The sequence below is a fragment of the Pipistrellus hanaki genome (genome assembly GCF_964339955.1).
Source record: "Pipistrellus hanaki genome assembly, chromosome: 12".
NCBI classification, from domain to species: domain Eukaryota; kingdom Metazoa; phylum Chordata; class Mammalia; order Chiroptera; family Vespertilionidae; genus Pipistrellus; species Pipistrellus hanaki.
Window position 1 is genome coordinate 33,720,426 of NC_140514.1, and position 71,783 is coordinate 33,792,208.

General features: G+C 47.7%; 1 protein-coding gene across 1 annotated transcript; it reads left to right on the top strand.

Moving 5' to 3' along the window:
- The first annotated feature begins 27,778 nt into the window (after positions 1-27,778).
- Positions 27,779-54,966, top strand: SLC1A4 (solute carrier family 1 member 4). The gene is made up of 8 exons (XM_084901109.1): positions 27,779-28,535; positions 40,754-40,796; positions 42,931-42,993; positions 45,900-46,066; positions 48,918-49,151; positions 50,481-50,675; positions 51,226-51,360; positions 53,689-54,966. Exons 1-8 carry the CDS (start codon positions 28,021-28,023, stop codon positions 53,930-53,932), a joined length of 1,596 nt encoding a protein of 531 aa, XP_084757235.1. The 5' UTR covers positions 27,779-28,020; the 3' UTR covers positions 53,933-54,966.
- The last annotated feature ends 16,817 nt before the right edge of the window (positions 54,967-71,783 follow it).

Sequence of the window (71,783 nt, forward strand, 5' to 3'; positions counted from 1 at the left end):
GAGAACTGTGACTCGGGCAGCTTCTCATCCCAGCCTCACTTCCTGGTCCTGGGTTCAACCCTGATGTGACAGGAGCCCTCCCTCCGGGACAAGGACTTTCCGTCTGAAAGCATCACATTAACGAAGGAACGCCAGGCAAGTCGATGGATGGCTATTCCGGGGGCAGAGCGGAACCAGAGCAGTCCACGGCCTGGGCGTGTGGCCCGACCTCTTGATGGTGATGGAAACATGGGTGGGTAATAGTCTTGTAGTCCGGCTGGTCAGTGGGTTGGTTAAGGTCTAGATTTTTCTTTCTTTTTAAAAAAATTAATCTACCTATTTATTTTTCTGTTATTTTCACCTGAGGATATGCTTTTTAAAAATATATATATTTTATTGATTTTACACAGAGAGGAATTGAGAGGGATAGAGAGTTAGAAACGTTGATGAGAGAGAAACATGGACCAGCTGCCTCCTGCACCCCTCCCCCCCACACACTGGGGATGTACCCGCAACCAATGTACATGCCCTTGACCAGAATCGAACCCGGGACCTTTCAGTCCCCAGGCCGACGCTCTTCCACTGAGCCAAACCGGCTTCGGCTGCTTTTTTTTTTTTTTTTTTAATTGATTTTTGTAGCCATAAATAGGGGTGTGGGGAGAGAAACACCGAGTTATACATGTTTCTAGCTCTCTATCCCTCTCCCTTTCTCTCTGTGAAAAATCAATAAAATATGTTTTTTAAAAAAAGTTGTAGGTTCAGTTCCTGGTCAGATGTGCCCTGACCAGGAACTGAACCTACAACTTTTGAAAAACAAACAAACATATTTTATTGATTTTTCACAGAGAGAAAGGGAGAGGGATAGAGAGCTAGAAACATCGATGAGAGAGAATCATCGACCAGCTGCCTCCTGCACACCCCCCACTGGGGATGTGCTCACAACCAATGTACATGCCCTTGACCGGAATCGAACCTGGGACCCTTCAGTCCCCAGGCTGATGCTCTATCCACTGAACCAAACCGGTTTCGGCTAAACCTACAACTTTTTTTTGGTGCACAGAATGACACTCCAATCAACTGAATCACCCAACCAGGGCTGCAGATCTACATTTTTCTGTGTGTACAGATGGAGACTTTGTTCTGGCCTTGGCTCGAACTGGTGCTTGCTATTGGTAAATCCTACCTGATTCTGCCTGTGAGTTCGGTGGGAGTCATTAGTATCCTCCAAACACCTCATTTGGAACTAAGCTTCACACCTGACACTTCAGCATCATTCCCAGTAGTCGAGTGTAACGGGTAAGTGCGCTGGCTTCAGAGTCAAGCCCAACTGGGTCCAACTCCCAAACCCTTTCAGTATCACCTTATGTATATGATACAATCGGAGTGAGCCCTGGTTTCCTTGTCTCTAAAATGGTAATAAGGAGGTCTACCTCATCGAATTGCTGTAAGATCGGCTACTATTGTGTCTCTGGAACTTAGCAAGGAGCCTGGCATGTGGTAAGAGCTTAATGATTTAACCAGGACAGTGCCCAACACACCGGAGGAGCTGAAATGCTGCTGACTGGCCTCCTTGTGAGCAAGCTCTTCCACCGTGGGCTCAGGGTCCATAGCAACGTATATGCCTTCCCTTTCAGATGGCAAGTCCTCAGGTATTTGGAGACAGTTCTCATGAATACCCTTAGTCATGTTCGTTGAACATAGCATCAACCAAGGCCACAGTGAGCTACCACGTCACAGTACTAAGGTGGCCATCATAAAAAAAAAAAGTCGGAAGTAACAGGTGTTGGCGAGGATGTGCAGAAATGGGCACCCTCTCGTACACTGCTCTGGGCATGTAAAACAGTGCAGCAGTTTTGGCAGACAATAAGGAATTATATGACCCAACAACTCGACTCCTAGGTGTACTCATGGCAGAATTATTTATAACAGCCAAGAAACAGAAACAATTCAAACAGCATCATCATCATCAAAGCACAGGTGCGCATGGAAGGCTCTTCCAGCTGTGGACTATGTAGATACTCTTGTAGCACAGACGGGGAGACACAGCGAAAGGCAGCAATGAATTCTGCGGACGTGGGCGATGGGGCGAGCAGCGCTCCCCGGGAGGGCCTGGTGGCCTGAAAGGGCCGCTGTGAGCCTCTCGGGAAAGCTCTGCAGAGAGCAGGCAGGGCCTGACCGCTCCAGGCACCGGGAGGTGAATCCAGGGGCCCCCCAGTTGGAACTCTGTGTGGGCACATTCAGAAGGTTCTGGAGCCAGGCTCCTGTGTGGGCTAACGAGGAAGGCAGGTGTTCGAAGTGGGAGGATGGAGGAAGGGCAAAGCCAGACTAGACACCACCCTGAGGCCGTTTCTGAACGTCAATGGCGGCCACTCTATGAATAAGCCAGCCAGTGTTCAGCGAACTCATGCCCTCTGTGGACGGCACGGCAGTATAGTTCTCAGAGTATGCTCCTTCGTCACCAGCATCAACTGGGAAAATGGGATGGGGCCCATCTGAGCTCTAACAAGCCCCCCAGGTGATTCTGAGGCACACTGACGCTGGCTTCTACACCATCTGTTCTCTTCTTTCTCACTGAGCACCCTGGTTTTGTTTACGGTGACAGGTGCACGGATTGCCTTGCAGCTGGAGCCACCATGTCACATAGTTCTGCCAACGGAGATGCAAATTCAAGTCGCTGAGTGAGGTTTCTGAGAGAGCCCTCTGGCCTCCTGTGGCTTTCCTGCATTGCCCCTCTTCCTCTTCCTCTTCCTTCCCGGTCCGTGGACCAGAGGCCGGAGGGTGTGCAGGCATCTCGGGAGCATGAGCAGGAGGGCCACAGCTCAGGTGGGAGCAGAAAGGTGGAAGGAGCCAGGGCTGCCTTGACATGAGGGGCCGCTTGCCTCACCTGCCGGTCTCCGGTATAGACTTGCGATGCTGGAAAGTTGTAACCCCCCATGTTTGTGAGCCACTGTTTTCCAGGTTCCTATAATTTGCAACTGAACCGAATCTCAAATTGGTGTACCTGGGGGCAGGGAGTTCAGAAAACACCCTTGTTTAGGGAAGACGAGCGAAACCACTCCTGCTGAAACCAAGTGTGAGGTGCCAAGGTGAAGAGCTAGGTTTCTGGTTTTATTTCCCCAACACCTGCAGTTGGCGAGCTGAAGGCCCAGGAAGGCCGACGGTCAAACGGGCCCTCATTTTGACCTTTCTGTCAGCAATGAAAATACATTTTCCAAAGTGTACAGCCCCGGCCAGGTGGCTCAGTTAGTTACAGCTTTATCCCAGACACCAGAACGTTACAGGTTGGTGGCCTGGCCGGGCTTATACAGGAAGCAACCGATTAGTGTTTCACCCTCTCCTTTCTCTAAAATCAATTTAAAAAGCATCCTTAAGTGAGGATTTTATTTTATTTTATTTTTTAAAATATATTTTATTGTTTTTTTACAGAGAGGAAGGAAGAGAGATAGTTAGAAACATCAATGAGAGAGAATAATCGATCAGCTGCCTCTTGCACACCCCCTACTGGGGATGTGCCCGCAACCAAGGTACATGCCCTTGACCAAAATCAAACCCCGGGACCTTTCGGTCCGCAGGCCGATGCTCTATCCACTGAGCCAAACTGGTTTTGGCTAGGGCGGGATTTTAAAAAAACTTGACCAGGAGGATTGCAAAAGCCATTCGAGCAGAGGCCCGGCACCGCCCGACGGAGAACACGTTGCTGTGAAGACGGTGATGAAAAGAAAGGATTCGGTTCCCAGAGCCCTGCCTTGGTGATGTCAGCAGCCTGGCCACCCTGGGAGCCGGGCAGCGCTCGCTTGCTTTTTGCCTTAAGCCCTGCCATCCTGCTTGCCGCCATGCCAACTGGCTTCTGTGTGCCCACCACTCCCTGCCCCCTGGGCAGTTTCTCTGATGCTCCTGGCCGTGCCAGACACTGGTGTGCGGCACCAAAGACCCAGAGTGGAGGCAGCGGGAGAAGCTGCATCCAGCAACACTGTTTTTCAGGAGTGGAAACAGAGTCTCAGAGAGATGCTGTGACCTGCCCAAGATCTCAAGGCTATTGGGTGGCAGAGCCTAAGCAAGGCCCGCATCTGTGGTTTCTTCCTCCTTGTCTGACTACTGCCTTCTATCCAGCTCCCTTTTCTCCCTAGACCTGGAGACACCCCCCACTGCCAGAGCCCAAGGCCCCACACTCCGTCCTGCCCACCATCCCTCCTGCTCAGGGCAGCAGTGTTCTCCCCAATGCCTCTCAGCCTCCTCTCTGCCCCCTCCACGCCATTCTCCACCCTGAAGTCAGGTGAGCCACTGCCCCGTTAAAAACTCCCGGTCACTCCCACTCACCCTGCGGACGGATGCTAAGCCTGGCATCTGGTCCTCTCCAGTCCAGTCCCCACCTCTGCAGCAGGTTCATGCTCAATGCATCCCCTGTGCACACCGGACATCCCAGCCACACAGCTCACCTGCCGAAAACCGAACATTGTCACTGGTAATAAAATGGAAAGGGAGCTGGCCAACCTGGATGGCTCTGAATGGTCAGAGCTATTAACTCATCGTCTAGTTGAGATAGTGGTAGTTGAAGCAACTTTAATTTGTTAATCATATGTAAATTCTTGTGGATTTTCTGTTGTTGGAATTTTCCGCCTAAGAGATGTCTTTGTCTCAGAATCTCAATAAAGGAATGGTAAAAGGCCAGGACATGGAGTAGTCCTCCCCGAGAGGTGGACTCCCGCATGGCCCCATTTTCCCAAATTAACTCTTTTCCAGTCCCTGTCTCTCTCTTCATTTCAGTGTGCGGCCTTCTCCAGAAACCGGACTCTGCGTGGGCCCTGAGCCACGCGGGTCGTGTTAAGGGATCCCACACTCACCTAACTTAAAGCTGCCATGAAAATTAAATGCCATCCTTCTGTGCACAGCATCCGAGGCCTAGCAAGAGCCCAGCAAACATAAGCTGCCCTGGTAGCCAGCTGGGCATGACCCCACCAGTCTGGCTTCTAGAGCCCACTGTGCTGGCTGAGGGGCACGCTCTGCTCTGCTCTCCAAGCCAGGAGTCGTGCCCTTCACCGACCCTGGCCAGGCCCTCAGCTCCCAGATCCAGGCCACACCCTCCAAGACGGAGGTGAATGAAGAACACCTGCCTCGCGCAGTGCTTCTCAGGGATTGTTTCGGGGAAGGGGAGGGCGGTGGCAGAAAAAAGTTAAGGTAACGCATACGGATGGTCACACAGCCCATTGTGCCCGCGCCCTGAGAGTGGGAGAGAGAGACACGGTCTCCGCGGTCCCTCCGGCCGCAGCTGCGTGTCTCAACTCAGGCCGGGGGAAGGGTGCCAGGAACGCTCCCCCCGCGGCACAGGGGGTAGTCGGCAGTAGGTGCTCTTTGTGTTCTAACTACTTTGGCACATGTAGGCACTTGTAGCTTCGCAGGAGAAAGCACAGGCGCCGAGCTTCACGAGTGCCTTGTACTGTGTTACACCCAGAGGCGAGCAGTGAGCAGCCCCCGAGGCACGGGGGTGGCCTCTGTGCGCCTTCATGATGCGGGCAGATTCCAACCGGCACCAAGAAGCCCACAGCCAGGGCTCATTAGTTTGTCCGTCCGTCCATCCATCCATCCATCCATCCATCAGACATTGGTTTTGGCTCCATCCCTGTTTTGTTGCCAAATAAATTATAAATGGAATGTTTGTGTGTCCCCCTGGCCTATAGCCATCTGTTGAAATCCTAATCCCCAGTGTGACGGTATTTGGAGGTGGGGCCTTTGCAAAGTGATCAGGTTAAGATGGGCCCTGAGTCCAGAGCCCCCATGGTGGGACTCGTGCCCGATGAGAAGAGGGTGCGGTAGGATGGTGACCATCTGCAACCCCGGAGGAGGGGCCCTCACCAAACAGGGACCCTCTGGCACCTTGATATTGGACTTCAACACATGTTGTTTGAGCCACCCAGAATAAGGAACATCAGAGACGCAGACTAGCTCTCCCAAACTCCTATCGATCCTTCCTTCCTTCCTTCCTTCCTTCCTTCCTTCCTTCCTTCCTTCCCTCCTTCCTTCCTTCCTTCTTTTCTTCCTTCCTTCCTTCCTTCCTTCCCTCCTTCCTTCCTTCCTTCTTTTCTTCCTTCCTTCCTTCCTTCCTTCCCTCCTTCCTTCCTTCCTTCCTTCCTTCCTTCTTTCCTTCCTTCTTTTCTTCCTTCCTTCCTTCCTTCCTTCCTTCTTTTCTTCCTTCCTTCCTTCCTTCCTTCCTTCCTTCCTTCCTTCTTTTCTTCCTTCCTTCCTTCCTTCCTTCCTTCCTTCCTTCCTTCTTTCCTTCCTTCCTTCCTTCCTTCCTTCCTTCTTTTCTTCCTTCCTTCCTTCCTTCCTTCCTTCCTTCCTTCCTTCCTTCCTTCCTCTTCTCTTCTCTCCTTTTTTTTTTTTTTACCTCTCCCCCCCTCCCCACCCTTCTCTCCTTTTTTTATACCTGGAGGATGTATAGGGAGTTGCCATAAGATGATAAATTAGAAATAAGGCAAACACTTACCTTTAAGGCTGTTAATGGGTTTTTGAAGCGCTTTAAACATGTGGAAAACGATGAAGACTAACGTAACAGTCACCCACATCACATCGCTCTCTCCAATGGACATTAACCTTCTGCCATATTTACTTTGAGGTTTTTAGTTTGTTTGATTTTTTTTTTCTCTGAAACGAGATGTTACACACCCGGCTGATGTTCCCCCCACCTCTGTCTCTGCCACCTCCCTTCTCTGACAGCTCCCCGCCCCCCGACCCCCACCACCGTGTGCGGTGTCCGGGCAGGTTTGGGACTTTTACTACCGAGCTATCGCCCCATCAACAACACATAGTATTATTTTTTAATAGTTTTGAATTGTCTCTGCATGATATCATACCACATACACCCTTCTGCAATTTACTTTTTCATTTTATTAGAGTTTTTAAAAATCGTGTATACAGTAGATACCGGTTGTAACAAGTCAAGCAACACAGACGGGGGTAACGAGAATGTGAATCATCCAACAGACGCGGCCTCGCGGGGCCGTGGGGAGAGAAGAAGGGCGTCCGAGGCTGCGGAGGGGCCTGTGCAACTTCCCCGGCTGTTAGGCCACAGCTGCAGGTTTCGCCACCCCCCCTCCCACCACCACCACCACAGACCCTGTGGCCTGAAAGGCTCCGGGTCCGTTGATAAGCAGCATCCCTTCCGCTAAGTGTCCTTGGGCACCTGGGCCGTGGGAGGGGTCTGCCCGTTATCTCTGTGATGAAGGGACCACAGCCCCTCTGGACGAGCGTCCCCCAGGTTGCTCTGACCGAGAGCTGAGCTGATGGGGTCTGAGCACCAGGCCGAGCTGCTGGAGCTGGGGCCCAGGAGGGCGGAGGGGGTTCACAGAGGATTTGCTTGCTGACTGACCGCTCCGTGAACCTGGGATGAGGACACGGAATGCCAAGCACGTTTCCAAGTTGGTTTTGTATTAAACGTTTAAAAAGTGAATAGGACCAGACATGTTATGCTGAGTTGGACTGGAATTTTTTTTTTTCTTGCCAAAAGAAAGAGTCGATAATTAGAGCTTAAGTTTCTTTTTGAAAAGAGGTTCCAGGCCACTGCAAAGCAGTGAGAGGACGGGAAGCCTGATGGTGCTCCATCATGGAGCTCAGCTTTTCCACCCTCGGAGAGAAGGATAAATGCTGCTGGGGCTTGGAAATCAAGACTTGAGATGGAACCTAAGGACTCCTCCAGATGTTAAACTCTGCGCTTCCCCCGCCCTCCCCATTTACTCATTCAACATTTTTTTGTGTGTAAGTACTTATGATACTTAACTACAATAAAGGTAAAAGTGTATCTTATTTGTAATATATCATCTTTTAAAAAATATATATATTTTATTGATTTTTTCACAGAGAGGAAAGGAGAGGGATAGAGAGTCAGAAACATGGATGAGAGAGAAACATCTGATAAGCTGCCTCCTGCACACCCCCTCCTGGGGTTGTGCCCGCAACCAAGATACATGCCCTTGACCGGAATCGAACCTGGGACCTTTCAGTCTGCAGGCCGACGCTCCATCCACTGAGCCAAACCCGTTACAGCTGTAATTTATCATCTTATAGCAACTCCCAATTCATCCTCCAGGTATAAAAAAGGAAGGAAGCAAAGAGCTGGGACTGTCCATACAAAATCAGGCAAACCTGTGCCCTCAGGGAGCTCAGATTCCTTATAAACAATCACAAAACACAGACTCCCACTCTGTGCCAACATCCCTCCCACACACCTCCAACCCCCTCATGCCTATGGACAAGACAGGCATTCCACATGGGCAGACCCCATAAATATGCGAGAGGAACATCAGCATGACCTTATGGCCTTTACGGAAACACGAGCCTGGTGGGAAGGCCCGGCTCTCACTCCCTGGAACCTCTCCCCAGCTCCTCACCGTCCAGGGAACCTTGGATGTGCACAGAGTCCGGGTTCATGCCAAGAAGAAACCTTGTTTCCAGACCTGACTCGAGAATCAGGAGGTACATTCTGAAAAGCGATCCCGGGGAAAGAGGTGCGGATTCCCGGCTCCCTGCCCCGCTCCATTTCCCCGGCATGTTCGAATCCTCATTTGGCATCCTGAACGCTGGAAACGAGTCTCTCTTCACCCTTTTCTGCCTCTCCGTTCCCCTGGCCTGGTGTTGGCCCCAACGAGGCCGATCTACAGCCCCCACAGAGGCTGAGAACGGACACCTACCTCCTCAGGCCCCACGGAGGCCCGGGGCCATTCAGCCCCTCCCTGGATGCCATCCAACAGCAGGGCTTTCGCAGGGCGCTCAATAACAGCCAGGGTTCTGGTTCCCAGCGCCAGGCTCCTGGCCAAGTCCCACAGCTCGTTTTCATGGGCCGTGAAAGGGCTTTCAGTCTTGCAGCAGGAAGCAGGGGCTTTTCTCTCTGTTCCTTGCACGGCCTTCCAGGCTGCTGCTCCGGTTCGTCCTGAACGTGGGCCTGCAGGGTCAGGAGGTGGCTCCTCACAGACTCCCCAGGCGGCCTCAGGTTGGCAGGACCGCCAGAACGGGTCACCCGAATCTAACCTGTTCCTAAACATGTGCTGGAGATTTAGGAGAGCAGGTGTCCAGTTCCTTAGTTAAAATGGGGAAATGATCACGCATCTCCAACTTAACCAAAAACCCCAACCGATATCCTCCCAATAACTAAAACGCCCCAACCCATAAATAGTCCACCAGGCAGCCCTATTAGTGGTTCCCAACGTGTGGTCCTGGACCAGCAAACATCAGCATCTCGTGGGAACTGAAAATGCCAATTGTCAGACCCTGTCCTACACCTGCTGAATCCGAAACTCCGGAGTGGGCTCCAGCAATGTGAATTTTAGCAAAACCTCCAGGGAATTCTGATGCATGCTGAGGTCTAGGTGCCACGAACATAAAGCAATTACCTAATTACTTAACACTTAATGAACCCTTTGGTGAGTAGGTACCTTTGGTGTGTTAGACATACCACTGGACTGAATTTTTGGATATGAATTGCATTTTTCTTCTCTATTACAACAATATAATCTAAAGATATAACCAGGCTATGCGTAAAGATAGAAAATGAGTGCAGAGAATGCACAGAAATGAGCTGCACATGCGGTAGACGGGAGGTGCCTTCAGGTCTCTGATGCTTTCACCTCTCACAATAGATTGTATCGCTCCTCAACTTCTCTTCTAAGTGCCAGGCTTCTTGGGATCACCTTCTTAATTCACAAGCTTTTCAACTCCCTTACACGACATCTTCACAATTACGTGTGAACTGTAAGCATGAGAGGTGCTTCTACAGGGGAAGAGCTGAGATATGTCTGTAGCTCACCCTCCATCCGGGATTCCAGAAACCTTTTTTTTTTTTTTTTTAATGTTTGTATTGATTTCAGAGAGAGGAAGGAAGAGGAAGAGAGGGATAGACACGTCAACGATGAGAGAGAATCATGCTTCCTACTGGGGATCAAGCCGGCAACCCACGCATGCGACCTCCTGGTTCATGGGTCGACACACTCAACCACTGAGCCACACCAGCTGGGCCAGACATCTCCTTCTTGTTGAGCAGCAACAATTCCGTAATGGAATGGTTTTTGATTCACATGGTGAGTTTTGAGTAAAACTGTTGCCAACTCTTTATAGCAAACACCTAGAGAGCGAGAGTTCAGATGGCGAGGGACATCGAGCCATGGAGAAACACAATGGGTCTCTCTTTGGGGAAACCCTCTCGAACCATTGAAGAGAGAGATGCTGGCTTCCATCTTGGGCCTGGCCGTGTCCAACGGGCTCATGTCAGGAGCTAATGCCCACTCCCTGGAAGGATGGAAAAATGTATTTGTTCACAAAATTCCTCAGGCAGCTGTGCCTCCCTGGTCTCGTTTCAGATGCAAACCTCACAAGGCTTCCTCCACAGGCCCACCACGAACTGTTGGGCAAAGGCTTTATCTTCACGTGGGTGCTTAAATGAAGAACCAGGAGTAGAAAGACGTTAATTTGCTGAATCATGATGGAGGCCCACAGTGTATGGGGGAAGCAGGGAGACACAGATGGTTAAGACTGGGGATGCTGGCTTCGCAATATAATTTAGAGGAATTGTAACAGAAGTTCTGAAGACGCAACTCTTTATTCCCTGGGGAAGGGCGTACTCGCCACAGAATGCCTCTCATTTATTATGTGTTAAAACCAATAACTATGGTTTAACATGTAGTCATTGAGAATAATCATTATAAAGAATGCATTGCATTCTTTAAAAAAAATATATATATATATATATTTTTTAAAGAATGCAATATATATATATATTGATTATATATATATATATATATATATATATATATATATATATATATATATATTTTTTTTTTTTTTTTTTTTTTTTTTTTACAGAGAGGAAGGGAGAGGGATAGAGAGCCAGAAACATCGATGAGAAACACCGATCAGCTGCCTCCTGCACATCTGCCACTGGGGATGTGTCCGCAACCCAGGTACGTGCCCTTGACCAGAATCGAACCCGGGATCCTTCAGTCTACAGGCCGATGTATATCCACTGAGCCAAACCGGTTTCAGCCGCGTTGCATTCTTTAATAAAAAAAATTAAAAAAAACTCCTGTGCTGACCACTTCCTCTAGGAAGCTGCATAGAGGTCCTCACTGCTGCTCTCTGGGACCTCTGGGCTGAGGTACTATGGAAGCTGGGAGTAGGGCAGGGGGAGGGGTCCATTCCAAGTCTGTGGTCTGTGATCTGGGTGAATGCCTCCTGTCCTTTCTGGGGTAGAAACACTGTGAGGGGCTGTGCACAGTGGTGGCTTTGGCGGCTTCTCCCGATGACAAAAGCAATGGTGTCTAGTTTTCAAGGTTCATCGAGGAACAATGGTACCCACCTTTCCACCTATCCCTGCGCCCAGGCCTGTGTCCTGGAAGTAGGAGCTTCTCTTGCCTCAGTTCATAGGCTTTTGTTTTTCCAAAGCTCAGGCTCAGGTTGCAGAGGGGTGAGGAGAGGCTCAAGACTGAAGGACAGATTTGACCTTCCCAGTGGGAGACAGGAAGGCTGGAGATGGAGGGCCCTGGGGAAGAGGGGGCGCCACCGTAGTGAGGCCCGTGTGTACCCCTGCAGAGCTCTGAGGCCTGAAGCCCTGTGAGAGGTTCCTTGTGAGCCCCAGAAGTCACGCAGTGTTTCTCTGAACCCACTCAGGACAGCAAGTGGTGGGGCCAGAGTGGCAGCTGCATCCTGCAGCAAAATGATTTACAAAAATCATATTCTCAGAGGTTTAAAAAGTATAATATCACCGAAATCGGTTTGGCTCAGTGGATAAAGCATCAGCCTGCGGACTGAAAGGTCCCAGGTTCAATTCCGGTCAAGGGCACATACTTTGGTTGCAGGCACATCCCTAGTAGGGGGTATGCAAGAGGCAGCTGATCGATGATTCTTTCTCATCGATGTTTCTAACTCTCTCTATCCCTCTCTCTTCCTCTCTGTAAAAATATATAAATAAATAAATAAATAAATAAAAATTGTTGGGAGCCATCAGAGTTGAGACAAGCAACTCCGTCTTAAGGAAATAGAATTAAGTTCCTTCTAGCAGAAGTTATGCGGTGCCCTGAGGGTTTGGCCAGAAGATAAGATTAACCTGCCGCTTAACATCTTTGCAACTTCCCCTTCCTGATCCTCCCCCCCATAGATAGCCCAGCCTTGGAATGTTACACCTTGGAATGTTACCCCGCCCTGGCAGTTAGCCAATCCTGTGTTGCCAGATACCTTACCACCTTGCCACTCAGTGCCTAAACCAATTATACACTGCCAAAGACCCCTCTGCATAGGCAACCCTGCCCCCCTTTGTTTCTGCTGTATATATACAGCCATTTCAAAAATAAAGTTCGAGGCTTGATCAGAACCTTGTCTTGCCTCCGTTCTTCCGCGTTCCTTGTTTGTTTCATTCTCTTAGGTGGTTCCTGCATACCCCTGTTGTTGCCCCGCAGGTCAGGACAAAAAATATATATATATATTTAAAAAGTATAATATCCCTTTCCTTTTGAACATAATTTTAAAGATATATTTCTACGGCACGTGATGGTTAATTTTGTGTTGATTTGGCTGAACCAAAGTAGCTGTGTGGCCAAACATTATTCTGGATGTTTCTGTGAGGATGTGGTTGGGTGAGTTGAACACTGAAATCTGTGGACTTTAAGGAAAGCAGATTGCCTCCATAATGCGGATGAGCCTCACCTAATCAGTCTACTGAATAGAACAAATGACTGATCTTCCCCGAGCAAGAGAGCATTCTGCCAGCAGATGGCCTTCAGACTTGAACTGCAACGTTGGCTTTTCCCTGGTCGCCAGCCTCGCTGCCTTCAGATCTGAACTGCAGACTTTGGAGTGGCCTATCTCCATAGTCATATGAGCTAATCCCTTAAAATAAATATAAATACACACACATCCTATTAGTTCTGTTACTCTGGAGATCCCTGACTAATATGCCATGTCATACTTTTTTGGGTTCATTTTGTTCTTTTCCTTCACAGCTCAACCCAAAAGTCAACCACCATAATTAAAAACATTTCCCAATTGAGGTGAACTATTCCCAGCATTCAGCATGGCTAACCGTTTCCATCTTTGCCTTAACTGAATCAAGCTTGAGCTCTTTCTTTTTTATCACCAGGATGAGCATTTTCTTTTTATATTTTTTAAATATATATTTTTATTGATTTCAGAGAGGAAGGGAGAGGGAGAGAGAGATATAAACATCAATGAAGATAAATAAAACAATAAAATATCACTCGTATTACCTATACAGCTGTTGAGATAACATAGCTAAGGTCTGTGACCGGGTGGTTTTATGAATGGAGGTTTAACTCTGAATTAGTCACCCCCTCCTCCTCCTGCCCCAGTCCCAAGCCCAGTTGGGTGAACGCATTGTACTGAGATGTGGAAGAACACAGGGCCATCCCGCAACAGGAAGGGGCCAGCATGCCCAGATCTTCCTTTCAGAGCCACCAACCAGCTATCAACTCTGAAAGGAAAATTGAAGGAGAGGAGAAAGTCCAGGCCTGTGGCCCTGGGTAGAGGCTTCCACAGGAAGTATGAGGAGTGGGGAACAAGGGTCTCCTTCATGGTACCCAGCTATTAGTTCTCTCTGCACGTTGGGTTTCTCTATCGAATCAGCCAACCATCAGGGATGTGGCGATCTTCCTCAGGAAAGAAGAAACAGCAAACCAAGTAGATGCTCTTGCTCCTGCCTTCTGACACTGAATGATCCTCTGACCGTTATATAGCAAGAAGGGATGCTGGGACCGGTTTGTCTCAGTGGTAGAGCATCGGTCTGTGGACTGAAAGGTCCTGGGTTCGATTCCGGTAAAGGGCATGTACCTTGGTTGCGGGCATATCCCCGGTAGGGGGTGTGCAAGAGGCAGCTGATTGATGACTCTCTCTCATCGATGTTTCTAACTCTGTATCTCTCTCCCTTTCTCTCTGTACAAAATCAATAAAATTTATTTAAAAAAACAAAAAAGAAGGGAAACTCCTGCCTCCACGCTCCCAGTTCGCCTGGCGGGGGTGGGGCATCCAGGTGGGAGCAGCTTTGTGCCCATCGGCCATTCCAACGCAGACATTTAGGGAGGAAGAGCTGCGGGCTCGAGGGGCAAGGACCTGGCAGTGGGGAAGGGCGTGGAGCTGCTGCACTGTCAGTGCCACTCTGCTCAGGGACGCCAGATTCCGAGCTCCTAGAACACCTGGCCTTGTCACCTGGAATGCCTCTTTGGAAGCAAGGCGACGAGCCACGTCATCAGCTCCCAGACTGAGATTCTGTGGTGTGTTGCCCAGCAGTCATCACAGCACAGTCCCTAGTATGTTATGTAGGTGGTGACCAGTGGACCCTGGGCAGCAGCAAGGTGTGGCCACCGGCCAGGGAGGCAGACTGGGAGCAAAAACAGGGGCAGAGGGGATGAATGCTACCGGCTCCAGCAGTCCCACAGGTGTAGAGCTGGCTGTGGCTCACAGTCGGAATCTGTTGGTATCCGTAATCTGCCAGGTAAATTCTGCAGCTAGCAGCGGTGGTGGGGAGTTTAGACCTGGAATCAGATGGACAAGATTTAAATCCTGGCTTCCTTATCTATTCGCTGTGTGATTTGGACAAGTTAATTTATCTCTCCAAGGCTCCCTTTCCTCATCCATCATATGATGATCTGAAAGGTGTCCATCCCATAGGATTGCTGAGGAATCGAAGTCATATAAACCTCTATGCCTTGTACATGCTAAGGCCCTAGTGAAAGGTAGTTATGACTATTAATAGCGCTGACATGTGGGTCATGTTGTAAAAATGACTAAAGGTTTTCTGGCTTAGGGGATTCCATGTCAACATGAAATAATTGATGTGGTGAGATAAGTAAATAAAAAAGAAAAATAGGTTAAAATGGACTTTATCCAAATCTTATTATAATGGATAATAATTAGATAATAGTTGAAAAAATGAATGGTTTGGTAGAGATTCACCAGAGGGGCTAAGAACCAAAATATCAGCAATAGAAATAAAAAACGTATTGGCTAAAAACCTCCCTATTTAAGGTGAGCTGATTAGCAACCTATTTGCATCACCCTCTATTGTGGAAGGTACCGTAGCCACAGGTTCTGGGGATTTGAACTCAGACATATTTGGGAGCCAAATGTGATAAGCATCTTAAAGTGAATTTTTTTATATTTCAAAACAACTAGAGAACACAGTGAGGACAAAGTGGAGGGGGACAACAATGCAACCCTTACTGGACCCCAGATGTTCTCATCTGTGGAGGCAGCTGTGAAATACTTTGGATTTCCATCAGGCACATTTTAGAATGAACTTGCAATAACAAGGTGCCTGTAAACCATTATACACTTTCTTATTTACTGTTTTTATCTGATTTGGTACAGCTTAGGAAACCAGATAGTTTATTCTGGAAGTGTGTCAAAAATGAGAAGAACAAATATTTACACAATGCTCACTTGGTGCCAGGAGCTGGGCTGAGGGCTTTCATGTATCAGCTCCAGGCCGCCCAAAGGTCAGCAAAATGACCCCCGCAGCGGAATCCCAAAAAGGCCCCAAATTAATCATGGAAGTCCTTATATATCAATATGGAAAGCCATGTAGGAATATTACGTGGGAAAAAAAGTTGCAGAAGTATCTATAATGTAGGCTGAACGGTGCTTCGGGTTTTTCAGAGACTACCACATTTTTTAAAAAAAATATATATTTTATTGGTTTTTTACAGGGAGGAAGGGAAATGGATAGAGAGTTAGAAACATCAATGAGAGAGAAACATTGATCAGCTGCCTCCTGCATACTCCCCACTGGGTATGTGCCCGCAACCAAGGCACATGCCCTTGACCGGAATCGAACCTGGAACCCTTGAGTCGGCAGGTCAATGCTCTATCCACTGAGCCAAACTGGTTAGGGCTATCACATCTTTTATATGTACATTTTTGCATATTAAATATACATGTGCATTTTAAAACTCAGTAAGAATGTAAATGATGCTAATAGTTATCTATGAGAGGGAACTTGAGCTGGTTAAGATATAAATGTTATCTTTATTTTTTGCAAAGAGCTTGTATTATTTTTATAACTGGCATTTCTTTTGTATAAAAAATGAAGTCATTCATCACTGAATGCAGGGAAGGATTAACTTCACACGGGACCCGGACCAGTGTGGGTGGAGAGTAAAAGAGGAATGACTGGGGCAGGGAAAATGCTGAAATAACAAAGCAGATACGAAAAGGATTCAGATTAACCAGTGCATGTTCCCACTTTTAGGCGAGTTTCCCAGGAATTGTACAATGTGCTACTATTTATCCATATCTGTCATTCAAAACAGGGTATTGCTATGAGTTAGGCTAGAATTTCCTAAATTGTTCTCTGTAGAAATTTAATATGTTTTTCATGAAAATAATTGATGGTGATGCTATTTTTTTCTAGCAAAATTTATTGTAGAAAAACATATATGTAAAAAAATCAACTAAACAAATACTGATATTTTAAATATATAAAATTATATAACCTACCTAAGTTTATTATGTAATTAATATACTTATATTGTATTAACTTTATTATATAATCTATAATAATAAAAGTGTGATATGCTAATTAGACTGGACAGCCAAACGACCTTTTGGACATCATTCCAGACGAAGATACCACAGCAGGGGCCAAGGCAGAGGTGGTTAGGGGCAATAAGGCAGGCAGGTGAACAGTTAGGGGCAATCAGGCAGGCAGGCAGAATGGTTAGGAGCAATCAGGCAGGCAAGCAGAATGGTTAGGGGCAATCAGGCAGACAATCAGAGTGGTTAAGAGGTGATCAAGCAGGCAGGGGAGTGGTTAGGGACAATCAGGCGGGCAGGCAGAATGGTTTGGGGCGATCAGGCAGGCATGCAAAGTGGTTAGGAGTGATCAGGCAGGCAGCCAGGTGAGTGGTTAGGAGCCAGCGGTCCCAGATTGTGAGAGTGTGCAGGCCAGCCTGAGGAACACCCCCCCACCATGCACGAATTTCATGCACTGGGCGTCTAGTATGAGTATAACATATAATAATAATATGTGATTAAAATATGACAATTATAATGAAATTATACAATTAAAATATAATATTTCAATTATATAATGTGGCAAGGCAGCACAGCCTTGTCATACTCAGTCCCAGGGCGCCTTATGTGCCATGCCAGTTCAGCCAGGTTCAGCGACCCTGAGAGGGGGCAGTGAAGGACTGAGAAAAGACAGACAAGAGAATGAACGCTGGGTCTGGGTGGGACACTGCTTCTCTGATGGAAAGACAGCATCACGACTACAAGCCGTGTCTTTATGTTATAGCTAGATGCCACGAGGCAAAGTAAGGGCGTGGCCAAGATGTTTACAACATTCTCGTAGGTTTTGATCCTACTCAAATACATGCACCTGACCAAGCTTTGTTTACATGCAGCCTATAGCTATCACTTAGGCCCATGGGGACACGTGTTCGGACCATAGGTTAAAGCTTACAACTGTAGCTGTTGGCTATAATTGTGCGGGGAGGGCTCTGCCCTCCAAGCTGGGACTTGCACGTGGCTATGAGAGGACTGTGCCCTCTCATTGGTCTGAGGCTTGAACCTGCCCAAACACTGTAGCCGCTCTCCACACCTTTGCACCTTTGCTTTAATGTTTCTGGGCCAGGTGTGACTTTTCAAAATATATATATATATATCTTTATTGATTTCAGAGAGAATGGGAGAGGGAGAGAGAGATAAAACATCAGTGATGAGAGAGAATCATTGGTCAGCTGCATCCTACACGTCCCACACTGGGGATCAAGCCCAAAACCCTGGCATGTGCCCCAACCAGGAACTGAACCATTTCCTCCTGGTTCACAGGTCAGCGCTAAACCACTGAGTCAGGCCGGCCGGGCTGACTTTTCACAGCACACGGAACCGACAGCATAGACGGGGGGCCGTGTCTGATATTCCTTTCAGCTACAACGAGGCTGTTTCCAATAGAGAACTAGGTGATTTTAAAAAGGCACCAAATATTTAAAACACAAATTATATAAAAGACACAAAATAGCCAAAACCTGTTTGGCTCAGTGGTAGAGCGTTGGTCTGCGGACTAAAAGGTCCCAGGTTCGATTCCGGTCAAGGGCATGTACATTGGTTGTGGGCACATCCCTGGTATGGGGTGTGCAGGAGGCAGCTGGTCGATGTTTCTCTCTCATCGATGTTTTTAGCTCTCTATCTCTCTTCTCTCCTTCCTCTCTGTAAAAAAATCCATCAATAAAAAATATATCTATATTTTTTAAAAGACACAAAATATATTAAGGGTGTGTATTATCCCTGTGATTTATCGCTGTTGATGTTGACCTTGGCTCCTATGCAGATTTAAGCATTCCTCGTTTACTGCCCAATGTAATCCCACGGCCTTTCATGTCAGTTCCTGACAGACATGCCCCAGTTAACTTGGATTTGGACAGCCCAAACACGGCGAAGGTTCAAAAGGGAGACATATGACCTTCACACTGGCCCCAGGCGTGGGAGGAGGGCCCAGGGCAGGGAGGAGGCAGAATGACCTGCCCACACCCACAACATGCCAACTCGCGGAGGAGGCTCGCCACGAGCCAAGGTCAGCTGCCAAGCAGGGCCCGCTGCCCAGCTTTCTTCCTGTTCACTGGGGCTGCTCTTTCACGGGGCAGCTTGGATTTCCAACTCCCTCTCTTCTGAAAGTGCCCTCCAGTGGGTGGTGGCCCGCCCCCAGCACGGTCAGGGGCAGTGAGAGGCCAGGGAAGCCAGGCCAGAGTACAAGGCGGAGGGAAAAGAAAACAGGGCTTACATCTGGCAAGTTCACCAGAACACGTTCCCCCTGCCTCTCTGTTACACTGCAACGTTTTGCTGGATCCTTGTTTGCAATATTCAGATAAGAATTTAAATTCTTGTCCTGACCGGTTTGGCTCGGTGGATAGAGCATTGGTCTGCGGACTTCGGGGTCCCAGGTTCGATTCCGGTCAAGGGCATGTACATTGGTTGTGGGCACATTCCTGGTGGGGGATATGCAGGAGGCAGCTGGTCGATGTTTCTCTCTCATCGATGTTTCTGGCTCTCTGTCCCTCTCCCTTCCTCTCTGTAAAAAATCAATAAAATGTATTTTTTAAAAAAAGAATTTAAATTATTTTTCCTTGGATGGAATTAGGATTTGGAGTGCTGTTTTCCTTTTCACCCACTTTTATTCTGACACATGAACCCGTTCAAGTAACTAGATTACATAAAACAATAATGAAAGTATGTTATGTAATTATTATTTAAATTCTCACCTGGGGATATTTTTTTTAAATTTAATTAATTTTGAGAGAGAGAGAGAGAGAGAGATCGGTCAGTTACCTTTGGTACATGTCCCGACTAGGGATATAATCCACAACCTGGGTATGTGCCCTGACTGGGAGTCAAACCCACCACCTTTCAGTGTATGGGACGACACTCCAAACAACTGAGCCACACCAGCCAGAGCTATAATTGTTATTTTTGTCACTATTTATTAAACATTCTAAATGTATCGGGAGCCATGCTAATTATTCAGTTCTCAACAATATCATGAAGTTGTTAGCTCCATTTTTTAGAAGATAAAACGAGGCACAGAAAGGTTAGGTAACTTGCCCAAGATCACATAGCTAATAAGTGTGTGGGAAGGGTACAAATATAGTCTGACTCCTCACTCCATACGCTGTACCATCCCATAAACCACAGCTCCATCCTGCTACAGTTCAACAACCACCCCATGCTGCTGCACCATCAACAAGCCACCACCAGCTCTGTATTGTACACTAGTGTCTGTAAAGCTCCCAGCAACTTGCAATGTGCTGGGAATGGGCAGATGAACAAAGCAGAGTCCTGGCCAGGAGTATGCAATTTCTGGTCAGGGCACATAGCCTGGTTGCAAGCTCGATCCCTGGTAGGGGCGTGCAGGAGGCAGCCCATCTATATTTCTATCCTCTCTCTCTCTATCCTCTCTCTCTTTCTCTCTCTCTCTCTCTCTCTCTCTCTCTCTCAAATCAATAAAAACATATTTTTTTTTAAAAAGGAATACTTAGGTAAACCAGAGATTGATAACTGAGAGATGAATAACCCAGCAGCTCTCACTGGATTGGGGAGCAGAAGGGAGGAGATGATAGTTCTAGAAACCAGGACTTCAGAGGAGATCTCAGCAGAGCTGACTCCGGACCTCTCTCCACAGGTCCAGCTCCGGCCTGCTGAAGAAGGGAGGGAGGCCCTCCTGACGCGGGCACCCCCAAGGGGTTGCAGAAAGAAGCTAGAAGCTAGAGCTACAGCTCTCTGCTTCTGCTAGCTATCTCCCAACAGGAAATAGAAGCAGGAAAGAAGCTCTGGCCCTGACCGGTTTGGCTCAGTGGATAGAGCGTCAGCGGCTGACCTAAGGGTCCTGGGTTTGATTCCGGTCATGGGTATGTACATTGGTTGCAGGCACATCCCCAGTAGAAAGTGTGCAGGAGGCAGCTGATCGATGTTTCTAACTCTCTATTCCTCTCCCTTCCTCTCAGTGAAATATCAATAATATATATATATATTTTTTTAAAGAAGCTCTGTTTTTCTTTCTTCCACCCTCACGTTTCCCACCTGTGCCTCCCAGGACCCAGGAAGTCTCTGGCAAGGGAGTGAGGGAAATACTGCTCAGCTCCAGCACCTCAGAGCAGGGTGGGCCTAGTGGGGCCACAGTAGGTGGATAACCTGTGCAAAGGTCATGCAGGCGCCCAGACTTTCCAATGAAACTCCAGCTTCTTTAAGCCTTTTTTTAAAAAAAAAATTATAAGTATACCTTGCTCTGTTATAAAATATTGCCTGAGTTACCAGCTTCTTCCTGTGTCACATCATTTCTTATCAATTTTAATTTGATATCAAATATATATGACTACACACTCCTATAAACCTATGTATTTAAATGTCAACATAACATTAATGGGCACTGTTACACACTAATATCCATTCATATTTAACTCAGAGTCTGACCTGGATTGAAATGACATTGTCTTGTTCTTTCTTTTATTGTGGTAAAATATGCATAACATAACATTTGCCATCTTAACCATTTCTAAGCATACAGTGCTGTGCAACCTATCATCAGAACTCTTTTCGTCTTGCAAAATTGAAAATCTATAGCCATGAAACAATAACTCACTATCCCTCCTCCCCCAGCTCTCAGCAACCACCACTGTATATTCCGTCTTTACGAATTTGCTTACTGTAGGTAAATTTGTGGAATCATACAATACCTGTGATTGTGAGTGGCTTATTTCACTTGCATAATGTTTTCAAGGTTCATCCATGTTGTAGCATGTGTCAGCATTTCCTTCCTCCTTAAGGCTTTTTAATGCTCTGTTACACCACAATTAGCTTATCCTTTCATCTGTGGGTAGACTCCTGTGGTACCTCCACTTTTTTGGCTATTGTAAATGATGGCGCTATGAACAGGGGTATACATTTCTTTTCTCTTTTATAACCCTTCTATAGCTTTTGATCTTCATTCTACAGGAGTGTTGTTTTTTCTTTTTCTTTTTTCAAATTGATTTTTTTTTAGAGAGAGAGAGAGAGAAACATTGATGTGAGAGAAAAACATTGATCAGTTGCCTTCCGCACCAAACCTGCATCCTGGATATGTGCCCTGACTGGGAATCGAACCCACCACCTTTTGGTGTACGGAAAGACACACCAATCAACTGAGCCACACTGGCCGGGGCAGGAGTGTTCTTAACTGTGTCAGACCTAGCACCTCCTTTCATCCTTAAATGAAGTTCATAAATAATATAGGCTACCTAACACGTACTTTCAGGAAAATCAACATAATAACATAAGATACGCTTTATTGTGAGCAAGTACCTGTGAATGATCACATAGGGAGTGTAATGAAATAACCAAGTATGTGCACATTGCCCGTGGTGGCCTCAGCCACAGATGTAGCCTGCCTCAGGAGCTCGGCATTGGTGATTCACATACCACAAGTAGTGCTGCTTGGTGGCATAATTTCCCAGTATGGGTGGGTAACCAACAGTTAGCAAAGTTTGAAACAAAGCAACCTTTCTTCAAGGTCCACAATGATTATAATCGCAGACATGCAGTGCATATTTATTTTAGGCAAAAATTTTTTTTTTGATGTTTCTGTGTAAACAGAATTAGGTCTTGACTCAGATAATTTTCCTTCACAGCCTTGTTCATCTAATTGGCCAATTAGTGTGCTCCGAAACCCACTGCCAAGTTTGTGCCACGGCCATGCTTCCCACAGGCGGCTCCCGGCCAGGGGCTGGAGCGTAGTGGGGATCCTTCAGCAGCCGTATTTGTGGAAGGCTCCAGGCTTTTCTGAAAGCTGACTTTGGCTTGAGGTTCCCAGTAGCTTTAACAAACCTTCCTTAGGCTGCACAACGATCTAGATTCTAGGATATTTCTCCCCAATCTCCCCCCCCCCCCCTTCACTGGGGGTAACATTTGCATTGCCTTCCAGCAGCTTTGGGAGCTTGCATAGTGTTAAGCCCAGACTTCGTGATCCCCAAAGACCACCAGGGAGCCGAATCCGATGCAATTGCAGAAAGCCTGAATTCCATGGAGTTAGCCTCGCCCCGCCCTGCCCTCTCACATAGGTATTGCCCAAATAAAATCCTTGTATGTATCATCCCATCTTGGCATCTGCTGCTTCAAGGACTTGGACTAACGCCGTAACAAAGAACCATAAAACCTCCATCGCACACAACAATAACGTTTTATTGCTCACATTTCTGAGCGGGGATTTGGGGTCGTGACTAGACAGCTCTGTTTATCTTCGCTGGGCTTGCTCCCATGTCTGAGGCTGACCGGCTGAGAGCCGATCTAGGATGACCCCTGCTATGATGACTGAGGACTCAGCAGTCCTGCCTGTCTCTCCTCCGCCAGCAGGTTAGCCCGGGCATGTTCTGAGGGCAATGGCACGGGCACAGGATAAAACCCACTCAGTGGATAAGCCTATGTAACACCTCGGCTTGCCTAAGGTCAGCTCTATCCACTGGCTAAAGATCATGTGACTGAGCCCAGAATGAGTTGGAGGGCTCTGAAATGTAACGTGACGAAAGTCAGGATGCAAGAGCAAATGAAGCAGTGGGACTGTTTTCACAATCAGTCACAGTGTCTGTGTGTTTTCTTAGTGAAGCCCCACACTTTCTCTAATCATAACATTGTAAAGTCACTCACTAATAGAGAGAAATAACTTTATCCTTTAAGGAACTTGAAAAAGAACAGCGAACAGCCCAAAGTCAGTAGAAGGAAAAGAATAAAGATTAGAGCAGAAATAAATGAAATGGAGTTTAATATATAAAAGGTCAATGAAACCAAGAGCTGGTTCTTTAAAAAGTTAAATGAGATTGACAAACCTTTAACCAAGACTCATCAAGAAACAAAGAGAGCCCTAATCAGTTTGGCTCAGTGGATAGAACATTGGCCTGGGGACTGAAGGGTTTGATTCCGGTCAAGGGCACATGCCCAGATTGAGGGCTCAATTCCCAGTAGGGAGAGTGCAGGAGGCAGCCGATCAATGATTCTCTCTCATCATTGATGTTTCTATCTCTCTCTCCTTCTCTCTTCCTCTTTGAAATATATATATATATATATGGAACTAAGAGAGAGGACTCAAAATCAGAAATGAAAGAAAAGTAACAACTGATACCATAGAAATACAATGATTACAAGGAAGTATTATGAATAAATATATGCCAAAAAATTGAACAATCTGGAAGAAACGGATAAATTCCTCTTAACATACAATCTTCCAAAACTGGATTAAGAAGAATCAGAGAATCTGGACAGAAGGATTATAACTAATGAAATTGAAGCATTAATAAAATAAAATTTAAAAACTTCCAACAAACAAAAGTCCTGGACCGGATGGCTTCACAGGTGAATTTTACCAAACATTCAAAGAAGAATGAACACCTATCTTTCTCAAACTGTGGCAAAGTCGCAAACAAGTCCCAGCTTGGAGGGCACAGTCTCAATAATTTTTCGTACTAAATACCAGGAAGCATGTGTAATTATGAAAAGACAAAAGAAATGTAATAGAAGACCGAAAGAATCGGAATTTTATTTTATTTTTTTATTTTATTTTTTAAATATATTTTATTGATTTTTCACAGAGAGGAGGAGAGAGCGATAGAGAGCCAGAAACGTCGATGAGAGAGAAACATCGACGAGCTGCCTCCTGCACACCCCCCACCGGGGATGTGCCCGCAACCAATGTACATGCCCTTGACCGGAATCGAACCTGGGATCCTTCAGTCCGCAGACCGACGCTCTACCACTGAGCTAAACCGGTTTCGGCAAAGATGGGAATTTTAAATAGAAAGGAGAGAAGGAGGCAGAAAATGAAACCCTGTACCGAGTGTTGGGGAGGCCAAGGGCAGACACCTGTTTCTTGGTTGGCCTCACATGTAGGTGGAGCTGCTACGGGGCAGTCAGTCCCTGAAGGAGCCCAGAGGCCAGCTCCTCCTTAAGGAGAGGTTTTCCTCATTCAATAACATACATTCATCACGGCCCAAGGCACCTTCAAACACTACACTGCTCTCCCACTCAGCACCACACTTAAGTCCAATGCAAGTGCCAATAACGCAGAGAGTGCCCCTCCCAGCTGAGGGTTAACTATTACCACAGCTCTGGAGCGCTCTGAACAGCACAAAAAGCTGGGCAGCAAGCAGAGGTGGAGGAAGGGGGATTAGGAAAAGCTTTGAGAAAGAAGTGGTGTCAAAACTGGGATTGGAAACAGAGGCAAGAAAATGTGGAAGCAGCCCTAGCCAGTTTGGCTCGGTGGCTAGAGCATCGGCCTGCAGACCGAAGAGTTCCAGGTTTGATTTCAGTCAAGGTCACACGCCTGGGTTGCAGGCTCCATCTCCAGTAGAGGGTGGTGCAGGAGGCGGCCGATCAATGATTCTCTCTCATCATTGACATTTGTATCTCTCTCTCCCTCTGCCTTCCTCTCTGAAATCAATAAATATATATTTTAAAAAATAAAATGTGGAAGCAGCACACTGTCTCATTTTCCCCCTGTTCATCTGTTTGTTTGTTTGTTTTTTATTACACAGTCTCATTTTCACTGCAGACATAGAGGGCCCTAGGCTGGATGGAGAGTGAGCTGAGACCAGATCATGGCGGGTCTTGAAAGCCAGGGTGTAAAGCATATCCATAATTCAGCAGGAGCCACTGGAAGCTTTTGAACAAGACGTGACATGACAGAAGCCTTGATTTTTAACTGGATTTATGCCTGTACAAAGTAAAGGTGAAATTTCCTAACGTCTCTTGCAGCAAAGTGTGGTCAAGTGCCTAAATTCCGATGAATGAGATCTAAATGAAATGGGACTGTATATCCAACTTTTAGAAAGTTTTCTTAAGGGATCAGAGAATTGCTCTCCTCCCCACCTCCCCATTGGATAGAAGCTGAAACTAATCCTAACATGTGACTTACTTATTGAAAAGATTGGCCCCAAGGCAAGGCAAAATATATGGTGGTTGGAACAAGAGGAACAATGGAGGTGGGAAGACTAATAACTAAACAATTCCAGAGTCAAGATAAGCAAGTGAGGAATTAAAAACCGAGCCAAGAAATGGGTGGGAGTGGTGGATGTGATATTATGAAAACAGTGTCTTTGTGAATTGGTAATTGATGAGAAGAGGCACCAGAGAAGGAAGAATCAAAGGTCACTGTGAGATTTCAAAGGGATTTCATTGTTGACTGGCGGTCAACAAGGTGGGTAACCGGACTGGGGAGTCAGAAAGAGGAGCAGGCTGGAGGAAGGCACAGACACAGGGGGCTCAGAAGGAGGAGAAGGCCCGAGGGAAGCAGCCAGGAGTCAGTTTTTGACATGCTGAGTTGGAATGCCTTCAGGATGTCCAGGTAGAGATGGAAAGCAGGCAACTGGGAATTCATTTCTGGAGCATGGCTGGAGAGTCCTCTGTCAGAACGGTAGTCAAAACAAAGGATGTTGCCGGTTGGCAAATAGAGGGTGTCTCTAGATTCCCTCTTCTTCTGTGCACAAAGAGAAGTAATTTGTGTAGTGAAAAATCAGATGAAAATATGTACAGCTCTTCACTCGACAGGTACCCCCCTCCCTCTCTCAAAAATAACAACAAACAAACAAACACCACCACAGCAACAACAACAAAAAAGCCTACAAGCTCCAGCTGGCTTCAAACAATGGAAATCCTCACTGCCTCAAAATTTAAATAGCTCCTTCAAGTTCCTTCGGAAGGCATTTTGTTTGATTTGCACAAATATCTGTCACGACATGTTTTAAGATGACTCTACTTTTTAGCAAGAGGTCTATAGCAAATTGCCTTTCCTCTTTAATTCATGCAAGACTTCCCTTTCACAAAAGTCTTGAAAGAACAAGTCTTTTCAAAAGCAGAGTGAGAACATATAAAAATCCAATAAGCCGAAACCAGTTTGGCTCAATGGATAGAGCGTCGGCTTGGGGACTGAAAGGGCATGTACCTTGGTTGCGGGCGCATCCCCGTATCCCAAGAGGCAGCTGATCGATGACTCTTTCTCATTGATGTTTCTAACTCTCTATCTCTCTCCCTTCCTCTCTGTACAAAATCAATAAAATATTTTTTTTAAATCCAATAAATGTGAGAAGTAAAACCACGACATAGAGCTTTCTACTGTATCTGCTGTGACCAGAGCAAATGGTAACTAAAGAGGAAACAAATCGAATGTGAACAGTAAGGAACCATCTTCCAAGGCTGGCTACACAGCCATCGGCCCCGTTTTTTCGCGGGGCGGCTTGAGGATGGAGGAATTGAAATCCAGTGGCTTGTGTGAGCTGGAAGGAGTGTTGTGGGACCTCTGTTTTTTGTTTGTTTGTTTGTTTTCCTGGAAGAAATTTTGCTTCTTCACCGCAGACAGCTGCAGGCGAACCCAACGCACGCTCCTCGGAGCGCGCGTGGAGAAGGGGCCGGGCGCTGGACTGGATGGCACAGTGGATCCGGGTTCCACTTCGGGGTGTCAGAGCCCTCAATGAACGTGTGGGGAAGGCTTTTCTCACACCCGCCCATCCATCTTTTTTTTTTTTTTTTAATATATTTTGTTGATTTTTTACAGAGAGTAAGAGAGAGTTAGAAACATCGATGAGAAACATCCATCAGCTGCCTCTTGCACCCTCCCCCTCCCCCCCCACTGGGGATGTGCCCGCAACCAAGGTACTAAAATCAAACCCGGGACCTTTCAGTCCGCAGGCTGACGCTCTATCCACTAAGCCAAACCGGTTTTGGCCCATCCATCTTTTGTCTCCGGGCCAGGGCCTGCGCTGGGCATCCCGGCGTGCTTTACCGCACTTAACCACACGGGACTCCATGCGAGGAGGCGGTTTTATGCAGAAGGACGCGGCAGCGGGAAGACCATACCGTGGGGGCCCCCTCAAAAGAGACGGGAGAGTTATCGGATCCACGGCGGGCGGTGCAGGGCGAAAAGCAATAACCGTGGAGGAAAGCCTTCCCCCTCTCCCGATCGGGACAAGGAACGCAGCCCCGTTCCACCTTCTCCCGGCCCTCGGGCTCGGAGCGCCCAGACCTCGGTCCGCCCGAGAAGCCCGGGCAGTGCCAAGGGCCCGCGCCGTCCCTCAGTCCGCGCCTCCCCACGGTAGCCTGGAGCCCGTCCCCGTCCCCGTTAGAGAGGCTGGGGGCGCACGGACTGTCCGGCTCCCTCTGCCCTGGGCAGCGCCCGGGTTCCGGCGCCCCACCCACCACCGCCCGGGACCCGCTGCGGCTGCGCGCGGGTGCTGATTGGCCAGAGCGCGGCCCCGGAGCGGTGATCCCTCCTTCCCATCGGCGCCCACGTTGCATCATCCTCTGTCCGGAGATCTCTGCGGCCAAGCTGGGAGCTCCAGCCCGCTCCCAGCGCCTCCCCTGGCCTCTCTCTCCACACCCGTGTGTGCGCCCAGCCCGGCGGTCTCCCGAGGGGGTGGTTCCCAGAACCAGACACAGCTAGTGGATTGCGCCAGCTCCGCCTGAGCAAGCCATTCATTGAGAGTTCCGTCTGTTACTAGAGCCCAAGTCCTTCGCCCTTCCCCAGCTCTGAGCTGCAGCAACGTCATGGAGAAGAGCAGTGACACCAACGGCTACCTGGACAGCGCCCCGGCGGGGCCTGGGGCGCCCGGGCCCCCCGCGGGACGCGCGCGGCGCTGCGCCGGCTTCCTCCGGCGCCAGGCGCTGGTGCTGCTCACCGTGTCCGGGGTGGTGGCGGGCACCGGCCTGGGCGCGGCGCTGCGCGGGCTCGGGCTCAGCCGCACGCAGGTCGCCTACCTGGCCTTCCCCGGGGAGATGCTGCTGCGCATGCTGCGCATGATCATCCTGCCCCTGGTGGTCTGCAGCCTGGTGTCGGGCGCCGCCTCCCTGGACGCCAGCTCCCTGGGGCGCCTGGGCGGCATCGCCATCGCCTACTTCGGCCTCACCACGCTGAGCGCCTCTGCGCTCGCCGTCGCTCTGGCATTCATCATCAAGCCCGGATCTAACGCGCAGATCCTGAAGTCCAGCGACCTTGGGCTGGAGGATTCGGGCTCCCCTCCCGTCCCCAAAGAGACGGTGGATTCCTTCCTCGACCTGGCCAGGTAAACGACAAATCCTCCCCACACACACCCTCCTCCTTGGAGACGCCGGCTCTTCATGGCACTCCAGTTCATTCATAAACACACACCTTCATATACTCTTTCTAAAGAGTTCATTTTAATTGGTTGCTAATATTTTTATTTTTATATATATTTTATTGATTTTTTTTTTTTTTTTTTTTTTTTTTTTTTTTTTTTTTACAGAGAGGAAGGTAGAGGGATAGAGAGTTAGAAACATCGATGAGAGAGAATCATCCATCAGCTGCCTCCTGCACACCTCCTACTGGGGACGTGCCCACTACCAAGGTACATGCCTTGATCGGAATGGAACCTGGGACCTTTCAGTCCGCAGGCTGACGCTCCATCCACTGAGCCAAACCGCTTTTGGCAATTGCTAATATTTTTAAATATCAAAGTAACGTCTGGAGCTTTGCATGCTGACCACCCTTTTCAAACATCTGTCTTAATACACCAGACAGTCTGCAGGAGTAGGGCCACTTTTTTTTTTTTTTTTTTTTTTTTTGCAAGAGCCAGTCCTACCGCTAAGTGTGAGTGTGCAGTAGGGCAGAGGCAGCAGCCTCACCTGCACTTGACTTCTTGTGCTCTCGGGCTAAGTTCTAACCACACCTGGATAGCTTCACCCTATTTTCTCCAAAAAGGTCCCCGAAAGCTTCCGGGCGCATTGGCTAGATTTGGCCTGTTGAGCCATCCTGGCCTGTAATCGATGGCCTTCTCTGCTTCAGCCCTTTGGCTGGTGATTTTTTTTTTTTTTTTAAGAGTTGTCCACCCAGGATAACAAGGTGGGCTTAGTGGTGTGGGGCCCGTTGTCCAGACTAGCCTCCTGGGGCTTGAAACAGAGGGTCCTCCAACCCGTAGTCAGGCCGGCTGTGGAGTCCTGTGAGTTTCAAGGGGCTTTATTTGTGGGAAGACGTGAGTTCTAAAGGAGAGGGAGAGAAGTGTCTTCACTGAGCTTTGCCTGCTTCCTGTGACTTGTACAAGTTGCCTTTCATCCCTTGAGACGCAGGGTAGTTTCTTTGGTTTACCCAAGTCCGCCGCCTCTCCTGCTTTCTCCATTAGCTCAGAGTTCACAGACGGAAAATTGCAGCCTGGAGGCGCTTACTGACCTGGCCAAGTGCAGCCGGGAGAGGAGCTCAGCTGGCTCCTGCTCCAGGTTTCCGATCATCGGGAGCCTTGGAGAGGTCTGTTCAGTCTTAAGTCACTGAGGCAAAGCTCCTCATTGCTAAGGCTGTGCAAAAACAGCAGACCCCGGGCAAAGGGCCTGGGCTTCCTGCCGTTTCCGTTCCTCCCTCTGGAAAATGTGACAGCGGTCTGCCACTGAACAGAAAGAGCGTTCATTTGACAGGACAGCGGTGACAACCAAAATCAAAGTCCAAGGCATGGCATTGAAAAAATAAAAATCTCTGATGAGGTGGACGTGAAAGTTCACACCAAAACGTCTTACCTAAAAGGCAGGTGGAGGGAGCCTGTTAGGATGTGGATGGCATCACGGCCTTTGCTTAGGGTCGGGCAGCTTGATAGTTGGAGTCTTGAGAAATCCTTAAAGTTTGGGGGGAGTCACTTTGGTGTTGAAAACAGTCTAATGAGGTTGAGAGTGCCTTTGGCTCTGTAGTTTATCTGTCGTCTGTCCCAGGAGAGGAAGTGGATATTGGGGTTAAAGTAAGGTGACCAGACGTCTCGCTTTTGGCGGGACAGTCCCGATTTTTAACAATTTGTCCCGTGTCTCACGGCGTTTTGAAAAAGTCCAAAAGATTTAAAAGAATCTTTCCAAAAATGGGGACTTTGTTTGAAATACCACGTGACGCGGGACAAATTGTTAAAAATTAGGTCGTCTGGTCAACGTCAGGTTAAAGGGTTCTTCTTTGCGAGGATCCGTGGTCCAGGGAGGGAGTGTGGGTGCGCAGCTCTGACCTGCTGGGGGTACCCCCCGTAGGAGGCTCAGTAGTATTCTCATCTCCAAGAGAGGGGCAGTGGCCAAAAAACAGGGGGTGGGGGTAGCCTGAGGCGTTATCGTATTACTACCAGCCCCAGAAGAGAGCTCTTTTATTGTATTTTCTGATCATGGCTTGCTAGTTTTAGATCCACGCCGCTTTAGCTCCTGCTTCTGAAGTGAGTGACCACCCGGTATCGTGGCATAACAGTCAGTGTCTGTTCGGGGGCTTGGGATTGCAGATTCAGGGAACGGCTAAAAGAACCTGTGTCGTGGCTTGTTGGGGATAGGTTAGTGTTTTCCTATTGCGTTCAACGGCCAACTCATTTGACTCCGCAGCTCACGGATCAAGGTGGTATAGGGGGTGTGATCCTGTTTTACAACTGAGGAAATTGAGCTACCGAGAGATTAAGTGATTTGCTCAAGGTCAGGGAGTAAATTGATCCAAAGAGGGATTATAAGAACCGTGGGACTCTGGACTCCACTGTTCAGGGCTCTCCTTTCCCACCCTCCCCGCCCCTCCCCCAAGTCAGCATGCCATAGTAAGGACACCACGGGGCCAGTCTAGTCCCACAGCCTCAGAGGTGTTCGCTCTGGGCGAAGAGGAACCAGGTAAGGGTTTGGCTGGGTCGAGGCTGGCGCCCACTTCCTCTGAAAGGAGGAGATGAGCCCCTTCGGTGTCGGCGAAGGAAAGCCGGTGTGCAGCCAGCCGCCCAGACTTGGCTTCTCAGGGAGCGGCTTGTGGGAGGAAACGGTCCGGAACCACCTGGGAATACTTCCTGGGTCTGGGAAGATGCTGGGTAAAAATTTTAAAACAGCTGCTTTTAAGGAATCCTTACGTAAGGTGACCAGGCGATTTTTAACAATTTGTCCCGGACAAATTGTTAGAAATCAGGACTGTCCCCCCGAAAGCGGGACGCCTGGTCACCTCACCTTACCGATGTCCATTTTAAGTGATTCCGGGCATGTACCGTGGCAGAGGCCCTTCCTGCCTGTGGGCACGTGAGCGAACCGAGAATCTGCCAGGAAACACCTGCTGTGCACCCGGCCCTCACCCGGTCCCTGCCCATAACGCAAAACACCTGGAAGGAGTGGGCACGGTCTCTGGGGACTTGGTGCCATGCAGGCTTTGCTAAAGTCCTTTGCCTTTCCTGGTCGTGGGGTGGCCCCAGATCCCATGGGGTCCCTCTGCCACAATTTCTAATTTTTAAAAAAAAATATTTTATTGACTATTTTTTTTTTTTTTTTTACAGAGAGGAAGAGAGAGGGATAAAGAGAGTTAGAAACATCGATGAGAGAGAATTATCGACCAGCTGCCCGCAACCAAAGTACATGCCCTTGACCGGAATTGAACCTGAGACCTTTCAGTCGGCAGGCCGACGCTCTATCCACTGAGCCAAACCGGTTTCGGCTCTAATTTGTGTTTTGAAGCTATAAGTACAAGTCAAAAAGAAATGAAACCAATCCATATTCATCGTGCCTTTTACAAAATCCAGAATGCCGTTGCCCAGTGGTTCGATTTCCTACCACAGAATGGATTGGGAATAACAAAATAGACGGGAGTGGGTGTGAGGTGTCTGCCTGCACTAGGAGCAGCCCCTCGAGAGCTGAGAAGGGGCAGTGGACAGTGGACAGTAGCTGTCAGGTGGCAGAGTTGCAGACAGTTCCTTCCTGAGCAGCCTGCAGCTTTTTTTTTTTTTAAATTTTAAAATATTGATATTTTATTGATATTTTACAGAGAGGAAGGGAGAAGGAGAGAGAGCTAGAAACATCGATAAGAGAAAAGCATCAGCCAGCTGCCTCCTGCAACCCCCCACCACCACCGGGGATGTGCCCGCAACCAATGTACATGCCCTTGACCGGAATCGAACCTGGGACCCCTCAGTCTGCAGACCGAAGTTCTATCCACTGAGCCAAACCGGTTTCCTCAGCCTGCAGCTTTTACGCCTGAGATCCCGGAACAATACAGAACTCTCCACGCTGGGTGTGACCCACGTAACTGAGCCATGACATTTCATCCAACACGAAATGATTTTGGCACCAAAGACACAGAATTAGCTTATCAGGAACCCAGTCATTGTAGAAGTTCATAGTCCCTAACAATGCTTATTCCAGAGTTCTATGGCTGTGGTCGGCAAACTCATCAGTCAACAGAGCGGCACACCGCGGCTGGAGAGCCGCAATTTGCCGACCACTGCTCCTCGGGCACGCCCATAACTTCCTGTGCCCTGGCTTCCTCCTTTTCCTAATAGGGATCCTGACAGTACCTACCTCACAGGATTGTTTTGAGGATTAAATGAGTTATGTCTGGCCCAATATTTGTTTGCCCTTGTTATAAATGGAGCCATATGGAGTTTACTCAACTAATGGGGATGGCCATGTTTTTATAGTTTGAAATAAATGAGAGTAAATGGGGGGGGGGGGTGATATAGAGGGGGTGGGGAATTTTGGGGGAACTCAAGATGCCTTGCAGCTAACATAGTCTTTAGGGATATTGGGAACCACGTGGAGCCTGGAGAAAAGGAAGTGAACAGTGACTGACTGCCGTGGACTAATAGAATCAACACTATGGGAAATTTGGAAAATGGAGGAAAGTCAAAACTAAACACAGATTTCTGAAATGGGGCAGAAATCCTCACCTGTGCTCCATGATATTCCAGTTTCTTTTCTGCCTGCATTACCTGTTACGGTCTCCAAAACTGACTCCCGCTGTAGTCACTGAGGCAGCTGTAGACGGAAAGCACTAAGCCTTCATCTGGCTTCTAAAACTAAACTTTGTAGTTTTCAAATGGGGAACCAAAGACTTATCTGCAAAGGAGGCAGGAAGGACAGCTCCTGGGCTGAGGCTCTGTGTGCTCTGGCAGAAGAACCGCCCTGGGCCTTCTCTTTTGCAGAAGTATAGCAGGCGCTTCCTGTGCCTGGTAAAAGCACCATTGAGATTTTTGCCTGTCGCCCTTATTCTAGGAGTTACATTTTTGTTTTTTTTCTTGTGCTCATTTTATCAACAATGGACTGTACTATGAGCCTTTCCCTTCACCAAGAGAGGTAATGAGGGACTTAATTTCCTCCCTCAAGGACTGGTGTAAAGAGGATGCCTCTCAAGCCGCAAAGAACACACATCTCAGTAGGTGCAAAGACGCAGAGAAACCTATTGGGGACTGAGGTCTGATATTAGCCTCCACATCACAGTCAAAAGAGTGAATGGTGCATAATTTCTTTTAAATGTTGGCCATGCTGGTTGTTTGATCTATGCCTAAGTATCTCTATTGGCAAGATGAAGACTCTTAGCAAATCTAACAAGGATCCAAATTCATGGACGTTTTTCAGCCAAACTACTCACCAAAATAGCTTGTAATTAAAAAAAAAGAAGAAGAAGAAGAAAGGTTTTAACTTGACACCATTTCCTCTACTCAGGAGACTACCCGAACAGTTAAAGTACATGTACAGAAAAGAACATGCGCCCAGAGAGACAGTGTGGGTAGTGATGGTGAGCAGGCACTGAAGTCAATTCTCTGGATTTGAATCCAGCTCTACCACTTACTAGCTGTGTGGACAAGTCATTTAGCCTCTTAGTGCCTCAGTTTCCTTCACTGTAAAATAAGGCTAATAATAGTATCTACTACCTAGACTTGTTATGAGGATAAATATTTGAGTGTCTTGCTAATAGTCTAGTGCAGTGGTCGGCAAACTCATTAGTCAAATATCAACAGTACAATGACTGAAATTTCTTTTGAGAGCCAAATTTATTAAAACTTAAATTTCTTCTAATGCCACTTTTTCAAAATAGACTCGCTCGAGCCGTGGTATTTTATAGAAGAGCCACACTCAAGGGGCCAAAGAGCCTCATATGGCTCGTGAGCTACAGTTTACCGACCACGGTTCTAGTATATTCCAGCCTCTCAAGCTACTTGATACAGAGAATGAGTGCTGTTCTTAGCCTTAGTTTCTTTTCTTTAAAATATATTTTATTGATTTTTTTTACAGAGAGAAAGAGAGAGGGATAGAGAGTTAGAAACATCGATGAGAGAGAATCATGGATCAGCTGCCTCTTGCACACCCCCCACTGGGGATGTGCCTGCAACCAAGGTACATGCCCTTGACTGGAATCGAATCTGGGACCCTTCAGTCCGCAGGCCGACACTCTATCCACTGAGCCAAACCGGTTTTGGCTGTTCTTAGCCTTAGTGTCAAAAATGCAGGGGCCCGGCATGAACCTTTCCAGCTGGCATTTAAAACTAGATGTGGGACTTCCCCAACCCCCACTGTCACAATAGTGAGCCCATCACCGCAGCCCTTCCTCCGCTCCCAGCCTCCTCGGCAGGGGTACCAGGATCAGAAGGAGCACATCCTGTTTACTGGCTCTAAGGATAAACACCAGGGGTAAGAAGTATCAGATGTATATGGTGGGAGCCATATCCTGTTCTAAGGAGTCTTTGAAATGTTCATAAATAAGGAAAGGATTTTTTAAGTCAAAGGGAGTGCTCTGGAACAAAAATATATACCCAGGCAAAAGTAAATAGTTTAACATTCTTAAAAATTGACAATAGGATCAGAAGAATAAATAATAACGGATGTGTAAAGAAGGAACACTAAAGTTTTTCATCCTGTGAGCTGCATGAGTCTGTACAGTACCGCTAACGAAAGCTCTTCCGTCACCAGATCCACTTCGGCTCATACCAGTTTTCTAAGTAATGCATCTACAGATTCCCATAGCTCTGGAAAGCATGACCATTTGTTCTTTCCCAATTTGGTCTGATTTGACTTAGTAGTATGGTCTTGGCATTTTTGCAAATGTTCTTGATTTCGACCCACTAAAAGAAATACATTTTTAAAAATATATATTTTATTGATTTTTTACAGACAGGAAGAGAGAAGGATAGAGAGCTAGAAACGTCGATGAGAGAGAAACATCAATCAGCTGCCTCTTGCACACCCTCTTCTGGGGCTGTGCCCGCAACCAAGGTACATGCCCTTGACCAGAATGGAACCTTTATCCAATGAGCCAAACCGGTTTCGGCAGAAATACCTTTTTTTTTTTTTTTTAACCAAAATATTTTTTTCTGGCCAGTTTTATTAAAGAATATTTTTGCATGATTTACTTTTTACAATTTACCAGTCTGTTCTAGCATGTTTCTAATGATGTCAGAAACGGGTCACTGACAGCCAGTGAGCATACTCTGTAGAATTTTCCACATGCTGTGCCCAGTCCAGTATTGCTGCCACGACAGTGATGGGCACCAATCTTGGCCAACATGGCATTGTACACTATTTCAGATTGCCAAGGCTGGACAGGTCCTGGCAAAGATGATCAGTTTCACTTTGCCGTTCTCTGGTCACCTTCAGAATTTGCTTGTACCCCAGCATGCACTTTCCACTTTTCATAACAAGGTGGATCCTAGAGGGGATCGATTCCAGCAACATTTTTCTCTTTGCAGCCACCATCTTCCTGCCTTAGCTGCAGGAAGATGGAAGACCTTAGCTGCAGGACAGCCCTCAATCAAAAGCAGCCATCGAGATGAATTTAAATATGCCGCCGAAACCGGTTTGGCTCAGTGGTAGAGCGTCCGTCTGCGGACTGAAAGGTCCCAGGTTCGATTCCGGTCAAGGACATGTACATTTGTTGCAGGCACATCCCCAGTAGGGGTTGTGCAACAGGCAGCTGGTCAATGTTTCTCTCTCATCGACGTTTCTAGCTCTCTATCCCTCTCTCCTCCTCTCTGTAAAAAATCAATAAAAATATATTTTAAAAAATTTTAAATATGTCATTTAAATTTTCAATGTACACATTTAAAATTCAGATTCTCAGTAGCATTAACCATATTTCAAGTGCTCAGTAGCCATATTGGACAGCACAAATGTAGAAAGTTCTATTGGACAGGGCTGGTCTCTGAGCTGTGGTATCACCATGAGCTAACAGTGTGGGGGAGGGGAGGGGAGAGGAGGGTTGAACATGGTCACCACTAAAATTCCTTCCGCTCCTTATTTTAAAAGCCCACAAAGTTATTGTGTGAATGTGAGGAGTTGGAGGAAAATGCCCAAGACAGAGCTCTGGGAAGCAAAACTGCTTGGATGAGGAGCAGCTGGTCCTTGGACACAGGAGAGTCAGGAGTAAGAAAAATCCCGAGCTCTCAGCAGCATATGTGTTTGAAAGGAGAGAGGGTAAGAAGAGTGCAGAGATAACAGAGTTGTAGAACTGACACTACCTGCCTGACCCTAAGATTTGTGATAAAGCTACTGTAATCAAGACTGTGATTTTAGTGAAAGAATAGGCAAATAGATCAATGGAACAGAATAGAAAGCCAGAGATAGACTCTTATAGAGATGGTCAATGGGTCTTTTACAAAGGAGTAAACAGTGGCACAAAGATCATCTTTTCAACAGATGGTACCAGAACAGCTGGACATCCAAATGCAAAAAAAAAAAAAAAAAAAGAATTGGGACACAGACCCAGCACCCTTAACAAAAATGAACTCGAAATGGATCACAAATCTAAATGTAAAATGCACAAACGATACAACTGCCAGGAGATAGCACAGGAGAAGACTTAGGTGACTTTGAGAATGGCAATGACTTTTCAGATACAATACCAAAGACACAGTCTGTCAGATATTTTCTTGACTAATCCACAGGCTCAGCTCTTTGCCCCTTTGTGTGGGCAGGAGGGGACCGCTCCTATTCTTAGTCAGTGGCAACCAGGGGGACCAAGGGAAAGGAGTATGATTTTGTGGGTGCATGAGCTTCAGCTCACTGCTCCCAGGCAATCCCTCCCCAGGGATTACAGTCTGAGAGCTAAGCTGTATAAGCTAAAGAAAGTTCAGTCATTCCATTGAATGTAAGTTTTTTGTGTTTTTTTTTTAGTTGTAAAATCTCCTTTGCAGTTAGCACTATATGTTGTTGTTGTTGTTTTAACTTTTAAAGCAATTTGACTGATTTATATACAGTGAGAAACACACCTCTTTTAAGTGTGCATTTCAGTGAGTTTTTTACAAATAGAGAACTCACTTACCCATCCCCACAATCCAGACACTGAACATTTCTGTCGCTCATGAGCCGTCTCAGCAAGGCCCACTCTCCGCCCCTGGCCCCGGGAAATTTCGGGTAGAAAGTTTTGCTTTCTGTCACTGCAGATTAGTTTTGCTTTTACTAGAGTTTCATAATAATAGAATCATTCAGCATGTGCTTTTCTTTGTCTGGCTATGTTTGCCCAGCACAGTGTTGTTGAGATTACCCAGTTGCATATATTAGTAGTTGATTTCTTTTTGTTGCCAGATAGGATTCCGCTGTGCAGATTTATCATAATCAGTCCATTCATCTTTAGGTGAACATTTGGGTTTGGGGCTAGGAAGATTAAGATTGTTAACCATACAGACCCTTTTTGCAGACATATTTTCATTTCTCTTGTAAATATCCAGAAATGAAATTGCTGGGTCATAGGGTAAGTGTATGTTTAACTTTGTAAGAAACTGCAGGAACATATTGTTTTCTTCTAAGAAAATTGATTTTTTGGGGGGGCGGGGGAAAGGGAGGGACAGTTGTTGTTGTTTTGCCTCTAGTATTGTCTGTACCTCTCTGTTCCCATTGGATTTTGTAGACTAGATACCGTAGACTGTCTGAAAACAGGTCGGTATGTTGATGACTGTTTGGTCTAGAAGTTCTGGGTTAGGGTCATGTTCTATCTGGGTGAGACAGTATTGGGTTATTGCTCATGCTAAGGAGACCAGACAGGCTAACCACAGCAAAGTTTAAACAAATAGTATGGGCTCTTTGGAAAAGAGTGTATTTCAAGGCTGTGGAGAAGGCTGCATTTGCACCAACTGAGGAAACTGCTAATCCTTAAGGATGCAGGGTGTGTCCAGCAGAAGTTGTTCCCTGTAGAGATTGATGGGGAACTTCCAACCCAGCTCAGTCCTTACCTTCCTTGTCCTCTTAGGGAGAGAACCTGGTGGCCAGCTCAGTCCTGGAACTTCCGAGAGTTGTCGGGTGGTGCGGGTAGAATAGGAAATCCTTGCCTCAGGGCCAACTTCCGCTTCTAAGTAGTATAGCATATGGAAATGAGATACCAAACCTAATCCTTAAGTTTGAAATATATAAGAAAGGTGCTTTGTTCTGGAAATAATAGGCAAACGTAAGTTGCTATTCATCCATACATTAAAGAATAGTCAATACACATTGCTAGTCTTTCTATCTTTTTCTTTTTAAAGTAAATATGCTTATGATAGAACTCAAATTTCTGATCACCCTTTATTCAACTGATGATCACATTTTGTGTGCCTAAATGCAGGTGTGTACGAGGTGGTGTTCTCTTAAATATATTCAAAGCAATTCTGGTTTCCCAGACAAGTAGATTTGGAAAATGCTGTGTTGCAGTCTCTACCTACTGGTTGTCTTGTGGAAGCACCCTAGTGTAATGAAATTTTCTATTCTGTTAACCCTGTTGGCTAGTATACGAGTTATCGAATGCACAGATTTAGTAAGTTACCCACAATTTAGCAGCTTAAAGTCACACACATGCATTATCTCACAGAATCTGGGGGGTAAGAATCCTGGCATGGCTTAGCGGAGTCTTCTGCGTCAGTCACTTACAGAGCTGCAAGCAGGTGTCGGCCACAGCTGAGGTCTCCTCCAAAGGCCTGACTGGGGAAGTATTCACTTCTGAGGTCACACAGCTTTGGGCAGAATTTGGGTCCTTGAAGTCTAGTCTGGGAGCCCCAGTTCCTCGTTGGCTGTTGGCCAGTGGCCACCCTCAGTTTCCTGCCCTGTGGGCCTGTCCAATATGGCAGCCTGTCTCATCAAACAAGCAAGCCCAGAGGTCAGTCAAGAAAGTCTTCTCCCACGAGGGGAGCTATGATTTTATGTAACCAAATCACGAAAGTGACATCCATCATCTTTATTCTTTTGGGTAAAAGAAAGTCATAGGCCCCCCTACACACACACTCAAGGAAGAGGGTATTACCCAAAGGTGTGGCTCCAGGGACCATCTGTTTGTAGGGGTGGGTTGCAGTCAGACCTGCCTCCCTCTGAAACCAAACACATTGCACATAGTTGCCTGGAGGCGCCAGTGTTAGGTAAACAACTCAACCACAGATGTAAAAATGAGTGCGTAAATTTGGCACATATTATAAGGATGATCCAGAGTTGTTGACTCTCCTAGATTTACTCTTATAGGAAGTGGGTAGAAAAGATGGACTGTCAGTGGGATTTTTCTCATATATTAAGGACAGAATCTTGCACAGAGCCTGACCCGAAGGAGGCCCTCGGTAAAGCTGTTCGCACGAATAGACTTTGTTTTCAAAACAATAGCTTAACTCGGCCCTATTGCCCTGCTTTTGTACAAATATTTTATAGCCTTCATCTTGAAATGAAATTCATAAACAGGATTTACCTAGATGCACAATTCAAAACATTGATAGGACTTAACTGCAATGTAAAAGTAAAAACAGTGATTTATAATAAAAGGAATGGTTTTTAATATGTAAATGCTCCGAAGCGAAGTGCTTGCTTCTGAATTTAGATTCACTATTCATGACACAGCTATAAATACAGACTGAAACTTGGTACCACGTGTGCCGTTCAAGACTCAGATCTTAACCATTTGCCACGGGCAATGTGATTTTTCCAGAAAGATGGACGATTCTTGGAAACATTCCGAACAGAGCAAAAGAAGATTCGTCCCAGATATTATGCAGTCGTTGCTCTCCTAGGAAATTCAGAACAGATTCAAATTATGCAAAAACTGCCTTGTTTGGGGCTCAGTTTAGGCTCAGGTAATTATAATTTCATCTGCAGGTCTAGGACCTTGGAAGGCACAAGGACCTTGGGACCATTTATTGTCCAGGACTTGGCTGTATGTAGCAGAATGAATGGCCGGGACCCGGCACCTTCTCTTCCACACACTCCCCCAATTCCAGGAATGCCCTGCAAGTATTCCCACAATGAAAACACTCCCATGGATTCCATGTGGAGCAGCACCACTCCCCATTGAAAACCTCTGCAGCGGGGCTTACCCTCTCGGGGAAAGGAGAGTGATGCAGTTCCTCTGGTTTGGCTGAGCATGAAGATCAAACAGTACCCCAAAGGAGAGGAAGTAAAAATTGGGGCACTCTAGTTTGTATTGTGGCCCAGCAGCCGAGGCATAGGTGGGTGTCTGGACAAGCAGAAGACCATAGGAATTGCTGGAGAGAGGATGTGAGGCTGTCAGGAATAGGCCTCTGAAAGCAGATGCTTTGAATGCTGAATTTGAAGAATACTGATGAAATGCTTCCTTTTCCAACAGAAACCTGTTTCCCTCAAATCTTGTGGTTGCCACTTTTAAAACGGTAAGGCTGGATGCTTTGCTAAAACTATGGACCTTGGATGGGGGTGGAGGTGGTATAAATTATTGCCATAGAATTAGGTAAGGTGTTAACAAAACTTGGTAACATCTGTCCAAGTTTCATAGATGGGCCCCTGGAATCAAACACACAAAACAAAACTCAGTGTTTTTCAAAAATATCCCACTGGTTTCAACATCTTTCCACATCACCTGAGAAATACACTCCAATCACATTTTGGGGCTCTCTTGAATATTTTAGAATATTTTTCAATTTTATATGTTTTCGGATTATAAGGGTAGTATATACTCATTGCAAAAAAGAGTAAAAGTAAAGTACAAAAAAGTAGAAGAAAGTAAAATAATCATCCATATTCACCACCTAGAGCAGGGGTCTTCAAACTACGGCCCTCGGGCCACATGCAGCCCCCAGGGGAGTCTGATCCTGCCCGCCAGGTTTTTTGGGCAGTGAGCGCAGCCAAGGTGTTACAGTAGGAATTAGTAGTTCATATAGTCCGGCCCTCCAGCTCTCTGAGGGACCGTGATCTGGCCCCCACTTTAAAAAGTTTGAGGACCCCTGACCTAGAGCTACCCATGAACATTTTGATATACATCCTTCAGATCTGTTTTTTTCTATTATGCATGCCCGTTTTAAAAATAATTATACTAAATATGTTGTTTGTAAACTCTTTTTATAATTTTAAGATTTTTAAGGTTTTTCTTTTGTTGATTTGAGAGAGAGAGAGAGAGAAAGAAACATCAATTTGTTGTTCCACTTATTTATGCATTCATTGGTTGATTCTTGTATGTGCCTTGACCGGGGATCAAACTTACAACCTTGGTGTAGTATCAGGACGATGCTCTAACCAACTGAGCTACTGGCCAGGACTCTAAACGCTTTCTCAAAGCAGATTTTCTCATGTCAGTGAATAATCCCCCTGCACATGTTATTGATTGTATTCCACTCTATGAGTGTCCCCTGATTTTACTCCATCGGCCTCTTGTTGATGGACATTCGGGTTGTTTTCAATTTTTCCCTAATTTGAGCAATACTCTAAGTAACACCCCTGTAGCCATGCTTTACACAAAGAAGAAATATAAAGGTCTGGATTAGATGGGCTAACCTGATTGCCCTTTATAAGCAAAGACTTTTCTGTTTCTAATTATAGCCTCTCTCTTAAAAAAAAATTTAAAAAATAAAAACAAAACAAATCTGCATATAAGCACAGTGTTGGCTTCTGTATATCATATGAGGTAGGGAGGGAAATAATAGGTATATGGGGTTTCAGGGCCTGTCTCATGTGGGGTAAGTTTTGTTTTTCCTGCCATCCTGGTCACAGGGCCGCTGAACCACCTCTGTGTGTCTGAAAGCTTGATCAGTCAACGCTGCGAGAGACCAGAGCTCCTCAGAGGCCGGCACAAAGCAGGCCTCCGGGTCCGTGCCTCCTAGCATGCTGCTCTTGAGTGCTCAGAAGCAGCTGTCCTCAGAACAGGCCGGGAAGGGTGTTTCATAACAGATTCCACTCGATCGCCATGCTGCCCCTGGGAGACCCCTGTGCAGAAATGTGTGCAGTTTGCCGTAGGCCAAAGCTGGAGAGGTGTTTCACCTCAGAGAAGTGGGTCTCCTAGGAGACTCAGCCAGGAAATACCGACTTGCCTGCCATCCTTTGCTTTGGAGAGGGGAGGCTCAGGCCAGATAGAAATAGATTCTGAAAAGCAGTCATAGTCAAACAAATTCTGGAACAAAATGGAGCATAAATAAACGAATAAACGTAAGTGGAGACTCATTGAAAAGTGAACTTGGGCATTATGAAATTAATACCAAGGTTCTCCAAATACCGTGAAAACCAGCTGTTTGAAATATCAAGCTCTCAGCATGCAGTTGGGTAGGCCGACCAACCGTTGTCCAAGCGGTATAAGGAAATTCTCCCTGGGTCTCTATCTAACCCAGAGGCCTCTTGTAGTACATGCTGCCTTAGTCTGAAGGTACTTTTGTGTGGTTCTCAGAGTCCCTTGTTAGGCCAACCAATTGAGCAATGTCCCCCGATACTCAAAGTGAATAATGACAGACTAGCAATAGGCTCAGCTATTCGCTCCCATCTTCTCCTGTGCCCTGACAGTTATTTTTCTTTCTTTCACAGTATGCAACTGATTATAAAATGGCCCTCCACAACATGAGCAATGGAAACGTAACCCTTGAAAAGGTAAAGCTCTTTGTAAGATCACTTGAGATGAATACTTACCAAGTAAAAAATGCTTTTTAATTGCAGGAGCCCACACAATGCATCTTTCCCAAGCAGGGCTGAAAACTTAGGGGTTTGGGTGGGCTATTCAAAGCACATGGACTTGGTTTGTTTCTTTGGTTATTTACCAACATGGCCAAAGGCTAATGTCTGTAGCTTTGGTATCTTTAGTGGATCTACTTCATCAAATTGGGACTAACGTCTTCTCTCAAAATATCTATATATATAAAAGCCTGATATGCTAAGTGTCCGATCAATTGGTCGACCACCAGCAGACAGACGCTCCAACTGATAGGTTAGCTTGCTGCTGGGATCCGGCCAATCAGGACTGGTCAAGATGGGCTGGACATGCCCTTGAGCCCTCCTACAGTCCCTCTCCTGCCGGTCAACCTCCATCAGTCCCTCCCAGGCCAGCCAGCCCCCATCGGCCCTGATCGGCCCCAGTGATCCCTGGCCAGGATGAGGGACCCACTGGTGCATGAATTCATGCACTGGGCCACTAGTATTTTATAACACCCTCTGTTATCCTGAAATACACCTAACTAAAGGCCTGGTGAATGAAATTCGAGAATGGGCAGTGGGGAGGTGGGGGAGGGTCCCCCAGCCCGGCCTGCACCCTCTCCAATCCAGGACCCTTTGAGGGATGTCTGACTGCCTCACACAATCCAGGAGCACCAGCTCCTAACTACTTGCCTGCCTGTCTGATCACCTTAAACTGCCCCCCTGCTGGCCTGATTGCCCCTAACTGCCTCTGCCTTGGCCTCGCCCCGCACCCGGGACCCAGGATTTCCTCCTCCAGCCAGTCGTAGGCACCCAGGCTTCCCTCCCTTTGGCTGGCCATAGGCACCCAGGCCCTGGGCCAGCTTCACCCAGGCCTGCCGCAGCTGCCAGGGACGGTGAGCAGGCGGCTTAGCCAGGGCCACACCCATAGGTGCCTGGGACCACAGGGCGTGCAGCTTGTCCCTCTCCTGGGCTGCAGCCTGGCTGGTCCCCATTCCTCTCTCACGAGCTGATTTGTGCCTGGCTGGTCCCCACTCCCCTCTCCCCAGTATTTGATGTCTGAGCCATTAAGGTGTGAGGTCATGATGAACATTTGCATATTAGCTCTTTATTATATAGGACTAGGCACCTGTTGCAGGAATATTCCTGCAAGACTTCCTGCAGGCTCCCCTACCACCATCCCCACCTCTCCTCCCCACCACCTACCATTGTGGCACCACCGCTGCACGCCTCACCCCTCATGCCCAACCTGCTAAGCCCGCTGCCTCCTGCTGCCACCTGCTGCCACCGCCTCCACAATCACGTGTACCGCCTCTGTACACCTTGCCCTGCCCCGCCCCCCATGCTGCCAGTGTTTTCCCTCCAGTAGCTACAGCCACCTTGCTTTCCACTTTCCCTCCCTCTTCTTTTTTTTCTTTTTTTTTTTTTTTAAATATATTTTATTGATTTTGTACAGAGAGAAAGGGAGAGAGATAGAGAGTTAGAAACATCGATGAGAGAGAGTCATCGATCAGCTGCCTCTTGCACACCCCCTACTGGGGATGTGCCCGCAACCAAGGTACATGCCCTTGACCAGAATCGAACCTGGGACCTTTCAGTCTGCAGACCGACACTCTATCCATTGAGCTAAACCGGTTTCAGCTCCCTCTTCTATGCTGTCTTCAGCCTTCACTCCTCCCTCCCTCCGTGTATGCAAATTAACTGCCATCTTTGTTGGGTTAATTTGCATACCTGCTCTGATTGACTGGTGGGTGTGGCTTGTGTAGCAGAGTGAGGGTTAATTTGCACATTATCCTATTATTAGGTTATATAGGTGATTTACCGTACCCCTACACATAGAACTTGTCTTAGGGGCTTAACTTACTCTCGCCATTATTCATTCATACATCTATTTCGAGTACCTATTGTTTCCCAGACACTGAGCAGGAAGGGACAAGGGACCACAAAGGTTATCCAGTCCAGCCCCAGAGCGGTCTGGGAAGAAGCGGGTACTTTGCCTTTTTCCACACATATACCTCCTCAGGGCTGAGGGGCTCCGTGTGCTGCCAGCCTTTCTGTGATTGAAGGAAAAGTTCCACCCAAAAAAAGAAAGTTGAAAGCTACGAATCGAATCCAATCTTGCCGACGAAGAACCTGAAGCTCAGAGAAGTTATTTAACACCAGAGCTGGGGACCAGAGTCCGACCAGAGCTCTGGTAAAAATGCTCTTTCTGTTTCTTACCATGCTGACTGGCAGTCTCCTGTTCAGAATTTTATAATGTGTTTGATGGAGTAAAATGCCTGCCTAATACATATTTGTAGCCGTGAGATTCAGCATTACTGGGAAAATTAAAGAGTACATTTTGCCTAATCATTTAAAGTCAGGAACAACTATCCTGCAGAGACCCATGTTAATCCTGAAAAATTCTTTTGGAAATTTGTCAGCTCGGAGGCCATCCTAACAGCCTCGCAACAAAGAATTGTTGATGTTTAGGAGGTGACGGTACAAGAATCAAGATCGATTCTTGATCTGAAGGGACTTTTCAGCCACAAGCTCTTCTAAAAGCAGCCCTTTGAAGTGACTGTCCAACCTCTACCTGAATGTAACCAGTCCATGGGAGCTCACTGCCTTCTGCTTCAATCCATGCCGTCTTCGAACAGCTTTTAGAGTTAGCAACTAGGTGAAATGTTTGCCGACTTTCTGCATCCTTACACTGCATCTCCCCCTTGACTTGCCTACCCCTGGGTTTGTGAAATCACTTAAGGTTAAAGAAAATGCCAATCTTTCCTCATTCTGGGCATAGCGTTTCAGCCTGGTGAAGACACGAAGCAAATGCGCCTTCACAATCACAGGTTGTAAACTTGGACCCTATGTCCACTGTCCTGCAGATCCCGATTGGCACCGAGATCGAAGGGATGAACATTTTAGGATTGGTCCTCTTTGCCCTCGTGTTAGGAGTGGCCCTAAGGAAACTGGGCTCCGAAGGAGAAGAGCTCATCCGTTTCTTCAATGCCTTCAACGAGGTGACGATGGTGCTGGTGTCGTGGATTATGTGGTGAGTATGGCTGCCCTCCCCCCAGCTGCCTACCTCCCTCTTATCTCTCCTCCATCCAGAACAGAACCCGGCTCTGCTGTTCGAGGTCACCCCTGGGTCACCACCTGGCCCAGGCTCTGTACGTGGTTGGGGCACCGAGGTGGGTCCTGGTACAGGGTGTGATGGAGGTGGAGGCAGTGTCTCCTTCTGTCCAGGACCTCAGAGAACCAGGCATGGGCCATGGTTACCGGTTACTTCCTCTGCACTCACCGGGACTCCTTATGGTTCTATCATCAGTGATCTATTTATGGGTTTCTACCATAGTCTCCTATTATATGTGATGCCCATAGCATCTTGTGGAGCAATGAATTCCAGAAGTTTGCTATCTGCTCTGTGAAATAAGGCTTATGTTATCTTAAACTGATACCGTAGATCACATGTGTCAAACACAAGGCCCGCGGGCCAAATCCAGCCCGCCAGGCCTTGCTATGTGGCCCGCACCGCGCTGTCATCACTGCACTCCGCTGTCAGTTTATGACATTGTCAGTTTATGACTGTTCAGTAAACCATTCGGCCCGCGATTTAGGCTGGATTTTAGATTTTGGCCCCTTCTCTGATTGAGTTCTACACCCCTACCGTAGATGGACCTAAAACTTCAGAGGGGGGCCCTTACTAGATCGTATTTCACTACAAGGAGGACAGCTTCACGCATATGTAAACTTGGAATAGTCTTTTTGTGTGTGTGTGTGTGTGTGTGTGTGTGTGTGTGTTTTACCTAAATGTTTCTGTAGGTAGTATCGATGAAAGTGTAATTGTTTAATACAAAATTATTAGATTGGTTTTTGGCTAAAAGGTACAATTTTGACCTGATCCCTCAAATCATACCAATTCCAATGGTCATCCCTCGTCAGCTTCATCCTGCTGTTTCACTCAAGCCAGATTGATGTGGATTTTAGCTTCTGTCCTCTCATTACCAGGAAACTAGTTTGTCCTTTCACGCTCAAAGCCTTTTCCTGTCAGTCCTTAAACATCCCAGAACTTCTCTCTCTCAGTGGCGCTGGGGTGGCAGCTGAGCTGGCGTTAGGAGAGAATTTGGCGGGAAAGTTTGGAATTGGGTGGGAGGCCAAATCCAGAGCCCCCGCGGGTGGTGTTTTTTTGCTCAACCCAATTCTCTTGCTCAACCAGCATTCCAGAGGCTGGGTCTTATGACACTTTGTTCATATGACTGTTGTTCTGGGGAGAGAAACAGTTCCAGGAAGGAAAAGTGTTGTCATCACACAGGTCAGGTTCTTTTCCTGGGTTTTGTTTGTTTGTTTGTTTTGTTTTGTCTAAAATATTCCCAAAGTTTGGATGAAAAAAAGACATGGTCACCATAGTGACTAGTAACCACACTACACAGGTAGATCTGCCAGGATCTGGCCCCTAGCCTTCACTTTTTTTTTTTTCCTTATGAAGTATTACTTACAGGAAAGTACTTTGGAAAAGTACTTAAAACATGTGCACAACTTAATGAATTATCACAAAGGAAACACTCATCCAGATTCAGAAACGGCACTGGCCAGCACTTCCAGAGGTCCCTCTTGTCCCCTCCCAACCGCGGCCCCCTCTGTCCACCTGAAGGAGGGAACTGACCTGGCTTCTCACCCTGCAGACCTGAAAGGTCACAGGTTTGATTTCAGAAGGGGGCAGCCAATTGATGTTTGGTTCTTACATCGATGTTTCTCTCCCTCTCCCTCACTGTCTAAAAATCAATTTTTTAAAATTTATTTAAAAAAAAAAAAAAAAGCCAATGGTTATAAAATTCTTCCTCAATTGAGATTAAATTCAAAACAACTGACTTTGGTTCTTTGTAGCTCCCCTGGTTTACTACTTCCCGTCCTTCCGTCCATCCTGCCATTAAAAAAAAAAAAATCTCCACGCTCCAGGAGTGTCCCCAGAGGGTCATTCATCGTTAATGACTTTCTCCCACGGAATCTTATTTTCCAAATCACAAGGAATTTTAAACCTCACAAAAATCCCAGCCTCGTTTCAAGTCTACAAAACAGGTGTTAGGTCTTTTGTGTTTCGAAGTTTTCAGAACAAGCCTGCGCAAAGCTAACAGTCAGACTGCATTCCCAGCGGCTCTGAGCTTGAGCAGTTCCTTGCCTTCCCCTTGGGAGTCCCTGTGTTTGGTGACATCCGCCTGTTAAGAACATCATATATCCCAGGGGAAAGGAGCCTGGGTTCTGGTCCCAATTCCATTACCCATGGAGATGTGACATGATCATTTTACTCAGTTTCACAGTCTGTACAATGGGCACATCCCTTTCATTCTCAGAGTCATCGTAGGGCGCAAACTCATTAGTTTACAGAGCCAAATATCCACAGCACAACGACTGAAATTTCTTTTGAGAGCCACATTTTTTTCTTTAAATATATTTTATTGATTTTTTACAGAGAGGAAGGGAGAGGGATAGAGAGCTAGAAACATCGACCAGCTGCCTCCTGCACACCCCCCACCGGGGATGTGCCTGCAACCAATGTACATGCCCTTGACGGGAATCGAACCTGGGACCTTTCAGTCCACAGACCGACACTCTATCCATTGAGCCAAACAGGTTTCGGCAAGAGCCAAATTTTTTTTAACTTAAACTATATAGGTAGGTACATTGTTATTCACTTAATTAGGGTACTCCTAAGCTGGCCTTTGCAAAAAACTCAAGGGCCAAGGAGCCGCATGTGTCTCGCGAGCTGCAGTTTGCCGACCACTGTCCTAGGGGGAAGTGACGACAGCCTAGTTGAAAGTCCTCGTGGTGTGTGGGGAAGGGCCTGCGTCTCCCAGCCCCCACGTCACATCACTCTTTCTGACGGGAACCTTGTGTTCATGCCCTAGGTATGTCCCTGTGGGCATCATGTTCCTGGTTGGAAGCAAGATTGTGGAAATGAAGGACATCGTCACGCTGGTGACCAGGCTTGGGAAATACATCTTCACATCCATCTTGGGCCATTTTATTCACGGAGGAATTGTCCTGCCGCTTATTTATTTTGTTTTCACCCAAAAAAACCCATTCAAGTTCCTCCTGGGCCTCCTCACACCATTTGCGACGGCGTTTGCCACCTGCTCCAGGTGAGTGGGTTCCGGGTGCCCTTGGTGGCTCTGAGCTGTGCTGATAGGAAACCAGGGGAGCCCGATGGTAGAGGCACAACTGGCCTCTTAAAATACTTAATTATTGGAAAACTCTACATGGGCCTTATCGGGCTAATCCAGGGGGAGACAGGCTTCGGAAAGGGCGGTGCTAGTCTCTGTGCGGGGTGTTGCCACGGCCACGGAGAGCATCTGGAGACTGACATTCAACCGAGACGCGGTGTTGAAATGAGTAAGAGAACAGCTGGACACAAAACCAATCAGCCCCACAGCTCTTAGGGAAATGGATTTCTGGGATTGCTGAAAGGAGGAATTGCCTTGCTGCTGCTGCTGCTTCTGGCTCCTTGACAGTCAACCTGATCATTATTTGGGCCATAGGAACTGTGGGTCCTCACCCTAATTAGTAAGCCCTTTGCCTGAGGGAAAGAAAATGCATTGTAGGGAAGTTTCTAGAATGTTACCTGTCCAGTTCTCCCTCTGGATGCATGCCTTAGAAAATAAGACCACTGCATCATGTTGAGGGACCCCTGCTCAGCTCTCCAGGAGTATCTAATTTAGCATAAAAGATGTGCCTGTCGTTATTGGAAATCTTTCAAAAAAAAAAAAAAAAGTCGGGGGCTTTCTAAATAAATACATTAAAGAAAACTTTCCATGGATGGCAGCACATTGTTTCACTCTCATGTGTAGCCTTTGCCTCTCCACTGCATGCTTCCTCCCATCCCGAAGGGCTAGTCACATGGCCGGGGAGGCGGTGGAAAGGATGAGGGAGGTGAGGTTCTCTGGCTCCCCAGCTGCGCCAGCCGCCCTCCTCGATGCCCACAGAGGCTGTCAGAGGGGACGGGTTCCGTTATCCAGACATCTGTGCACACAGTTACTCTCTCCACCTTCTCAGAGCCCAACAGGAAAAAAGAAATCACCGTGGGTTTTTTTGCCTTGTACTTTATTTATTTTGGGGGGGGCGGGGGGGGATTCAAAAGAGGAGATGCACATATGGAGTCAACAGTTCTTTGTTCTCTTGAGAACCTTTTGTGCCACAAGGTACCGCGTGGTTCTTGAGACGTTTGGAGCAGGTGCCTCTGGGTAAAGAACACAGCAGGTCCATGTGGGGAGTCTGGTTTTGAACGCTCTGGAAGCTGACAAAACCCCGTGCTGTGACAGAAAAAACGTGGAAACCGTCGTGCTTTTCCTTTTATCCCGGGAGAGGGAGCCAGCAGCCCGGGGGTGCTTGTGGCTCCCATCCAGGGCCCGCGCCGAGCGATACGTGGCCCCTGGAAGCCCTGTTCTCAGGGTCGGCCGTTTCTCCATCCCCAGCTCCGCCACCCTCCCCTCCATGATGAAGTGCATCGAGGAGAACAACGGTGTCGACAAGAGGATCAGCAGGTTCATCCTCCCCATCGGGGCCACCGTGAACATGGACGGCGCGGCCATCTTCCAGTGCGTGGCCGCCGTGTTCATCGCCCAGCTCAACAACTTCGAGCTGAAGGCGGGGCAGATCTTCACCATCCTGTGAGTCACCCCGCCCTCCTCACCCCACAGGCCTGGGTCAGAACCCGAGGGATTTCTTCTTTCTTCTTTTTAAATTTATTTTATTCTTTTTTTTTTTTTTTTTTTACAGTGAGGGAGGGAGAGGGATAGAGAGTCAGAAACATCGGTGAGAGAGAATCATCGATCAGCTGCCTCCTGCACACCCCCTACTGAGGATGTGCCCGCAACCAAGGTACATGCCCTTGACCGGAATCGAACCTGGGACCCTTCAGTCCACAGGCCGACGCTCTATCCACTGAGCCAAACCGGTGAGGGCCTGAGGGATTTCCTGTGATTTCCTTGGGGAAATCCTGATAAGGACCAATCCCGCCCGCCAGCACACGGCGTCTCCGTTATGAAGTGAGCACAGTGGGAACCCACTACTTGGAGAGAGTGCATTGTCTGTCGCAGGCTCAGCCGGCAGGATCGCGGGTGGGTGACGTGGCTCTCCGTTGCCCGCCGTGGCTGCCCGCACCTCTCCGTGCCCCCTGCGGGCTCTGTGCTCGCGGTGACCCTGCTGTGCCATCCCTAGCGTGACGGCCACGGCGTCCAGCGTGGGAGCCGCGGGCGTGCCGGCCGGAGGTGTCCTCACCATCGCCATCATCCTGGAGGCCATCGGGCTGCCCACTCACGACCTCTCCCTGATCCTGGCTGTGGACTGGATCGTGTAAGTAGCAGGTCCCGAGGGCATCGAACCGAGGACAGTCTGTATGGAGCTCCCCAGGGGCTCGGCACTCCACTGGGCCTGAGGCGCGTGGAGACACTTCCCTGCCTCGGGAAGGAGCCCACGGTTGAGCTGGCAAGACAACACGTAGAGCTGGGACAAGTAAACAACATGAGTCAGAGGCTCCTGGGTGACCATGAAATATTGTTGCCAAGAACTCGCTTAGAGCATCCGGGAAAGCATGGGTCTCGGGGTGGGGGTGGGAGGCACTGAGATCTGTGGGAGTTGTTGGTTCTGCAGGAGTCATAGCCGTGGGCGCAGGGAGCCTTTGGGAAGGACAGTCCTTGGCCAGCAATGCCCCGAGGGTGGTTTCTGTGCGGAGAGGGAAGGTGAACGCAGTTCCTGGGAATGCCTGGGGCTCAGAGAGGAGGTGTGAGGAAGGAGGAGTGATTGGGACTGCCATCGGCAAAGCTCCTGTAGGTGGAGAACAGTTTCTGAGTGTTGATTCCTGGAGTTGTATGATACCCTTCTCAGGTAGGGATGATCCCTATTTTATAGGGAAGGTTAGCTAGAAGGACTAGTGTTGGACAGGAGAGCACGTGGATAAGAAAAGGAGCCTCCGAGTTCAGGGACCTGGGTTCCAGTCCCAGCGGTTGCCATGACTAGCCATGTGACAGGACTGCCGGCTCACCTGTGAAACGGGAACAGTCACAGAACCCGCACCGGGGCTGTGGCGGAGACTGGGCTGGCCGATGCACAGCGCACGGGAGAGTCCCAGGCCCCTGGGAAAGCGGGGCACTTCCTCTGAGCTCCGGGCGGGAGGATGGCTATCGGGCTAATCCAGGGGGAGACGGGCTTCCGGAAAGGGCGGTGCTAGTCTCTATGTGGGGTGTTGCCCCAGCCATGAAGAGTATCTGGAGATGGACATTCAGCAGAGATGCAGTGTTGGAATAGGAGAACTACTGGACACAAAACCATATCTGCTCTATTGTCCATCTCGGCTCTAGGTACCTTAGAGCAGTGATTCCCAAAGTGGTCTATATCGACCCCCAGGGGTCTATGACAACCTGCAAGGGGTCTACGTCAGCGGAAAAAAAATTTGGGGGTCCATGAAATGAAAATGGGGGTCCACAATAGTGGATCTCAACATACACTGATAGTACCTATTTACTTACATCATATTATCTTATAATATAAAAACATATAAATTATTTATAAAAGTACCTATGAAGTAAAAAATTTATTATATATGTTTATAAAATTGTGTAAGTTGTAGGATAAAAACCTGCACATAATGATATACCAGTATCATCTTGTTACAAGCATACGCGCAGTAAACATTCTTGCCAATTTTTGTCTCAAAGCTTCGCGAACTTGCACCGACTTGTTCAATTCGTCACTCTATAAATATGAATGTGAGAAAAATACGTTCATTCGTTTCCTGAATCTTGAATAGGAAAGTGCTGAGAAAATATTTAAAAAAATATAAACTGGTAGTTTATCATACAAATTATAGTGAATCAGTGTTATTTTGTTTGAGAATGCCGGAGAAAAGTAGGTACATTATTTTTTACTAAATTTTAACACTAAACTTCACTACAGTTAGAAATTTACAAAAAAATCAATATCAGGTAAGTAGGGGGTCTACCCAAAACCAAAAAACATGGCAAGGGGTCTACGGCACAAACAAGTTTGGGAACCTCTGCCTTAGAGGATGGCGTCTTTAGACCCACAATGCATGCATAGAAAGAGACTGGAAGGAAACCATCAGAATGGCAGTACTGACTCACTCAGACTTGTGACATGGGGGGTGACTTTTGTTTTCTTCTTTATAGTTATCTTCCCCGCCCCCAAGTTTTTTTTTATTTTTTTTTATTTTAAAAATATATTTTATTGATTTTTTTTACAGAGAGGAAGGGAAAGGAAAGAGATAGAGAACTAGAAACACCGATGAGAGAGAGACATCGACCAGCTGCCTCCTGCGCACCCCGCACCAGGGATGTGCCCGCAACCAAGGTACATGCCCTTGACCGGAATCGAACCTGGGACCTTTCGGTCCTCAGTCTGACGCTCTACCACTGAGCCAGACCGGTTTCGGCCACACACCCCAAGTTTTCTACAATGAGTATCTATTACTTTCCTAAGAAAAGACAATTACAAGGAAGGCCGCTTAGAGTAGCGAAGCCTTAAGCCCTTAGCAGCGTGCACTCCGGGAAAGAGCAGGGCCCACAGGGTCCCTGCTTCCCCACGGCCTTGGCCTCTGTAGCGGGGCCGCCCCCGGGTGGCTGCCGGTGGCATTGCCTGGACCGCCCGCCTTTCTCTTCCCACCAGGGACCGGACCACCACGGTGGTGAACGTGGAGGGCGACGCCCTGGGCGCAGGCATCCTCCACCACCTGAACCAGAAGGCGATGAAGAAGAAGGGGGCGCAGGAGCTGAGCGAGGTGAAGGTGGAAGCCGTCCCCAACTGCAAGTCGGAGGAGGAGACGTCGCCGCTGGTGACACACCAGAACCCGGCGGGCGGCCCCGCCGCCGCCTGCGCCGTGGAGCTGGAGTCCAAGGAGTCGGTCCTGTGACGGGGCTGGGCTCCCCGCTTGCCGGCCTGTGGCAGGGCCCACCACCCTCACCGACTTTAGCCTCCGGGCAATGCGCTGGCCCAGTCGCCCGTGTGAGGATCCCTGTCTCGGCCAGGCAGTGGCTTCCCAGCCAGAACTGGCTCCTGAGGACTAAGGTCACGGACATTCAGCTTGATTCCCCCGTCTAGATGCAACCATGTGCACGCACCAGGGTCTGTCGGAAGCACACCCTGGAGCGGCCAGGCTGGGGGAGACAACAACAGGCCGGCGGGGACCTGACGGTCAAAGCGTGGGAAAATGCAGAGGTGCCCTTCCACTGCACCCCGCCACTGCTTTCCAGGCAAACGTAGGGGGTTTGCAGTCATCTGTCACATTGCCTTGCTTGCGAGCCTTCATGACTGGAACATTCCCAAGGTCTTCGCCTTGAATGGAATTCGCTGAGCTGGGACTCCGGGGGTTACAGTTTGTGCTACAATTAGGTGCCGCTGGCTTCTGGTTCAAGGGTTGCTGGTGGACTGGCGGTGCTGCACGCTGTCAAGTTAGAAATACTCCAGACGGTGGTGGGACTGCTGGCTTCTCTGGTCAGAGGCATTGAGTCAACAGGGTGAACGCAGAGATCAAAGGAAGGAGCAGGAATGCAGCCTGCAGGGGGAAGGGAAGCAACGTAACCATGACAGGATGCACACACACACACACACACACACACACACACACATCCCCTTTCTCCCCCCAGCCCTCGGGAAGTTTGCGGCTTCATGACCTGGGCCTCTGACAACGCTGTAGCTTCCTCGTCATCCACTCTGATGCAGGACCCCGGTTGGTTTCTCCATCTACTATTTTTTGTTGTTGTGAATCCTCTTAAGGATATTTCTCCTCTCCTGATTTTTTAGAGAGAGTAGAAGGGAGGGGGAGAGACGGAGAGACACATCCATTGGTTGCCTCCCACAAGCGCCCAACCAGGGCTGGGGATCGAGCCTGCAACTGAGATAAGTGCTCTTGACCGGAATCAGACCTGGGCCCTTTCGGTCTATGGGCTGACATTCTTTTTTTTTTTTTTTTTTTTTTTTTTAAATATATTTTATTGATTTTGTACAGAGAGGAAGGGAGAGAGATAGAGAGCTAGAAACATCGATGAGAGAGAGTCATCGATCAGTTGCCTCTTGCACACCCCCTACTGGGGATATGCCCACAACCAAGGTACATGCCCTTGACCGGAATCGAACCCGGGTCCCTTCAGTCCCCAAGCCGACGCTCTATCCATTGAGCTAAACCGGTCCCGGCTGGGCTGACATTCTTACCACTGAGCCAAACCGGCCTGAGATTTTTTTTTTTTACCTAAGTGATACCTCTTCACGAAGCCCTTGGTCTCCAGGTGAAGATACCTTTACGAGTGGGGCTTTGCTTTCTGTGCATCAGCCACTTCCTCACGCTCTCGTTCGCTCGTTCTCTGTGCAGTTAGTTCCTCAGCAGCAGCAGAGGCAGCCTCTCCTGATGTCCTCCAAGATCTCACGAATTAGCCATCTCACCTGTCATTGCATTTCCGGTACCGACTTCCCTGTGCGTCCCAGACCCAGGCACCGTTCCTGCCACCCCCCAACAGGCCATCAAAGCCCCCCAGCTTTCACCCTCAGCCATTGCCTTGTTTTCCCTGTGGCTGGGGTTTTGCTGTCACCCAGGCCCTGGGTGACCCATTTTGTGATGTGTGTCCCATTGCGATGAGTGTGGGTGGATGGGACAGAGAAGGTCAAACTCCTCTTTCATAAGATCAGAGGCTGGAGCCTAAGCAGAAGTGATGGGGTGGGGAGGAGCCATGAGGCACTGAGCTGACCCAGCTCCCCAACATCTCTAAGCCAGCTAAGCCACGCCCCTTTCCTGTGAGGCCTCGAGTGACCAGGAACTGAGCTGAGCTGAGGTGTCTCAGCCTTTGCCCTCCGGCTAGTGCTCGCTGATACCCTTCCGTTTTCAAAGGGGGAGACAATCACATGGATTACAAACTGCAAATGGACATTCACTGCTTCTCAGGCTTTAGTATAGTTTGTCTTTCCCTCTTCCACAGATTTATGGCTATATTTTGTGTGTGTGTGTGTGTGTGTGTGTGTGTGTGCGTGCGCGCACGCTATAGTTTGTGCAAGTTTGAGCTTGGATAGAGGTGAGCTAACTGCAAGTTGAATGGCTTTGACATCCCAATTTTTCTAACGGTGGGTTTCACAAAACAAGGACATTAGAGCTGCACAGTGAGACCCGTTGCCTGCACGCTGTCTATGCTGTGCCTGGAAATGCAGTGCAGAGGGTGCGTGTCCTGAAGCTGGGTTCTTCCCGACGGTGATCACGCCCCTCCCCCCCGGACGGAGTAGGTGCTGTTCTCCTGTCTGTTTCTCCGTGCACAAGAGCAATCAGACCGGGAGTGACCTGGCTGGGGAAAATCCCACTCATTGTCTGAAGCTGTCTCCCCACCCCGATTCTCTTGTAACTCGTCCTAAGAACTGTTCAAGTGCCGTTCATCTGTTCTGTCTGTGTGACATTTGCCTTAAACATAGCAGTCTTCAACAATGAACACACTGTTTCTACCAGGGTCTGCGCCTTCCTTTCTTCCTGTCTTGTGTGTTGAACTGGCATGTCCGAAGGGGAGCTCACTGGGGAAGGGCCTGTGGGTGACGGAGGTGATGGATGTTCTAGCTGTTGGCCAGCAGCACCCCTGAGGCAGCTAGGCCCGTTCCGATGGGCAAAGCCGCTGCCGGGCCGGCACTGATCTGGCTTCCGGCTGATGGTGACTAGCTGCTTCTGGGCGTCTCCCATTCAACACCAGTAGGGCTCCACAAAGTTAAGTTCTGTTAAGACCACGAGGTTAGCGGGCCTGGACTGAGCACTGCGGTGAGCCAAGCGCTAAGCTCCATAGAATTACTCTCTGGAGTCCCTGCATCAGGCAGTTCCCGAGCCTACACCATCATCCCCGCCACACCCAGCCCTTTCTTTTATATATAATCCCATATCAAGTGACGCCACATTCCAGCACAATTAGGGAGTTTAGAAACCTCTCCTAATGAGATTATCCTACAAGCTCACACTAGAGACCAGTTTCCACGCCCTGGGGCTCCTGACAAGTCCTCATCTGGCCTGGACATTCCCAGCTCTTCGTATTGTACGGACAATGCGATTTTAATTTCTGGGTAAGGCCCAGAGGGATGAGGAGGGAGTTTGCCCAGATCGAGGACCTGATGGGGCTTGTTGCTAATGAGATGTAGGTACCCGCTGTGGGGCACAGCTGCCCTGATTCTCTGTTCTGGAACATGTTTGAGGCTGAGATTAGTACGTGGTGGTTCCGCTCTCACACGGCCATATCCAGAGGAGCAATCCTGTAAGCTGCCTCTCCCAGGTGCACAGTAAGCACTGACCTGTGGGGTCACCTGGGCCTGCTCAGAGAGACTTCTGATGACATTTGTGAATGGCATAAGCCATGTCCAGTCCCCGCTTTGCCACTTGCTTGCTTATGACCCTGGTCACAATAGCCTCTCTGTGCCTCAGTCTCCTCGTCTTGAAAATGGGAACATTAATTGTACCAATGGCAGAGGCCATTGTGAGGAGGAAAGGAGTTCATGTAAAGTGTTCCGAAAGGCACCTGGTACGTGGCACATACTCTGTCAGCCTTGGCTCTCCAGTCAGACACGGAGTGAGCGGCAGGAGAGTTTCCCAACCCGCCTGTGTCCCTTTGCATACGGGCCCACGTGGCATGCTCCTGAAGAGACAGAAGATGTGTTTCCACTCCTGGGCTCCTCTGCCGACCCAGGCCTGTGGAGTAGGGGAGTGGGCCCATTTTGGACTTGCGTTCTAAAAGTATTTGGATGATGGCTTAGCAGGAACTGGACTTTGTGAACAGTTGTCAGGATGCACGTGAATGCCCTCATTCTCAAAAGAAGCCCTCCGCAGGAGCCTGCCTCTCTTCAGCTACCTCCTTCCAAGTTGCAATCCAGGAAGCAGCACCTCCCAGCAGTGCCCTGCCTTCTGGAGAGGAGTGAGCTCTCCTGGCCCAAGGTGGACCCCTATTGAACACACTCCGAGGTGGGGGGGGCGGAGGGGACAAAGGCAGGCTGGGGTGCGGTGGCTCTGGTCTACCTCCCAATGTCAGGACCCTCCACCTGCAGCCCCTTTACTTGGGGCTCAGTGAGAGAGTCTGCACAGGGAGAGGGAAGAGCTTCATTCATTTGAAAGCAAACGTCCGCCTCTTAATAAAGGAAAACAGCCATGCGTCCTCACTGGTTTTTCAGCGTTTCAGAGTAGAGCTGAGAATCCTAAAATGTATCAAATCAGTCTCAAACCTGATTTTTCCCCCCGAAATAATATATCTGTTGCGCGGGATTTTAGCCGATTTAGGATGATTTGGAGCAAGACCCGAGATGGAGATGATAGCCTGGGGGCTCTCAGGGTGGTTTGGAACAGATGAATGACCTCAGGTCTGAGGGCCCAGCTGTCCTAGGCTCCGCCTTCAGGGAGAAAGACAATCATGCCTGGAGCTCAGAGTGTTCCTTCTTTACTAGGACAGTTCCAGGGGTGCCCTGAGGCCAGTACAGAGCATCTCTTCACTTTTTTTTATTTTTTATTTTTTAGATAATCACTATTGAGATCTAATCCGCACACCATAAAATTCACCCTTTTGAATTACATAATTCAGTGGTTTTTAGTGTATCCAGAGTTGTGCAACCACCACCACCATCTACTTCCAGAAGCGTTTCGTCACCCCCAAAAGAATCCCGGAGCCACTGGGAACCACTAATCTACTCTGCTTGTATGGATTTGCCTATTCTGGACATCTTACATATACACCGAGTGGCCAGATTATTCTGATCTCTGAATGCATAATAATCTGGCCACTGAGTGTGTGTGTGTGTGTGTGTGTGTGTGTGTGTGTGTGTGTGTGTGTATTAGAGGCCCGGTGCATGAATTTGTGCATGGGTAGGGTCCGGCCAGCCTGGCCAAGGGGAGGGCACATGGGCAGTTGGCCGGCCTGCCTGCTGGTTGAACTCCTGGTCAAGGGGACAATTTGCATATTAGCCTTTTATTATATAGGATAGACACTGAGTGGCCAGATTATTATGCGTTCAGAGATCATAATAATCTGGCCACTCAGTGTATATCTAGCTGTTTCCATTTATAAATATCGATACATCCCAGATAAAGAGTATGGATGTTCAAAAAGTAATCACCGCCCACTTTCACTACGCGCACTCTTCCCACACACACTCAAAGGAGATCCTATAAAATCTTCTTGATTGCCAAATACAGACTCAATCAATCTAGCTTGTTGAGCTAAAAGGATGTCTGATTATAGGGCTAACAAGAACACTTAAATAATTTGAGGAGCCTCCTCCCCAAACATGTACAAGCCATGAAGGTCTGTGCATCTAGACCACATGCTAAGTTGAAATGTGGTCTGGATCCAGGCGACTTTTTCTGCTCACATCCTGCTCAGGGCACTGTGCACTCCCACGTGGCACCGTCCACACCGTGTTCTGCGTAAGGGATGCCCCTGGGGTTGGCACAGTGCACAGCCTTCCCCGCTGCCCGCGGCAGCCTGAACTCCGGAGGCGAGCTGCAGGTAAGAGACTTGACTCTCACACACACACACACACACACACACACACACACACACACACACACGTCTGTCCCATAAATTAATTTCTCCCTTTTAATAGGTGGAGGCTAACAAGCCTCAGAGGCAATAGGATTGATTTGAGGTCAAGAGGAACCTCCTTCATCTATGCCACTGCTCAGGTTGGTTTTCCTGGTGTTAGTGTGCCTGTCACAAGGCATCTGGGTTTGTTGCTAGGCACTTTGTAGCGTCCATGTAACTAGTGCACAGAGCAGCCTGGGCAGGGCAGTTGGATGGCTCGCAGGCCCTCCTTGCCTCCAGCCAAGCCCCTCTAAGAGAATCTATCTCCTGGCAGAAGGACAGCCCCAGGATCTTGGGAGGGGTGGTGAACTACATCCCGCCCTTCCAGAAACGCAAGAGCAGCCAGGGCCGTGATGACAGGGGCCAGGCCCCAGAGTGTAGTGCTGTCAGTGCGATGAAGCAGATCTGCAGGGTGGGAAGTCAGTTCAGTTCCCTTCTCCAGGTGGACAGAGGGGGCAGTGGTTGGGAGGGGACAAGAGGGACCTCTGGAAGTGCTGGCCAGTGCTGTTTCTTGATCTGGATGAGTGTTTGCTTCGTGATAATGCGTTACATTGTGCACATGTTTTATATACTTTTCCACAGGTGATACTTCGTTAGGAAAAAAAAAGGTGAGGGCTAGGGGGCAGGACCTGGCAGGAGATCTACCTCTGTGTAGGGGTTGCCAGTCATTGGGTGACCATGTCTTTTCTTAGGTGCCCCCCTCACCTCTAGCCACGCCCCTCTCAGCTAATTTCATCTTGGTCATCTAGAGCAGGGTCAGCTGCTCATAACCCACACTTGTTTTTGTGTGCCCTCCACACTGCTCCAAAAGACAGCATTGGAGCCAAGCCAGGGTGGCCCCTCCACCTGTATCAGGGCTGACTTATCCCTTAAGCATGGTACATACAGGCTTATGACCCCCAAAACTTTTAGGGACCCACAAAAATATTTTAAAATCAGAAGGATATAATCCAATCTGGATTATATTGGTCCATAGATCAACACAGTTATAGAATACTAAATGTCCAGTGCTCAGAATTAGTGCATGGGGGAAGGGGGGTCCCCTCATCCCAGCCTGCACCCTCTCCAATCTGGGACCCCTCGGGAGATGTCCAACCGCCGGTTTAGGCTCACTCTCAAGCAACCGGCAGTTGGACATTCCTCTCACAATTCGGGACCACTGGCTCCTAACTGCTCACCTTCCTGCCTGCCTGATCGCCCCTAACTGGCCCCCCTGCTGGCCTGGTCACTCCACGCAGTCTGTTTGATCATCCATTCAGTTGCAATGGTCGCTTAGGCTTTGATAGATACAATAGATAGATAGATAGATAGATAGATAGATAGATAGATAGATAGATAGATAGATAGATAGATAATCTTTACTATATCTTAATGGAGGAAGTGGAGGAAGGGCCCATGAAGGCAAAAGTACCAAGACCCCACGAAAGTCACATGCAGCCCTGGCACCTGCTCTGCCTTCCACTCCCAGCGCCAGCCTCCCTGGTGAAGGGTCACATCTCTTCACCATGCTGGTCACCACAGACATGCTGGGGACTTTGCTATTGGCACGGCTGGGGACCAAGGCATGGAATCCCAGTTCAGGAGTCAGCAACTCGGAGAATTGCTCCGCTCTGGCCAGTGGCTGAGATGACTGGACTTGTGCTCCAGGGTCTAGCTGACACTGGCAGAGTGAAGCTGACTGGTAGCCAGCTGTCCTCCCCGCGCTGTCCATCAAGCCCACCTCCATCAGACCAGTGGCTCTTAGTCTCTATCTGATGGCAACTGGTCATCACGTTTGTCCACCACTGGGGATGGCCCACCCAGGCGAATGGGTGGGGGCAGGGCAGGGTTTTCTCTTCTGCTATATAAGAACCGACTTCATATCTTCTGATTTTTACCTCTTGTCCCAGAAAGCCTAAGTAACTTACGATCTGGTCCATTATGGAAAAAGTTTGCTTACTCCTGCTCTAAAGAAAGCATATCCCCACTCTCCTGACCTATTTGCCACTGGGTATTGTTGGATGGGACCTGGAAAGCCATGTAAACTGTGCTACAATGCTCAGCCCAGGAAAGAGGGCTCAGCCAGCTCAGGCCTAGGACAACAGCCAGCCTGAGGTGTGCTGGTTGGCTGGCTGGAATTTTTACTGGCTGGAGGACAAAGTAAGACTTATCTGAGGAACATTCCAAGATGGCCCTCAGCGATCCCTGACTGCTAGTGTTTGGAAGGGTTCAGAACAAGCCACCCCAAGATGGGCCTCAGTGATATGCAGATTACTTTGAGATAAAGGCAATTATAGCTTCAGGCTTAAAAGAAACTTTGGCTCCTCCCTATAACTACTTTCTTTAAGACAAGGCAAACTTCTATTTACTAAATGTCTGCTTTTAAATTATATATATATATATATATATATATATATATATATATATTCCTTTTATATTTCAGAGAGGAATATATATATATATATTCCTCTCTGAAATCAATATATATATATATATATATATATATATATATATATATATATATTGATTTCAGAGAGGAATGGAGAGGGAGGGAGTGATAGAAACATCAATGATGAGAGTCATTGATCAGCTGCCTCCTGCCCCTGGGGATCAAGCCCACGACCTAGGCATGTGCCCTGACCGGGAATTGAACCCTAACCTCCTGGTTCATAGGCGGACATTCAAACACTCAGCTAGGTAAGTGTGCTCTTTTTGTCATCCTGCAATGACCCTTTGAAGCCCCCAAGACACCTTACGTCATCCCTAGCTCAGCATGCCTTTTTTATATGCCTCAATCCCCCTTTCTATCTTTGAGCCACCCCTGCATGTGGGAATCTCTGAATCTCATGTATGTGGGGTTCCCATACATATGTATTAAATTTAGTTCTTTTCTCTTGCTAACCATCCCATGTCTATTTGATTATTCAAACAACCGGAAGAACCTTGAGGAGAGAGGAAAGTTTGTTCCTCCCCCGTATTTTCATACCCTTGCCCCGCTCCCACCCCCACCATCCAGGCCTGATCTGTGTAAGAGATAGCCTTTGAACAGGAAGCTGGCCTCCAGCCACAAATGCTATTTGTTAGAAAAACCTGTGTGGCTGCTTCATCGTAAGTCCTCAGATGTTCACAGAGAGAGGAGAAAAGCCACATTCACAGGAGAAAGTAGGGCAAAGTGGGAAGCCCCGCCCGGGGGTTCTCAACCTCCAGGGCTCGTCAGGATTCCCTGAGCTTAACTAAAATGCCAGAGTCCTACCCACGGAGACTCTGATTCCAGCAGCCTGGTTTGGGACCTGGTTATTTACTTTTTTTTTTTTTTTTTTTTTTTTACACAAGTTTCAGGTGATTCTACGTGAACCACTGAGCTAGTACAATACTTATAAGAAATATGTATTTGGTCTTTGCCCACAGTTCCTGGTTCACAGCTCCCCCAAACCTCACAATTTCCTGAGCAATTAGAGCAGGGGAAGCATCTTTCTTTTTTTCTTTTTTTAAAAATATGTTTTATTGATTTTTTACAGAGAGGAAGAGAGAGAGATAGACAGAAACATCGATGAGAGAGAAACATCCATCAGCTGCCTCCTGCACACCCCGCAACCAAGGTACATGCCCCGACCGGAATCAAACCCAGGACCCTCCATTCCCCAGGCCGACGCTCTATCCACTGAGCCAAACCAGCCTTGGCGGAAGCATCTTTTGTTACATTATTTGGTCTCCATGCCTAAAAGTGCTTCCCAGCCATAAAGGTAAGATGGCTCTTGTTATTTATAACCAGCTCCTTTCAACCATGACTGAGTTTATGTTAACGAGGCAACTTGTACCCAAGGAGGGGGTTGGTTGTTAGGAGATTCCACAATGTGACTGGCTGAAGGATGGAACTTTCAGTCCCACCCCTCACCTCCTGGGAGAGGGGCCAGAGGTGGAATTGATTGCCATGATTTCATCCATCCTGCCCAAGTAATGAAGCCTCTGTAAAACCCCAAAAGGACGAGGCTCCCAGAGTTAGCAGGTTGGTCAACACGTGGAAGAGTGGGGAGAGTGACACTTGCAGAGAGAGCATGGGAGCTCCTTGCCCTGGTCATGGGCATCCCTTCCATCTGTGGATTCTTAAATTATATACACTGAGTGGCCAGATTATTATGATCTCTGAACGCATAATAATCTGGCCACCTAGTGTGTGTGTGTGTGTGTGTGTGTGTGTGTGTGTGTGTGTGTGTATATATATATATATATATATGAGGCCCAGTGCATGAATTTGTGCATGGGTGGGGTCCAGCCAGCCTGGCCTTGGGGAGAGGACTAGACAGTTGGCCAGCCTGCCTGCTGGTCGAACTCTTGGTCGAAGGGACAATTTGCATATTAGCCTTTTATTACATAGGATATACACTGAGTGGCCAGATTATTATGCATTCAGAGATCATCATAATCTGGCCATTCAGTGTATATCCTTTTCTAGCAAACTAGTAATCTATTGAGTAAACCGTTTCCTGAGTTCTGGGAGCCACTCTAGCTAATTGGTCCAATGTGAAAACACCTAATATATAGCCAGTTGGTCAAAAGTTCTGGTGACAGCCTGCCTGGGCTTGCAATTGGCATCTGAAGTGGAGGCAGTCTTGTAGGACTGAGCCCTTACCCTGTGGGGTCTGATGCTATTGCCAGGTGGCTAGTGTCAGAACTGAGTTGAATTGTAGGACACCCAGCTGGCGTAGAAGAATTGCTTGGTCATGTTGGAGGTTTCACACACACACAGTGGAATTTGGTATTAGAGTTGCAGTTAGCCACGGTCTGTCCTTTCTTAGCACAGGTGCCTTCTGTCACTGTCTAGCAGATCTCTCTCTCTCTGTGGCTTTCCATGCCTATATTCCACTTTCCTGCCATCTGCCCTTTTGTGCAAGAGAAATAGACTACCCTAGCAATGTCATATTTAAAGCTGAGGGTGCCATTCACATGAGGGATTGCAATATTGAAGAATAGAGTGGACAGATTTTTTCCCCCTACAGTACCTATTAGCCAGTGGTGGAGCATTATTGTGTGCCCGTGGCCGATGGGAGCTCTCCCGGCATGCCATTGTCAGCTCCGGATCAATGAGCACTTGTGGTTTGTTTGTCCGTTTTGAGTTGCGCAAATCCATGTGTTTACTTCCTCCTGGTGTTTGCGTTCTCATGGTGATCGCCGTCAAAAAGCCGCCAAGGGACAGTGCCATGAGGCAGCCCTTTGTGAACAGAAACCTTCTGGTCCTACAAAAGTGCCAAGGATGACTGAGAGGCTGGATGTCAAAATAAACACCTTTAAGGAACTGGATGAGAAAACAGGGCAAAAACCAGACATCAAGAAGGGAGTGCCGGAACCGTGCGGACGGAAAAACGTCAGAGTGCCTGGGAAGAAGAGATCAAACCTGTGAACAGTAACTAGAAGAGAATAAAACAAGAGAATAAAACAAGAGACAGGTCCCAGCTTCAAGGAAGTCCAGGGAAGTGGTGGAAGAGAATAATGTCACACCAGATCTCCTTGAGCCCAGGCGGAAAGCCTTGATTTGGGTAATCTGGTAAGAATTCCCAAGTTGGAGACAGCAGAACCCTTGGTAGAACATTCTACCATAGTTATGAAAATCTTTGATTACAGGGTCTGAGTAAGAAGCAGACAGAATTTCTGGGGATAAGAGAACAGATGGGCTGCCAGTAGCCATGAACAACGAAGCTAAGAGTTCTGAGAAGAACGGCACTAAGAAGTCCCATTGTGCCGGAACCGGTTTGGCTCAGTGGATAGAGTGTCAGCCTGCGGACTGAAAGGTCCCAGGTTCGATTCCAGTCAAGGGCATGTACCTTGGTTGCGGGCACATCCCCAGTAGGGGGTGTGCAAGAGGCAGCTGGTCGATGATTCTCTCTCATCGATGTTTCTAACACTCTATCCCTCTTTCTTCCTTTCTATAAAAAAATCAATAAAATATATTTAAAAAAAAAAAAAAGAAGAAGAAGAAGAAGAAGTCCCATTGTTGCCATGCCCACCACCCCACCCCGGGGACACTAGGGACCAGGCAGTGGGAACCCACCACCAAGCTCCTGCAACCTGACCTCCCTGGGTAGCTCTCACCTACATCTCTCACTTCCACCTTCCCAGCCTCACCTTGAGTTTCACACAGGTGCCTCTGTCTGGCAGGGCTTCAAGGAAGTCCAGGAAAGTGGTGTCTAGTTCCCCAGGCTTTCAGTAGCTCAGCGTAGAGGAGTTAGAATGGGCATGGAGGGCCATCGGGCAGGGTGGGGCACAGCTCCCACTTACAGGACACATCCCCCTCTTCCAGGCAAGGGCTGGATTTCCCTAAGTGCCTGTCACATGACAAACGCAGACTTTGGTGGATGAGTGAATACTTCAAGCCCCTCTCACAATGATGCCCGCCAGCCGGTGGATCCGTTTCTGTGTCAACGTCTTAGTTCGGCAATACTTGTTTTATGGTTTTATTTGAGTGTTTTATTGCACTTGCCCTTGTTCTTTTTTTTCTCTCAAATGAGAGTAATGATATTTGTGTTGAGATTTAGGTCTCATAATCCTATATAATAAAAGGCTAATATGCAAATTGCCCTCTCTAGAGTCCTACCAACTGGGAGTTCAACAGCTTGCTATGACATGTGTGGCACCAAGCGGTGGCACAGAACGAAGGAAGGCCCTGACTGGCAACTGGAAGGCCCCGATCAGCCCTGATAGCCAGCCAGTCTAGGGATCCTACCCGTGTATGAATTTCATGCACTGGGCCTCTAGTAAATTTAATGAAACTGAAACAGTTTAAAGATTATTAGTAGTACCCAACTCAATCAATCTATCACCTCAACAGGACTGTTATCGGGTAAAACGAACAAGTGCCTGTTCCCATGTACGGAGCATACGTAAACTGCTGAAACTGTATTGTTGAAAAAATATGTCTAGCCGAAACCGGTTTGGCTCTGTGGATAGAGCGTCGGCCTGTGGACTAAAAGGTCCCGGATTCGACTCCAGTCAAGGGCATGTACCTTGGTTGCGGGCACATCTCCAGTAGGGGGTGTGCAAGAGGCAGCTGATCAATGTTTCTCTCTCATTGATGTTTCTAGCTTTCTATCCCTCTCTCTTCCTCTCTGTAAAAAAAATCAATAAAATATATTACAAAGAAGAAAAAAAAGGAAAATGTGTCTAATGCACAGGGTATCAGCAGGAACAGTACAGCCTTGTTTACCTTTCTGGGAGTGGAAACCCCCTTGCAATATGGAAGTCTATATTTCACTTATGCACATTCTCACGTGGACGCGTTCTCCAGACTCCATTGTTGTGTAAATCTGTGTTTCACTCTACAGAGAAAGAGAAGCAAGAGAACAGGTGTGCCAGGGGACAGGGAAGAGCCGTACATAGCGTCCACACAGGTTGCCTCCCTGCCCCCCAGTTCCTCAGCGCTCATGCCATTGGCCCGTCAGCTGCCAGCCCAGCTCCTCCTCAGGTGCCAAGGTCATGCCCAGGAAGGCGGTGCCCAGGTCCTCAGTCCTGTTCTTTTCTCCCACTCTTGCTGTGCCCGGGACCCCTTGTCCACCTGGGCTTGAGGTGAAGAGGTCGGCGAAGGGCGGCCAGCACTTGAATAAAAGGCCCCTTTCTCCTCATCCACTAATGAGGGGTGTGGAGGGGGGTGAGGAGTGTCTGTTGTGTGTAGGCTGGCATGATAGACCCAGAGATGGACGTTTGTCCTGGGTACACTTTCTTCCTTCTTGGCCACAACGAAATCTCCCTTCATCTTTCAACTTTCAAATCTCCTTTCCCCTGTTTCCTTTCCATCGGAGTGACGGCCATGACTTCTAACGGAACATAGAATCTCACATTGCTGACAAAGCCACCCACGTGTCCCGTGACAACCTTTTGTGAACAGCAAACTACTGGTCCTGCAGCTAAATTCACTTTTTTTAAAAAAAAGTTTGGAACTTCTCCAAGCCACAGCTGTTTTTATTGGGGACCAGTGGAGTCTTTTCTGGAGCTAGGGGGCCACCCTGTGGCTAAGTGTCCAAAAACAAGGTTCAGGGTATTTAACCCCATTCATTTCTGCTCTTCAATCTTCTTCATCCAAAGAGCAGATAGGAACAGCAGGACAAAATTCACCAAATTTCTGCTCACAATGGTCAATTGGCCTTCCAGGCTGGAATATTTAGGCCAAAAATGCAAATATTTAGGCTCATTCCAGACCTACTAAACCAGAGCCTTTAGCTACCAGAACTCAAATCAACCATCTGAGCTTTAATAAGCCCTCCCAGGTAAAGGCTGAGGACCACCAGTTTCAAACAATTGGATAAAATAACATCTCCCTGAGCTGGGCTAGCATAACAGTTTATACTAATTGTTCTTGATTATAATTATTATAGATCTCATTCATTCATTCATTCATTCATACAGAAACTATTGTACTTCTTTTATTCAGCAAATATTTATTCTGTGTTTGCCAAAACTGGTTTGGGTCAGTGGATAGAGTCTGTCTGCAGACTCGGGGGGAGAAGGGGGGTTTCCCAGGTTCGATTCTGGTCAGGGGCATGTATATTGGTTGTGGGCGCATCCCCAGTTGGGGGTACGCGGGGGGCTGGCCGATGTTTCTAGCTCTCTATCCCTCTCCTTTCCTCTCTGGAAAAAAAATCAATTATATATATATATATATATATATATATATATATATATATATATATATATATATATATTGTGTGTGTGTGTGTGTGTGTGTGTGTGTTTAAAGAGCAGCAAGAAAACATAATTTGAGCAAAGTAGCTGCTGAGCGGGAGGGTGGAGGGAAGGAGTTCCAAGAGGCAGGCAGGGGCCAGGTTGGGTGGACAAGCACCAGTAGACCATGATGAGGACAGGTGTGTCATAGGAGCCACTGGGGCGTACTGAGCACGGAAGAGACGTGATAAGACTGTCTTCTTACAATCAGCCCAGATACAGCATCATGAATAGACAGTGGTGGAAGTAGGAGACCAGGTGAGAAGCTCATACAGGCTAAGGAGAGGGCGCATGGTGATTTGGATTGGATGCAGCAGTGATATGCTGAGATGCCTGGATTCCAGATGGATTCTGAAGGTAATGCAAAGGTAACCAGTAGGATTTATGAATGTATTGAACGCCACATGACGAGATGGATGAGATTCTCAGTCGAGGCACATGCCCAGGTTGTGGGCTCAATTCCCACTAGGGGTGGAGAGTGTGGGAGGCAGCCGATCAATGACATTTCTATCTCTCTATCCCTCTTCCTTCCTCTCTAAAAAGCAATAAAATTTTTTAAAAAATATTTCTCATCTGCTTTTATAAAAATGTGTTTTAGCCCTGGCTGGGTAGCTCAGTTAGACAAAGTGTCATACTATATATCAAAAGATTGCGGGTTTGATTCCCCATCAGGGCACATTCCTAGGTTGGGGGTTCAATCCCCAGTTAGGGTGTATACTGAGGCAACCGATCAATGTTTCTCTCTTCTCTCTCTCTCTCTCTCTCTCTCTCTCTCTCTCTCTCTCAAAAAAAAAAAAATCAGTGAACATATTCTTCGATGAAGATTTTTTAAAGTGTTTTGCTTTCAACAAGTACCTTGGAATTTCACAGCTAATACTTTTATACACTGATATCTTACAATGAAGGTAGGGGTTGTACTTAAGCTGATCAAGGGCTAATCTTCATAATAGAAGTAGTAACAGAACTCCTTTATCAATTTGCTACTGTTGTTCTTCCTGTGGTATAATTAGCAGCAAGTGTGTGTGCCTGTGAACATACCTGTTAGTATTTAATAAAGCCACAGCCCCCATTTAATTCAGCAGCCAGACTCCTGGCAGCCTCAGTCTTCGGGAACTCGGGCATGAATTACCAAACTACACTCAGCAGCTTAAGTGACGTGTCTACAATTAAGGTTAATGAGTTAATAAGCTTAATTATTTTATTTCCTCTGGCTACCTTCCATTCTTCCCAGGTTTAACCCAATTCACTAAATGGTTGTTGAGTGCTTACTGTATCTGGGCACCCTTTTAGACTGCGATGAAGACTGTAAAAGAATAGCAGTGAGCAGATTACAATTATGTATATGGAACTGATTGGGGGTGGGGGCAAAGCCTATACAGGAATGGCAAAAAGAAGGAGGATGAAGGAAGATCACTAGGTAGAACAAAAGAATAAAAATCTCAGTACTTTGAACTACTAATAACACCAAACAATTAAATTGCGTGTGCGCGCCGCGCGCGCGCGCGCGCGCACACACGAACACACACACACACACACACACACACACACCCCGCAAGCTTGCCCTAGCCAGTTTGGCTCAGTGGATAGAGCGTTGGCCTATGGACTAAAGGGTACCGGGCTCAATTCTGATCAAGGGCACAAGTCCCAATTGTGCGCTTGACCCCCAGTAGGGGGCGTGCAGGAGACAGCTGATCCATGATGCTCTCATCATTGATGCTTCTATCTCTCCCTCTCCCTTCCACTCTGAAATAAATAAAAATATATTTAAAAATAATAAACTGCCCCCCAAGGCTGGATTACAGACAGCACAATGCCTGAGGTTTCTCAACAATGACTTAAGTAATAAAATTACCCCCCAAAATGTAAAAATTAATTTCCTGTAACAGGAAACAATATAAAACATTCAGAAAAAGCTTAATAAAAAAACAATTAGCATTTAACTTAAAAGGGTCATTTTTGGTTGTCTGAATGATGAATTAAATCTAGACTATCTCATTTCCATAAGAATTAATAGGATATTATTATAAACGTGCCTGGAAAGTTCTATTAAGTTCTATCAAGGAAGAATTTGAAAACTGAGTCTTGACTGCCCTTCTAGTCTTTGGGTCTTTTTACATTAATGAGCTATGCTGGAGATGGACTGGGCATAGAGGGAATCATTGCTAAAATTTTATTGTTGTCATTTTGTTAACCACAGGGTTAGACCTTGAGTTCGGCTAAGAAAAAATTCACAGCCAAGAACTCTGGCCCATGAAGTTTGGTTAGACAGTCACAGAGGTAGACGTGGGCCAGCTGGGTTGCATGGACTCAGGAAACGAGTTACAGAGGCAAAGGAAGGGTCCTTGGAGCTTAGGAAAAATAAAGCAAAGATAACGGGCCTAAGGGAAGAAATGGGGGGGTGGGAGGGGGTATCGCACACAGAGCAGGTACTGGATTCTTTGTGCTAAGGGTTTTTATCTATTTTCCAAAGGCAGGGATTTTAGCGGAGGTCTCAGGAGAGGATCTCAATAGAATGTTCATTCGCTTTCCAGGTGTGTCCCTTCAGGGTCCTGGTCTCTACTGATTGGTTGGTGTTACTGTCGTTAGTATTTGCATCTGATCCTGATGTCAGCGATGGCAACTCGTCATCTGGGCTTTTCAGACCTAGAGCTGAAACACACTGAGGCCTAGTTGCTGTTTCTAGTGTGACCAAAACCCTGTCTCTGTGGTCAACAGGCCTGAGGCCTTGTCCCCAAGATTATTTGATGCTGATCATTGTCTTGGGAGCTGAATGTTTAATTAAAGGATTTGGTCATGCAAAAGCTTGTAGGGGAGTTCTGTAAGGCAGTTCCTCTAAGGGAATCTAAACTGCATGAGTAGTGACACGGTAGGGAGGAAGGTGTGTGAGGTCCTTACCTAGAATCATTGGGGGGTGAGGTCCTTGCCTAGAATCGTTGTTTTCTCTAGGTTTGCTCGTTGCTAGGCGCCCGGAACATTCCGTCCTGGTGACATTCCGTCCTATTGCTGCTGTTCTGCTCAGGCCTGTCTAAATGCCTGCTCTGTCACCTTCACATTCCTTTTTTAACCTTTTTTATTATGGAAAACCTTAAGTACACACTCAAGTAAACCAAATAGCTTAAGGAACCTTTATGTATTCATCACACAAAGGCCATCCCATTTCATCTATACCCACCCACACCTTGCTCCTGCATTACTTTGAAGCATATCCAAGACAGCATAGAGTTGTATTTATCCATATTTTAGTATATGCCTCTAACTGTTAGAGTCTAACAGATAAGAACTCCAGTTAGCCTGGCCAGCATGGCTCCGTGGTTGAGCACTGACCTATGAATCAGGAGGTTCAATTCCCGGCCAAGGGCATAGGCCTAGGCTAGACCCCCAGCGTGGGGCATGCAGGAGGCAGCTGATCAATGACTCTCATCATTGATGTTTTTCTCTCTCTACTTCTTCCTTCCTCTCTGAAATCAATAACATTTTATTTTTAAAAACTCAAAGTTA

Excerpts from the sequence above, each read along its gene's own strand:
- SLC1A4 (XM_084901109.1), top strand. The coding sequence starts at position 28,021 with ATGGAGAAGAGCAGTGACACCAACGGCTACCTGGACAGCGCCCCGGCG. Across the intron at positions 40,797-42,930 it reads TGGTTGCCACTTTTAAAACG|TATGCAACTGATTATAAAAT; the intron begins GTAAGGCTGGAT and ends TTTCTTTCACAG. Across the intron at positions 42,994-45,899 it reads GAAACGTAACCCTTGAAAAG|ATCCCGATTGGCACCGAGAT; the intron begins GTAAAGCTCTTT and ends ACTGTCCTGCAG.